General features: G+C 30.4%; 6 protein-coding genes across 7 annotated transcripts; 5 read left to right on the forward strand and 1 right to left on the reverse strand.

Annotated features, from left to right (window-relative positions):
• The first annotated feature begins 2,155 nt into the window (after nt 1-2,155).
• On the forward strand, nt 2,156-5,232 carry LOC112707113 (uncharacterized). The gene is made up of 4 exons (XM_025758696.2): nt 2,156-4,096; nt 4,251-4,511; nt 4,674-4,790; nt 4,887-5,232. The coding sequence occupies exons 1-4, from the start codon at nt 2,984-2,986 to the stop codon at nt 4,965-4,967; spliced, it is 1,572 nt and encodes a 523-aa protein (XP_025614481.1). The 5' UTR covers nt 2,156-2,983; the 3' UTR covers nt 4,968-5,232.
• A 3,149-nt stretch (nt 5,233-8,381) lies between these two features.
• On the forward strand, nt 8,382-10,654 carry LOC112707114 (pentatricopeptide repeat-containing protein At2g20710, mitochondrial). Its single transcript, XM_025758697.3, has 2 exons — nt 8,382-8,752; nt 9,283-10,654. Exons 1-2 carry the CDS (start codon nt 8,489-8,491, stop codon nt 10,507-10,509), a joined length of 1,491 nt encoding a protein of 496 aa, XP_025614482.1. The 5' UTR covers nt 8,382-8,488; the 3' UTR covers nt 10,510-10,654.
• An 11,901-nt stretch (nt 10,655-22,555) lies between these two features.
• LOC112707115 (pentatricopeptide repeat-containing protein At2g20710, mitochondrial) lies at nt 22,556-24,581 on the forward strand. The gene is made up of 2 exons (XM_025758698.3): nt 22,556-22,912; nt 23,429-24,581. The coding sequence occupies exons 1-2, from the start codon at nt 22,649-22,651 to the stop codon at nt 24,395-24,397; spliced, it is 1,233 nt and encodes a 410-aa protein (XP_025614483.1). The 5' UTR covers nt 22,556-22,648; the 3' UTR covers nt 24,398-24,581.
• A 4,145-nt stretch (nt 24,582-28,726) lies between these two features.
• Nucleotides 28,727-31,319, reverse strand: LOC112707116 (E3 ubiquitin-protein ligase RMA1H1). The gene is made up of 2 exons (XM_025758699.2): nt 31,095-31,319; nt 28,727-29,828 (listed from the first exon to the last, which is right to left on the reverse strand). Exon 2 carries the CDS (start codon nt 29,785-29,787, stop codon nt 29,041-29,043), a length of 747 nt encoding a protein of 248 aa, XP_025614484.1. The 5' UTR covers nt 29,788-29,828; nt 31,095-31,319; the 3' UTR covers nt 28,727-29,040.
• A 22,728-nt stretch (nt 31,320-54,047) lies between these two features.
• LOC112707117 (uncharacterized) lies at nt 54,048-57,819 on the forward strand. Of its 2 annotated transcripts, none has more exons than XM_025758700.2 (8): nt 54,048-54,436; nt 54,916-55,056; nt 55,149-55,244; nt 55,328-55,454; nt 55,827-55,936; nt 56,292-56,375; nt 56,958-57,040; nt 57,372-57,819. In XM_025758700.2, exons 1-8 carry the CDS (start codon nt 54,074-54,076, stop codon nt 57,586-57,588), a joined length of 1,221 nt encoding a protein of 406 aa, XP_025614485.1. In that variant the 5' UTR covers nt 54,048-54,073; the 3' UTR covers nt 57,589-57,819. The 2 variants fall into 2 exon arrangements, with proteins under 2 accessions (XP_025614485.1, XP_029144308.1); XM_029288475.2 differs by having other exon boundaries at nt 54,049-54,436; nt 57,311-57,819.
• Nucleotides 57,820-58,363: 544 nt separating this feature from the next.
• LOC112708403 (GPI-anchored protein LLG2-like) lies at nt 58,364-59,858 on the forward strand. Its single transcript, XM_025760565.2, has 3 exons — nt 58,364-58,599; nt 58,690-58,734; nt 59,312-59,858. Exons 1-3 carry the CDS (start codon nt 58,509-58,511, stop codon nt 59,689-59,691), a joined length of 516 nt encoding a protein of 171 aa, XP_025616350.1. The 5' UTR covers nt 58,364-58,508; the 3' UTR covers nt 59,692-59,858.
• The last annotated feature ends 12,231 nt before the right edge of the window (nt 59,859-72,089 follow it).

Genomic DNA, 72,089 nt, shown 5'->3' on the forward strand with positions numbered 1-72,089 from the left:
TGGGGTACTTAATGGATGCGACTTATCCATATAAAATCTCTTCAAGATCTTTTCTGTGTATATTGTTTGATGAATGAAGATCTTATTTTTTGTATGCTCGATCTGCAGATCTAGACAAAATTTAGTCTTTCCAAAATCTTTCATCTCAAACTCTTCTTTTAGAGTTTTTATAATTGTTGGAATCTATTCAGGAGTTTCAATGATATTTAAATCATCAACGTACATAGCAATTACAATGAATATAGATGCAAATTTTTTTATGAAAACACATGGACAGATATCATCATTCTTAAATTCGTTTTTGGCTAGATACTCAATAAGACGATTATACCACATTCGTCCAGATTTCTTTAGACCATATAAAAATCTTTCCAATTTGACTGAGTATAACCCCTGTGAATATTCATTGGATGGTTTAGATATTTTTAGTCCTTCAGGGACGTTCATATAGATATCACGATCTAATGATCTATATAAATAGGCTGTTATCACATCCATTATATGCATATATAGTTTATAGTATGCAGATAAACTGACCAAATAATGTAAAATTATTACATCTACTATAGGAGAATATGTTTCTTTATAATCTATAACGGACCTTTGTGAAAAATTTTGCGCCACAAGTCGAGCTTTGTAGCGTACAACTTCATTTTTCTCATTTCGTTTTCTCATAGATACCCATCTGTATCCAACAGGTTTTACATCTTCTGGTGTACGGACTATAGGTCCAAAGACTTTACGTTTTGCAAGTGAGTCTAACTCAGTTTTCATAACTTTTTCCCATTTTTGTCAACATTCTTTTGTCGACATTTTTCGACTATTCTTGGCTCAAGATCCTTACTTTTATGCATGATGTTTAATGTCACATTATATGCAAATATTTTATTCATAATTATTTTATTTCGATTATATTTTTCTCCTGTAAAGACATAATTTATTGAGGTTTCATTATTTTTACAATTTTTAGATTTCCAGGTACCTGAACGTCTTTTGTCATCAAATCTATATCAGAATTTTGGATGACTGTAGATGTCTTTATTATGTCTTTATTGTTTTCAACAGGAATAGTATTTACCTCCTTTCTTTTTCAAAGATTTTTATCTTTGGAACTGACATATCTACTACGTTTCTAACGTGAATTTGTTTCAGTGGACATTCGGTGACCATTAGAAGAGTGTTTTTTTATTGCTGTGTACATTGCCTCAAATCATGTACCTATTTATATATACATGGAGGACTTATTTTCAACCTTTATTTAATGTGATTTCTCTTAATAATATAAACATTTTATTATTAAAAAATTAAACTGTCCATGGACATCCATATCACAACAAAAATTATATTATGAGTCAAATTTGTGCATTATAATTTATTTTTAAAATTTAAAATGATAAATCTTTTAGTTTCATTTGCATAATTTATAGTCCACACTCTAGTTAAACACATTATTATCTAATATCACTGTAAATATTTGTAAAAAGTAATCATTCAGTTACGATTTTTTAATTTTAGAGTCTTATTTGAACATTGAATAAAATTGAAGAAACTTGCATATCAATTAACCAAAAATATTAAGACGTCTAAAACGCTTGATTCTCATGATCTACGATTCTATGTAAATGCAGATCACAATATTTTTGTGTCACTGTTAATGTTAAGTCATGCCCTTTTGATTGAAATGGAATATTCACTCTTATTATGCGTTCCTTGATATGATTAAGATAGGAAATAGATAAATAAAATATGAGATCCAGATTTATAACAGCTCAATAATGAAGAAAACTATACCATCTAAATATACCTGTTTATGATATATTGTGCTCAATTATTCAACAAACTAAAATAATGTGATAAGTGTATCTTCCATATCCATCTATGATAGAGCATTAGAGCTAAATGCTAATAATAATTAGGTTAGTTTTAGAAATTATGAAATTGTTTGAGACTAGGATAGTGAAAAAATAAATGTCGTAAAGCATCTAAATTCAAAATTCGAATCTGCTTCAACTCCCCGTATTCTGGTAGTCCCTTATCCAAAAAACTTCAACGGCACTCAACCACCGTTAGATCGAAAAGAATCAAACGGCCAGAAACGAATCCGGCACAGATCACCAAACTCCTCACACCCACCGATGCGGGGCACTATTTAATCCACCACGAGAATCGTGCTACTACCATCACATTTTCATAGCCATAAGTCCATAACAAATACTCTTCATTTCTCCAATTGAAATTTCAGTTACGATTAGTTTTCCCTTTTTTATTTTCTCTCTCTCTCGTTTCTTTTTCATTTTCTTGGTTTATTTTCTTTCTTTCCCTCTCAATTTTCCCTCACTTTATCGCGCTTTCTCTCTGTCCAAACACCTTCCCCTTCTCCGTTTCTCTGCGGCAGATGGAGATGCCAATGGAGGATTCGCGCTCCTGTGAAGTTCTCTCACTGCTCCTCGACGCCTTCCTCAGACACGCTCGATCTCCGCAATTACCTAACACTTCTTCTATACGTGCCAGGCAACGAATATCTGGTTTTACGACGCCGTTTTGAAAAGGTTCTTCCTCCTCTTCGATTTAGCTGTTTTACTCTCCTCGCTTTTTCAGTGTTCGTCTTTTGTTCTTCGCTGTTTAGCTCGAAATTCCTGGAATTAGGATAGTTGACTTGCGGCTTCTTGCCATGCGTTTCGAATTCTTGCTGTTAGTGTTGGTCAATGCTTGTGCGGGAGCTGAATTTTAGTCAAATTTCCTATCGATTGAAACTGTTGTCACTATGAAAAATCTTCTGTCTTGCTGTTGTGGAAATTGGAATCCCTAGGATTTGGAGCTGAGCTAGCAAGAGTTTTTGTCGAATCTTGATCTGGAAGAAGCGTTAGAAGCATGTGTTTTTTGTAATTTCGGAGCAATTCTCGTTGTATCTGAGTGTTTGTGGTGGTTCTTGAAGTCTGTGGTGTTGAATCTTTGGTTTAGTTGCTTTTGGAGGAAATTCGAAATGAGAGGGAAGAAAAAAGGGCTTTCGAAGGCTACTGTTGCTGAGCTGAAAGAACAATTGGCAAAGAAAATACTGAGAAATGTTAGAGCCCAAGGGCATCCCTACGTTGAGCTACGTAAGCTTGGAAAGAAGAACAACATTTTTTTCTGCATTCTGTGTCTTAAGACGTGTTTCACTGATGATGTTCTGTATCAACATTTGAGAGGCAATTTGCATACGCTGAGACTGTCTACTGCTAAGATCACTCTTCTGAAACCAAATCCCTGGCCTTTTAATGATGGTCTTGTTTTCTTTCATAATTCAAGTGAAACGGATAAAGACTTGGAAACAACAGATGCTAGTCGGATAAAGCTGTTGAAGCTTACAGACATTGACAGTGACAAGGATCTCTCTCTTGTGAAGATTGATGAACCCATTCAGTCAGATGTTCAACCAAGTTCAGCTGATGATACACTGGATGATGGTCATACTTTGGTGATTCGGAAGTTGCAAATTGGGGACGAAAATGTTGATATAAAGGTCAGGAATATAGGCTGGGGAAAGATTGCTGCCAGGTTCCTTGAGAAGGATCATCGGGTCAGCGGGGTTAGAAGAATATGGTGTGAATGGTTAGGACAAGAGAAGAATGTTGAACAAGATTATGGCAAGGTTACAAAGCATGATTTTGCTCTTGTTATTTTCTCCTATAATGGTGACTTGGGGCGGATTTTTGAAGAAGACAAGTCATCTCTGCCATCTGCTAGTATGTCAGAGTCAGAAAGTGAGAGAGATGGTGGCCGAAAGAGAAAGAAAATATCGTCATCTGCTAGTGTGTCAGACTCAGAAAGTGAGGGAGATGGAGGCCGAAAGAGAAAGAAAAGATCACATGATTCATCTACAGAAACCTCAAAGGATTCCACCACAAGATTGCCTATTGATCAAAATGACAAGCAGCTTCTTGCTCAAATAATTTCGAGCAAGGCTGCAAGAAAAGAATTGAGACGGCGAAAACGGATAGCAGCAGAGAAACTATGTAATGTATGTCATCAAAAAATGTTTCCTGGTAAAGATGTAGCAGCACTTCTGAATTTGGAGACTGGAAAACTAGCATGCAGTACTCGGAATAAGATTGGGGTAAGGACATTTTTTTTTATCTTGAGTCGGTTATTGGTTTTGGGTAATACAACTTGAAAAAGAATCTTGTGATATTGAATTTGAAATTATATTTCAAAACACGTGTTACATTTATCAGATTAAAACAATACTGACACCTGACATTTACTTGCAGTTATTTCATGTGTTTCATGCGTCCTGCATTATACACTGGATACTCATGTGTGAATCTATCATAATAAAAAATCGACTAGTACTTCCAACTAGACGAGTAGCAAAGAAGAAGGCTGTAGTTAGCGATAACCAAACTGTGAAAAGAGATGACCCTGAAAAACGAATTAAATGTGTATTCTGCCCAGAGTGCCAGGGTACTGGTATGGCTACCACTGATGTTGATGAGCATAGCCTTGAGCGTACACCCTTTACATTGGATGAGGTTTGATAATTACTTGGATAATCCTTGCTTTGTCTTTCAACTTTTATTAAACATGCTTTAGCCCAATTTTTTAAGAAAAAGAACAAATAAGTTGTTTCAGTATGAATATTTCCTTTTGTAAATATTTGATGTGTCTCAATAAGATTATTCGGAAATCTTCAGAAATTCAAGTTCCAAATGCTGACAGTTCATGGACGCCTGAATTGGATAAAAAATCCTGAAGTGGTGCAGAATTGCTCAATTGGTCTTGACTTCCCTCCATCGGAGGAGGTATTTCAGGTACCCAAATTTTTTTCATGCATTAGTTTCATATAAATTTGGGCAATGTTTCGTTTTTCATCTTATGGTAATGTATTGCGTTTGCTGTGCTTGTAGGAAAAAGTTGAATCCATAAAATTGCTGCCTTTTTATCGTGCTGATCTTGAGTGCGGTGACGGTGCTCAGAGTGGGGCATAGGATTTTTGCTTTACCCTGGAATTGATTCTCACATAACAATTAGATAATCTTTTTATATATTGCCGTCTGTTAATAATTGTAAGAACTATGAGTAATTGTGTAGCTTTTCAGGTTAAGGTAGGTTTGCCAGATTTGGATATATAAACCTCGTAGATTAAAGACCTGATTGAGCATTGGGATTGTACATTGATGACATACGTTTACAATGTAAGTAGTACATAATTCGAAAAGTAAATCACAGTGAATTCAGTGTTGCTACTCTAAATCAAACATATAATAGCTTAGTTGCGTATGAAATACGAATACTCTTATCGGAGAGTTGAACAAAACATAGGGAGAACGAGGTCTCATGAGTGAGGCAAACGAAAGAAATAGCCACTCAGTTGCAAGTTGCAACTCAACACAAAATAAATCAGCATATTTGCACCAAAGCAAACTAATTTAGAAACTTAAAAGATGGCTCAACCGTCTTAAGTATCTCGGGTAAATTGACTAATTAATTCTCTTATCTATGATTCTACCGTCATTTGTACGTCCAAATACCATCAATTTGCACCTTTGTGTATTGTGGATATACAAGTCAAATTAATAGTTTAATACAAATTTAGTTCAGAAGTGATTTTAGTGTTCTAAAAATACTCGTTAAAAAAGATTTTTTTTTTGTGTATTTAATCCATAAATAGTCTTTTGAATAATTTTTAATCTTTTATAGTTTTTTAATTAATATTTAAATCACTTGTTAAAAAAATCTTAATAAAAATAATTTAGCTGGCATAATTGTATTGACAATATATAGATAATTATAGTAGTATCAGTGTTTAAATTTCTAAAAATAGTTGTCTGATGAAGTCTAATTTTATGTGAATTATTGTATGCATTTTAGGAATTTTATGCAATTTTTCTATACTTTTTATGCTTAAGTGACTAGATTTGTAACTCTTGATTCTAAATGTGATTAGTGATAAATTTGTATGATTTTTTGCCATAAATTAAATAGGTTTAAATATTTAATCATCTATTTGGTATCTTGATATGTTTATTAGTGCTTCAGGTTAATTTAGATTTAAGGGGGAGCAGGATATATGACTAAAAAAGAAAAGAATCACAAAACAAGAAGTTCAGCATTTTTTGTCTCGCCCAAGTAAAAAAGTATCGCCCAAACGAAAAAATTTAGCTTAGGCAAAATTTTTCACTTAAGCGACAGTGCTGTCACATATATGAGTTAATGAACATGTGGACTCGCGATTTGGGCCTCAAAAAGGCCCCAAATATCAGACTTTTGAAGTATTTCAATGAAGAATACAAGGGAGAACACTAAATAGTCTTATGTTTAGTTTTAGGATGTTTTAGTTAAAATTCTAGAAACAGAAGCTCCAACTTCTCTCTAGAATTCTAGGATTTCTAGTTAATTTTCTCAAATTTTAGGTTTTAGTTTTGTTTACTTGTAGTTTTAAACTTATAATTTCTTATTTTGCTACTTTAGTTTCTTAGAGGTTCTTGTTACTTTCTCTATTTTGCTATTTTTAATTTATGAATCATTGTTGAATTCTAATTTTTCATTAATGCAATTTAATGTTTTATGTTTTATTCATACTTAATTGAGTTGTTATTATTGCTTTCTTGCATTAGTTAGTTGTAGTTTTTATTAATTTTAGTAATTTATGATATTTTTTTTATGCACACAAAGTGTTTTCAAAATGTTTAAATTAGTTATAGAGTATATTTTTCATTCTTGACTTGGATTGGGAACTTGCGTGATCTTGAGTTACTAATGTCCAAGTTGATTGATAATTTAAAAATTTTAATTAATCTTGTTTTCATTGACGCTAATCTTTTACACTAATTAAGTTTGCTCTTTGTAATTATCATGTTATGGTTAGTGACAAAGATGGTGATCCTTAACCCTCAACCCTTATCAAGATCTTTTTAGCATTTGAATTTGCTTTCATTTTCTAGTTAATTTTCTTAATTGCTTTTAGTCTAATTTTTCTTACTGTTTAGATATTTCATTGCACTTTAATTTTTTGTTATTTCAATTCTTGTTAATTGTGAACAAATTCTCTTTTTTTTTTCATAAGTAATAATTGAGTACTCTATTGTGATTTTTAGGGAGAATAATCCAAGATTAAACTCCTGGTTATTGATTTAAATTTGTGACATCTTTTACTAAACTTTGAAGAGCGTTGAATTTCAATATAGAGCTACAAGGAATCTTGAACTTTAAACTTGTGAATTTCTAAACCGGTGTTCAGCGCTCGTTCATCGTTATAAGAGTTAATACTCACAATGACCCCTGAATTTTGACCTCCGACTCAATTTAGTCCTTTAATTTCTAATTGACCCAAATTGTACCTTGAAATTTTAAGGCATGACTCAAATTGGCCTTCCGTCCATTTCCATCAGTGGAAAGATGACGTGGCATGATTAAATGACGTCGCGTTGCTGTTCACGCCTAAACGACGTTATTTTAGTTCTTTTGTTACACAAACTTGACCCCTTTCTTCTTCTTCCTAATTCGAACAGTAAACCTCCAACTCTCTCCATTTCATCTCAGTTCACGTTGTCGCGCCTCTCGTCAAATCTACTACATCTTGTGCTCACGAGTCGCGTCTTGCCTTTTTCTTCCATCTTGCCTCCTGCTCACTCTCTTACACAGTCACACACTCACACTCATAAATCTGTTGTTGCCCACCGCACAGTTGCTTCCATGCCACCGTCTTCTCTACATCTTGTCCTGATTCCTGTGCATCTCTGGTACTACATTATCGTCTCCGTCCGTAATTCGCTTTTATTATGTTGTCGTGTCTTTTTGTTTCTCTGTGACTGTGTGTCTCTCATCGTCATCGTCGTGTCCTCATCCGGTGGGACTCGCATTCCCGCTCGTGTTGTTGCTGCCTCCTCCTCACCAATCTTTGCATTACCATGCTTGGTCTCCCTCTTCTTCTTCCACGTTCTGCCTTCACATTAAATAAGTTTTTTAATTTTTTTTAGTTCCAGTTATTAGATTATAATATATTGATTTGTTGCTATTTTTATATGATTATGATGAATTGAGATGTTGCTTTTATATTATTACGGTAAATTGAGCTTAATTCTTTTGTTTGATTTTTTTAATTTTATTGTCAGACAACCAAAAATAATATTAAAGACAAAAAGGAAGAATAGTCAATTGAAGTATTTTTAAATATTAGAGACAAAATTAAATCAAAATAAATGTTAAAAATATTTTTAAAAATAATAAAAATGTTAAAAATAAAAGATATATTTTATCCAAAAATTAAAAATGATATATCTTTAGAATTTAATTTTCACATTTTGTTGATGAAAAGATAATTTAGGATTTTACACGAATATAATTGTACATCAATAAAAATATTTAACTTTTAAATACACTGTTTAAAAACTCATTTAAAAGCACAAATCATCAGTCAGTGTTCGTTGGGCATTCGTATACTCGCCCTACTTGTGACTTGTGAGGAAGGAGAGAAACGCAGAGTTGAGAGTTGAGAGCGAAAGTGACGATGTTGTTTCGATCAAGTTTCAAACTTTTCAATACCTCCCGTGTTTCTGCCTATCAATTATACTCAACAGAAGCACTGCTTTCTTCTTCTTCTTCTTTCTCAGAACTCCATCGTCAAATAATTGGGGATAATGGGGACCCCACAATCCCACTGACTCCCGTTCTCAACCAATGGCTTCAACATGGCGGATCCCTCACTCACAAGCAAATCCAACATCTCATCTCAACCCTCTCTTATTCACGTCGCTACACGCACGCCCTTCAGGTTTTGCACTTCAAGCTCCAACCTTTATTTTTCTTTTAGGATATAGTAAAGCTTATTCAATGGTACTCCTTTAATCTAACACACTGAATGCAGCTGGTTTCTGATTCGGATTCATGTTCGTTTTTGGTGGCTGACAATATAAATTATAGTCGGATCATTGTTTTGTTTCATTTATTTAGGCAAAGTTTGTGCAAGTTGAAAATGGTGTTCTGTTCTATGTTACTTTGATGTTAGTTTGTTTAGTTAGTTTATGTATACGATAAGATACTATGGTGGCGTTTGCTTCATTAATCTTATCACTTCTAAAGGGATAAGGATAAGGATAAGTTTTAGTTATAGTTGTTATTGATATTTTTGTATTGCCTAATCATTGATTGGATTATAATTTCAACCGGGTAAGTCAATTGAATCGTGATAATTGATAGGGAGGTTTACTAGTTGGTTCAATTTTTAAAACGATGTTTATAGTATTGTTGTGCTTGAATTATGGCACCTAATATCGGGAGTTGATGAAACATTGCTTTTGTTAGATATCAGAATGGATGAGTGAGTCAAGTAAATATAACTTGACCCCAGGAGACGTTGCTAAACATCTCAACTTGATATCGAAGGTTCGTGGCCTTGAACAAACCGAGAGCTTCTACAGAGGCATTCCTGATGCCCTAATTGGATTCAAGGTAAATGCTGCCCTCTTGAAATGCTATGCAGAGCATAAATCTTTGGAGAAAGCGGAGGCTATCATGAAGAAAATTAAGAAGGTTTGTCCCGTTAACTCCCCCACGTGTTACAATATGATGTTGAAACTCTATGCGCAGTTAGGAAAATATGACAAATTGGATAGTCTAATGCGAGAAATGATGGAAAAGGACATATGCAACGGTGCTACCTATACTATTCGGTTGAATGCATATGTTGCTGCTGCAGACATAGAAGGGATGGAGAAGTTACTAATGAGGATGGAAGTTGATCCTCTTGCAACTGTTGATTGGTATACTTACACTACTGCAGCAAATGGTTATCTGAAAGGTGGCAATGTCGAGAAGGCCTTGTCAGCACTGAAGAAATCAGAACGGTTAGCTGTAGGCAGGAGCAAGAGGCTTGCCTATGAATGTATTCAAACTATATATGCCACTAGTGGTAATAAGGATGAGGTTTATCGAATTTGGGATAAGTGCAAAGCCTTGAATGGATTTCAGAACAAAGATTACCTCTGTATGTTAAGCTCTTTGGTGAAGCTAGCTGACATTGATGGAGCTGAGAAGATCTTGGAAGAATGGGAATCCAATTACAAAGTTTTCGACACCAGAATTCCACATCTTATGATCCGCGCTTATTGTAACTATGGTATGTTGGATAAGGCTGAGGCTTATATCAAGAGGCTTTTGGATAGTGGCAAGCAATTGCATGCGTCTACATGGGATAATTTGGCAGATCACTATTGCACAGATAATGATATGGAGAAAGCAGTTCAAGCAATGAAGAATGTGCTCTCTGCAAAAAGACCAAGATGGAGGCCTAATCCCTTAGTTTTGGCTGCATCTTTAGAGTACCTGAAGGAAAAAGGAGATTTGGAATCAGTGTTTCAGATTCTCAAGTTTTATACTGAAGGTGGTTATCTCTCTGTTGCAACCTATGATAAACTAGTAAGTTATGTTCGTGGTGAAATCCCTGATGCAAAAGCCATTGATCTGATTAGAGTGGAAAATCGATTAGATGAAGACACTGAACATCTTGATGAGGATACAAATGATGTTTGAAGGTAAAGTTTAGTTAGCAGAACTAAATTACATCTCTCAAAATGTGGCCTAGAAAGAGTAGATTATGTAGTCATAGCTGACGGATTAGTGATTAATTTTTGTCCACCTTTGTTTAATATAATAGAGATTGAAGTTGAAGCTTTCATCATGATTTGCCATTAAATCAGCGATCTATTTTTTTCACTTCAACTTTTAAACAATGTTTAGGAAACGCATTGTTTTATTTCACACTCCATGATTTTAAGCGTCTATAGATATTTTTATAATTATTATTTGTTTTTATCGTAGATTATTTGAAGTATAAAAAGTAAGTTAATTTAAATGTACTACAACTAATTAACTGGATTACTATATCACTCTTCAATTGTGCAATTAAGAAATTCTTTCTATTGCTGGTTTTGGACAGCATCCCATGGGTGGTTTGATGCATTACAGTTGCTACCACCAGGGTTTTCAGGTAATGGAGTGTCTCTCAAGTTACAAAACCATAGATATATAGAAACTTGTTTCGTTATGAAGAAAAAATAGGGACAGTTTTTCTGTTAAAAAAAAAGAAAATATGTTTGTCTCTGTCTCTATCTCTTGTCTCTGTTAAATACAAAATTCAAACGTAATCTTGGTCGATTCTTAACTCATCATCATCACTACATCAAACCAAAGCATTCAACTCGTAAGAAGCTACTGCAAATATTTCCGGTAAATCCTCTTATCCAAGGTACTGCCGTCAATTGCAAGTCCAAATACCCCAATTGACACGTGTTGATATACAACTCAAATTAATAGTTTAGTAAAAATTTAGGTAAGTGTTTTTAGTGTTCTAAAGATCTACTCGTTAAGAAGATAATGAAATTTTTTCTTATAATTTTTCTTTTATAATATTTTTAATTAATATTTAAATGACTTTTTAGCAAAAATCTTAATAAAAAACATTTAGCTAGCATAATGTATTGACAAAATGTAGATAGTTATAGTAGTATGACTGTACTACAAACTAACAGTAGTCGTCATACTCTCACTATACTGCAGTAATTAACAATAATGTTACATATTTAAATTTTTTTTGCCAACTAAGACTAATTAAATTAATCTAAACTTAATAAATACCATTTTTATTATATGCAGCTTATGATACATAGATACTGACACGGACACGGGACACGATACGACACAGGACACATTAACACGCGAATTTTAAAATTTTACATGACACGGAGACACGCATACATAGAAAATATAAAGTATTTTTTAGATAAACTGTAATAATATTTTAATATTTTATTGATATTAAAATATAAATTAATTTTTTAAATTATTTTTAATATTTTCTTTTAATTATATCAAGTATTTAAAATATTTTTGTTTTAATAAATAATAATATATACTATATCTAATTTTATTTTAAAAATATATATTAAGAATAAGACCAGACACGCTGAAACGTGATGGTATTTAGGTGTGTCCAAATGTGTCTGGAGAAGAAATTTTTTTTTTTAGACATGGTTTGGACACGCGTGTCGGACGAGTGTCGGTGAGTGTCGTGTCCGAAATGTGTCCGACACGCAGACACGGCAACTCAGCAAAGTGTCCGTGCTTCATAGATGCAGCGTGTACATGTGTGCTTCACTAATGTAAAATATTTTTCTTTGTTTTTGCGTTCTTTTTTTTGCGCATTTCTCCTTCTTTTTCGTTGCGCTCTTTTTTTTCTTCGTGTATTTTCTCTCCATCATCATTCTTGTATTGTTGTTGTTGCTGCATTTTTTTCCCTCATTTTCTTCCTATGAATTTTACGGCATTGATTTTTCTTTTTATTTTATTTTATTCTTTTTAAAAGAGTGAAACAAAAAGAATTATGAGAAAATGAAATAAGAAGAAGATAAAAAAGAAGCAATAGAATATGAAGAGGAGAAAAAGAAAGAGTTTTGAATTATGCATAACTTATCAGAATAAAAATACACCAAAATTTCTTAACAAATATATATAAATTCTTAGTTTTTTTTTTACTAAAACTTTACTACAAAAGAACAAAAATATCTTCTTTAATGCTGTATTTTTTTCTTCTTCTTCTTTTTTCCTTATTTCTTTCTTTCTTTTAGTTGAATGAATGTAGGTTCATCATCTTCCTAATAATTTTGCAGCATTATGTATTTCTTCTTTGTTTGATTTTTTTTCATTTTTATTCTTGTTAATAGAGTAAAACAAGAAGAAATTTGAGAAGGTAAAATAAAAAGAAAAAGATGAACAAGAAGAAAAAGAAGATAATGATGAAAAAGAAGAAAAAGAAGAAGCAGCACAAGAAGAGGAAGAAGAGGAAGAAGAGGAAAAGTTTTGAATTATGCCTAACTTATAAGAATAAAAATACACCAAAATTTATTAACAAATACACATAAATCTTTTAGTTTTTGCACCGAAACTTTGCTATATAAGCACAAAAATGTGTTCTTTAATACTGTATTTTTTTATTTCTTTCTTTCTTTTAGTTGAATGAATGTAGGTTTATTGTTTTTATTCTTGTTAAAAGTGTAAAACAAGAAGAAACTTGAGAAGGTAAAACAAAAAGAAAAAGAAGGTGATGATGAAAAAGAAGAAGAAGAAGAAGCAGTTGCAAGACTTAGAGTAATTTATCATAGCCTAACGCAAGTAGTTATGGAATGATTAACACTTTAATACTGTGACATTTCATTAGCAAGTTAATGTGTGAGAATAATTGGATCAATTGTGTGCTTTTTGGTCGGGTTGTAGATAATACTCTCCCTTACCTTGAAGAATGAAGGGTTGGACCCCTCATCATTGTGCTGAGTTTTGAATTATGATGAACTTATTAGAATAAAAATAGATCGAAATTTCTTAACAAATACACAAAAATTTTTTAGTTTTTACACTGAAATTATTTAATGATTGCGACACGCAAACTAAGTTCGAAAACAAGCACACAAACAAGAATACATCTAAATTAATTTTAGATCAGCCAACATCGTTAATATGATAAAAATTCAACGATAACGATAATAATAATGACGATAATGATAAAAAAGATAACGATAACGATATAATGATAACGATGATGATGATGATGGAGAAGTAAGAAGAGAAAAACGAATAAAAAGAAGAAATCAAATGAAAAAAATGGAAGAAGAGGAAAAGGTAGTGATGGTGGTGATAATGACAATAACAAAAAAAAAAAGAAAAAACGAAGAAAAAGAAAAAATAGCAACTGAGATGTTAGTAACAAGAAAAAAAAGAGAAAGAGGTGGAGCAGAAGGAGAAAAAGAAGGAAAAAGAAAAGGAAACAGAAAAGGAGAGGACGCGTGATTTAAAAACTGGTTATAACAACTTGAATAAATTTGATTAAATATTTTTCTTGGAGATAAAACTCTATTCTTATATTATTGCGCACTTATACTTATCAAAACCTAATTAAATACCTAATCAATCCTAGATAATAAAAAAGTCATCTTCGAATCTGACTATTTGTTCAAAAGATAAAATGACTGATACAATTCAAAAATTTCTATGGGAAAATTATTGTAAAGGACCGTTAGGAAGATTTAATTATTAAAAAGGACCTTTGATATTAAAATTATTAAGAAGGACCAAATTTTTTTATAATATTTAAGAAGAAGAACCAAATTTTTCTATAAAGAGACAAATAGATCTTTAATTATTTTTATTTATTTTTTATAATTTTTATATTAACAATTTTTTTTCTAAAATTTTAGTAATTTTTATTATTTATTTATGTAATTTTTTACTTTTCTGATTTTTTAGCTTTATTTTTCTTGTTGGGTAAGATCACAAAATTAAAAAAATAAATAAAAATTATTAAAATTTTAAGAAAAATAAAATTTATCAACATAATTTTTAGAGACCCTGCATTTTATATTTTCTTTGGGGTATAGCATTCATGTTAATTTTTTTAAGAGGTCTCCCCATATTCAATTAAGAGGTCGCGGATTCCAGTCTTCTATCTTTGGAAAAAAAAAGCATTCATGTTAATTTAGCCATTGAATTATAATAATAAAACATGATATAAATTCAAAGGTAATTTACGTTAATAAATAGAGATTAAAGTTATACAGATGTCCTACATAAAATTATTTGATTACACATCTGTTTTAAATATATCTATATAAATTAAATTAGATAAATTTAATTATTAATAAGATAAAATATCTAAATATATCGAATTAGGCTATTTCAATTTATTAAAACAAGTGAAAAATTATATCTGCACTAAATTCTTTAATAAATCTAATCAATCCAATTTAATTTATTATTATAGAAAATACATGATAAATTGAATCAGTTCATAAACTCAATTTACTATAATACATAACACGAAATAAGTATTATTGTGTAAGTATCTGAAGAATAATTATTAATTTAAAATTTTAGATGACCAATTTTAGAAAATAATATTTAGTAAAATTGTTATTAAAATTTTATTTTTTATTATTATTTTAGTAATTTTTATTATTTAAGGGAAAATTATAAAAAATAAATAAAAAATAATTAAAGATCTATTTGTCTCTTTATAGAAAGATTTGGTTCTTCTTCTTAGATATTATAAAAAAATTTGGTTCTTTTTAATAATTTTAATATTAAAGGTCTTTTTTAATAATTAAATCTTTCTAGCAGTCCTTTACAATAATTTTCCCAATTTCTATTTGATTTTCAACCGTAGTTGGTCTAAATAGCTTTTGACACATCACTAATTATCATTTGCAGAAGCTACTTATACTAATTATTTAGTGTCTATTTGAATTACAGTTTGTAAATGGGAGTTTGTATAAAATTAATTTTGCAAACTTGATTTTGATAAAAAGTAAGTTTATGTTAAAGTGATTTATGTTTGGTAATTTTTGTATCAAAATGGATTATAGTAAAATAAATATTGTTTGGCTTATACCATTCAAAATTATTGTTAGATAAAAAATTACTAAAATGGACATCAACTTAAATAATTTTTTATATTATCCTATCATTTTAATTTAGATATTTAAATAGATCTTATTAGTTAATTTTATAATAAAATTAATATTTACATATTAAAATAAAAATAACATATAAAAATAGACAAAATATATTTTTAAATGAAAATAAAAAATATAAATTTTAGATATATATATTTATATATGTAAAAGAATATTTAATAAAATATGTTACATTTTTTAAATATTAACGTAAAAATATTACTTTAGTATTTTTTTACATCGTACTTTTATTCTAGTACTTTCAATAATCTTATTCTTAATATTAATTTAGAATCCAACGTTTATGATTTTATTATTATCTATGATTAATTTTTTATTTAATTTATCTTTTTTTAATGGAATCATAATTTATATTACAAAAAATTACACTAAAACATAGTATACGAGAATTACAATTATAAAAGAAAGTACTAAAAATAATAAAAATTAAATATTTACTCTACAGTGATTGAAACAGATCTAAAATTTTTTGATGATCTTTTTATATAGTATATTTTTAGTATTTTTAGTATTCTTTTTTTAGTATGCTATAATTTTTTACTATTATTATTATTTACAGTTAATTTTTTGTTTAATTTACTTTACCTAATAGAATCAATAAATCATATTATAAAAAGATAATAACAAACATAATACACAAAAATCACAATTATAAAAGTGTGTAATGTCAAATAAACAGTTGAAAAAAATAAAAATAATAAATAATAGAAAAATACAGCTCATATAAATAGAAATAACAAGAATTATATAAATAATACAATAACATACATAAAGGATAAAGTTGGTAAAAGATAAATAAATGGTTAGTATCCAGGGCTAAAAGCCCGTTAAGAAAACGTAGAAACTACAAATAGTTGCTTCTTGTAAACGTGGTTTTGGTAGCAAAAATCACTTCTGCGATCATGAGAAAAAAAATGTGCCAAACCAAAAGTTGAAGCTTTCAAGAAGTTTAAACGTGCTTCTTCCCTTCCAACGGATTTTCCAAACACACCCTCAATAGTTAAGGACTATTGACTTAAGAAACTAACTAATATAATTAATGATGACAAACATTATTTTATTGGGTAAAATAAATAATTAGTGTTGATTGTTTTATGATTATATGTGGCTAATTATTTATTGATGCAGGCCAAAATCAATACACCAAGACAGCCCAAACTGAAAGAAATCAAAGACAAGGCTGAAGGGCTACAAAGAAAATAAAAGCCCAAAGAAAAACAAAGCAAGGGATCAGACGGGCCAAGCAAATCAAATCCGATCCAAACCCGTTAGCAACAAATCCCTCCAATTTGATCTCACATCACAAGCAACGTTCACTTTTGTGTGTTGGTCAAAAAATTAGGGGAGAGAGAGAGCTTCCTCCCTAAGTTAATCACCAAAGAAGCAAGAATGAAAAAGATTAAGCAAGAAAGGGTGAAGTCTAATCACCTACATCAATCTGGGTCAAGAAAATGTCAGAAGCTAAAGGTGATTTTATTTCCTTCTACATGCATCTCATTTTATTATCATCTTCCCAACTCTCTGCTAGTCCAAAAATGGTATTCATGAAAAAGTTTATTTCTGTTCAACTATATTGTGTATCTACAGTTGAAAATAAATCTTGGGGACCAAGTAGCTTTTCTATGGCCAAGATCTGGTTTACCATTGAAAATGGTTGTTTCTACTGCTCTGTGGCTTTCGGTCAATATGAGATGGTTAGAACCAAAATTTCTATTTTGAGGATTAATGGGAAAAGTGAGACAGTGGGTTGGAGAAGCACAAAGCTCAAGAAGTTGACCTAGGAAGAAGAACCCAGCAACATGCAAGGAGATAAAAGAAGATTTCTGTTCATTCAGAAGCCAAGGAGAGAAAACCAGAGTTTGATGAGTTGTGTTCTGTGAAGAGTTTCCTGAAGAAGTTTCTCTAGTTGGATAATGTTTTCTTTCAAAGAAACATTATGCCAATATTGAAGAACCAAATCTGAGGCTTGCAAATCTGGTTTATCACATAGCAAAGAGGCTGTTGATGAAGTCAATCTCCTTCATGTTTTACAGATTGTAATGTACTTTTCTATATTTATCTTTCTGTAATTTCTTGAGTAAAAAGGTATAATGAGAGAGCTCAAGTAAAAGCCAAGAGTGGAAAGAGATTGAGTGATACACTTGAGAGAAAAGCCTAGAGTTATTTTCTGATTTCTTTAGGTATGTCTGTGTCTTGTATCTTGTACCTGTAAGGTATCCCTTTCTTAGTTGGGTTAGCACTAAGAGTGAAGAGTTAGGTATTAGTATAGTCAACGTCAAGTTAGGTTAGAACTTGAGTGTGAAAGGATTGTGTCAATCCTGTGGAATTGGTGTATGTAATACTTTTAACTATAGTGGAAATTCCTCCATTGTTGTGGAGGAGACTGGACGTAGGTTGCATAGCACAAGGCAACCGAACCAGGATACATGCTGATGTTAGCTTTTCTCTTCTCTGCTGTGTTCTGTTTTCTGATATTCATGAGATAAAAATAAATTGTCTCATAAATTTTTCGCTGCTGATCAGAATTGAAAGTTTATTTTAAAGGGTCTTTTCAGTAACTTAAAAAAAGGTATAAATTCAACCCCCCATTCTCTAAACCTACCACAACCTTCAAAGACCATTTAGAATAATAACTTGAATGTTTGAGAATCGATTAAAAATTTTCGAACAATAAACAGTTGCTTTGTTCTTTAGACAAATAATAAAAAACCCAAAAAAAATATTTTTTCATAAGAAAATGACATATTTTTAGAATTTAATTTTCATATAGTATTGATATTAAAGAGTTTAGGTTTTACACAAATATAATTGTCACATAAACAAAAATAATTTATTTTTAGAAACACAATTTAAAAGCCAATTTAAACAGATGAATAATTGCTTAATGTATATCCATTATGTATTAAGATTTTGTTAACTTGTGTCCTAAAGATATAAGTTAAGCATACCATAAAAAGAAATATTTTATAACAGTTATTATAAAAAATATTTTTTAAAATTTTTAATACATTAAATACATCAAAAAATATTAAAAAATTTTTATTATTATATTTTAAAAGTGTATATTAGTTAAATTTTATATCCATTATATTATTAATTTTACAATCAAAATTTATTACATGACAATATGATACTCTTTCATTATGATTGAATTGAAGACTTCTCCTCCAAAATTAAAGAAGTCTCTTATTTTTCCTTTTTTTTATGTCTCTTCTTTTTTTACATACTTTATTTTTCTTATATATTATTACTAACTACTAATTTAACAATTGAGATGTATTATATAATATTTTTTCATCATAACTAAAATTAAAATATATTAATTTGACAATAAAAATATATCACATTACACTGTATCTCACTATAATTAATTAAAATGATGGATAATTCTATAACAAAGAAGTTTTTGTGTAAAGAGAATGAAAAGGAGTATATGATTTAATTTAAAAAGAGTAAACTATCATTTTTACCCACAAAAGTTGAAAATGCTGACATATCTACCCATAAAAAAGGAAATTATCATTTGTACCATGAAATATGGGTTCCGCACAACAAAATTATCCAAACACTAAAAAATTACCTAAAACCCCTAAATTACCATTATCTTCACCATCACTTTTCTAATTTCTAATCCCACCACCACCCTCCTTCACCTAGCCACCTTTCTAACCCTAACCCTCTTCACCCAGCCACAATCTCCTTTTCCTTTCTAATCTCAAATTCCACCACCACCCCCTTCACCTGACCACCTTTCTAACCCTAACCCTCTTCACCCAGCCACCACCCCCTTTCCCTTTCGAATCTCAAATTCCACCACCACCCCTTTCATCCAGCCACTTTTCTAACCCTAACCTTCTTCACCCAGCCACCATCCCTTTTTCCTCCAAAACTCACACACGGAGACATTACACACACCCCCACCCGAGGAAGAAGAAGAGAAGAGGAGGGAGAGGGAGACCGCACTAGCAATGTGGGGACTCGCCGCCGCTATCGCATCATCGTCGCCGTTGTTGAGGGAGCCCGAAGAGGAAGAAGAACACTTCGTCTTCTCTTTCTCTTGGCATCACTCCTCTCTTCTCCTCCTAGCGATGCGTCTTCATCATCTCCTTCCAATGTCGCCAAAATCAAATTTGTGTTATGTGTTATTTGCAACGAAAATGGTGATCTGAAATATGAGAAATTGTCAATTTTTTGGGAAGGTTCTAAGAAATTAGGGTTTTATTTTGAATCTGTGTATGTTATATTCTTCAATTTGATTTGAGTTTGTTATTTTTTGTGATTTTGAAGAGGACAGTGGTTAGGTTATGTTGATGTTCAAGAGGTGAGAGAGGAAAAGTGAGTAAATGAGTGATAGAGAAAGAGAGAGAGAGAGAGAGAGAGAGAGAGAGAGAGAGAGAGAGAGAGAGAGAGAGAGTAGGAAGGAAGATGATGCTACAGTAATAGTGGTTTAGGTGCTGCAGGTAGTGAGTGAGGGTGGGTGCCTGAGAGAAAAGAAGGGGGTAATTTGGGGATTTTACGTAATTATTTAGGATTTGGATAATTTTGCTTGCGAAAATCTTTATGGGTACAAATGGTTATTTTTATCTTTTATAGATAAATATGTCAGCGTTTTCAACTTTTATGGATAGAAATGGTAATTTACTCATTTAAAATAAATGAAAAAATAATATCACACATTTTTTTAGATAGATATATAAATCATCTATCCAAAAAAATTATCTCTTTACCATAGCATGCACCTTAAAATTATATATTTTCCTCTAAAACTAAGAAATTTTCTCTTCCTCATTTATTCACTTTATCTCTTTTAACTTTTTAAATTATATATTTTAATATAGAGCAATTAAATAAATTTTTTTTTCTAAACTTAAGAGTGTGATTTATATTTTCATTTTCTATTTTTATTTTCAGTATTTTTTATTTTTAAAATTTTGTAAAAAAAAGAAAAAATAAAAGATAAAAAAAGAATTTTATTGTCTTCATTATGTTTTTTTATAAAATCTAAAAAATAAAAAATACTTAAAATAAAAATAAAAATAAAAAATAAAAATGCAATTCAAATGCACTTTAAGGAGCGCTCTCTATTTGCGTTTTTCTATTTTTCTCTTTTATCCGTTATATCTCTCTTTTATATTATTACTAATCCATTATATCTATTATATATTATTAATTTATTACTAATCCATGATACTCTCAAAATTATAATTGAATTAAATCTTTTTTTTTAAATAAAAGAGGTTTTTCTTTTTTTTATGTTTTATCTTCACTTATTTTATCTCTCTTATATTATTATTAATTGCTAATTTAACCATTAAAATATATTACTTGATATTTTTTTATTGTAATTAAAATTAAAATCTATTAATATTATCAAATTGATAATAAAAACATGTCACATAATACTATTTTAGTCTTTCTCATTACATTAAAATAATTTTTTTTAAATTAAAGAATTTTCTCTTTTTTCTCCACTCACTTTATTTCTCTTATTTTTTTTACTTAGAATACCGTAATTTCAAAAATTTATTACCAAAATATCACTTTTTTAAATTATTTATTCTAATCTCACTGTAGTACATATTTTTTTCAAAAGCGTTTATCAAAGAAGTGTTATTAACAAGGAAAATGCTAATCTATATACAAAGAAAAACAACCATTTGTACCCATGAATTTGACGAACACTAACAAAAGTACCCATTCAAGAAGGAAACTAACGTTGTATCCATCAAAGATGGGTTCCGTACGATAAAAATACCAAAATCCTAAATTTATGTTGATTTTTTAATAAAATTTCAGAATTACCCCCCACTATTATCTTCAACCCCTCATCTCTTCTTTCCCAAATCTCAAACATCTCCATTGCCTAAAAACCCTAATCTCAATACCTAAAACCCCCCAAATTACCATTTTTCTAATCCTAATCTCAATACCCCTTTCAGCAAATTTCAACCTTCTCTTTATTCTTTTCATCAATTTTACCATCTCCTTCACCAACACTATCATCACCACCACCGTCACCAACCGTCAGCCTCATCTTCCTCCTTCTCCACTGTCACTGTCACAGCCATAAACAACAACAACTTTACTCTAACTTTTAATTTTACTTCTCATCATCACTTCTCCAATCTCAAATCCTATCAACACTCTATTACCGCCATTACCATCACCACCCTTCCTCCATCACTTTCAATACAATGTCAAAAGGAGAAGCACCTTTGGATGCTAAAAATTAAAATTTTGGCAAGATCGTTTTGGTGGGGTCGCATGTGAGTAACACAGGAATCTTGCCCATGATGGTGGTGATTTGGGAGAGTGAGAAAGTTCAACTTCGTTAATTATATAATAAATTTTGTAATTTGTACTGTTGGTAAATATAGGACCTTTTTTCATGGAGTCTATGAGCTTGAAGTGGACCTAGGAGGAGTTGAATCGCACCACAGGACCTTGCGCGCTGGATCTAGTTCAGTCTCACTTAGGGAGCTTCTCCATCTAGCGTTGCGTGGGAACGGATGGATTGCCTGGTTGCCTTGTTGTCGTCTTTGTCATCGTCAGCGTGGAAAGATGGCGGTAGTGGTGATTAGTAGAGTAGTAGAGAATAGAAGGTGGTTAAGGTTTAGGTAATGGAGGTGTTTGAGATTTGGGAAAGAAGAGAGGAGAGATTGAAGATAATGATGGGATAATTCTAAAATTTTATTAAAAAGTCAACATAAATTTAGGATTTGGATATTTTTGTCATACAGAATCAATCTTTGATAGATACAACGTTAGTTTTCTTCTTTAATAAGTACTTTTGTCAGCGTTGATCAAATTCATGGATACAAATAGTTGTTTTTCCTATTCTTTCTTATATAGGAGGTGTCGAAGCAGAATACGAATATTATGTATTTATATTCTTTTCTTTCTCTTATTTTATAAAATCTTTTATATTTGTTATTATTAATTTTTAAAGTTATGAAAAGGATAAATATTGAGATCTAATTTATTTTAAAAAACTTATAATTTCATAATATTATTTTTTAATTATTTTTTTAATATAATTTTTTATGTTTTTGGGCCTGTTCACGTTTCTCTCGTTCGTAATCGTATATTCGCCCTTCTTCTGAGGAAGGGGAGAAACGCAGAGTCGAGAGTTGAGAGTGGAAGTGACAATGTTGTTTCGATCAATTTGCAAACTTTTCAATATCTCCCGTGTTTCTTCCTATCAATTATACTCAACAAAATCACTGATTTCTTCTTTTCATTCTTTCGATGAACTCGAAGCTAAAATAGTCCAGGATAATCGGGACCCCACAACCCCGGCGACCCCCATTCTCAACCAAAGGGTTCAAGATGGCGGATCCATCACTCACGAAAAAATCCGATATCTCATCGCATGCCTCTGTCAGAGACGTTGCTATACGCACGCCCTTGAGGTTTTACACTTCAAGTTCCAACCTTTACTTTTCTTTTACGATATAGTTAAGCTTATTCAATGGTACCCTTTCATCTAAAACACTGAATGCAGCTGGTTTCTGATCGGGATTCATGTTCGTGTTTTAGTGACTGACAATATAAGTTATAATCGGATCATTGTTTTGTTTCATTTATTTAGGGAAAGTTTGTGCAATGTTCTGTTCTATGTTACTTTGATGCTAGTTTGTTTAGTTAGTTTATGGTATACGACAAGATATTATGGTGGTGTTTGTTTTATTAATCTATTCACATCTAACGGGATAAGGATAAGGTTTACTTATAGTTGTGTTTTGATATTTTTATATTGGCTAATCATTGATTCGATTATAATTTCAACCGTGTAAGTCAATTGGATCATGATACTTGATAGCAAGGTTTCACTAGTTAGTTCAATTTTTTAAACGATGCTTATAGTATTGTTGTGCTTCACTAATGACTCCTAATATGGAGAATTTATGGAACATTGCTTTTGTTAGTTATCAGAATGGATGCGTGAGTCAGAAAAATATGACTTGACCACAGGAGACATTGCTGAACATCTCAAATTGCTATCGAAAGTTCGTGGCCTTGAACAAACTGAGAACTTCTACGGAGACATTCCTAATTCCCGAATGAAATTCAAGATAAATGTTGCGCTGGCAGAATGCTATGCAGAGCATAAATCTTTGGAGAAAGCGGAGGCTCTGATGAAGAAGATCAGGGAGATTTATCCGATGACCTCCCCCATGCGTTACAATAAGATGTTGAAACTGTATGCAGAGTTAGGCAAATATGACAAATTGGATAGCCTAATGCAAGAAATGATGGAGAAGGACATACGCGACCCTGGTACATATACTATTCTCTTGAATGCATATGTTGTTGCTGCAGACATACAAGGTATAGACAAGTTACTAATCAGGATGGAAGCTGATCCTCTGGTACCTGTTCGTTGGCGTACCTACGCTATCGCAGCAAACGGTTATCTGAAAGGTGGCAATGTCGAGAAGGCCTTGTCAGCACTGAAGAAATCAGAGCAGCTAGCTATAGGCAACCCTGTTGCCTGTTTATCTATTCTAACTATATATGCTGGTATTGGTAATAAGGCTAAGGTTTATGGAATTTGGGGGAAGTGCAAACTCAAGAAGCGATTTTACAACCAAGGTCACTTCTTAATGTTAAGCTCTTTGGTGAAGTTAGGTGACATTTTTGGAGCTGAGAAGATCATGGAAGAATGGGAGTCCAATTACAAAGATTTCGATGCCAGAATTCCACATCTTATGATCCATACTTATTGTAAATTGGGTATGTTGGATAAGGCTGAGGCTTGTATCAAGAGGCATTTGGATAGCGGCAAGCAATTGCATGCGTCTATATGGGAAAGTTTGGCAGAACACTACTGCGCGGATAATAATATGGAGAAAGCAGTTCAAGCAATGAAGACTATTTTTGATGTGTTAATTTGATTATTAAAAATTTATTAATATATTTTGAAATATAGATATTAATTTTTTTATCTTTTTCTTGTACTATTTTTGTTTCCAGTTTCCACTACAAAATTTTTTTGAATCCGTCAGTGAATACCACCAAGATTTTCAGGTAAATCTGTTTTGTTATGAAATAACAGAAAATATGTCTCTGTCTCTATCTCTTCATTTGTGTGTTAAATACAAATTTCAAACATAATCTTAGTCGAGTTTTAACTCATCATCATGACTACATCAACCATTTTCTCTCAAACCATTAGATTCAGCTCAGAAAAAGCTAGGGCTGTTAAAATAAATGAAGCTCTGGAACCCGTTTAACCACTTTTAAAAGTATAAATGAGTAATTTTGTCTAAGAAAGAGATCCGTAAAATAAGACATTTAACAAATTCACTCTAATCCATGAATTAAACGGACTTGCTGTGTGAAATAAACGGGAAATTTTTGTTTAGTCCGTTTAATTTTTTTTCTCATTTTTTTTATATTTTTGTAACAATCCAACACAAATACCTCATGATTTGATCAAAACATCTCAAATTTTAAGTCAATAACTTATTAAAAAGGTAAAAAAAATCGACAAAAAATTTTTAACCTAAAAATAGATTTTTTTTTGTTAAAAGTTATTCCAGACAAAAAAAAAACGGATTAATTCATTTAGTTCAACGAATTTCCTTTAAATGGGGAACTTTTATTTTGGATATTTATATACGGTGAAAATTCAGGTACAGTCGACTTCACGTGAAGTTGATAGTTAAGAGCTGTTAGATGAAAATTTAGTCAAATCAGTCAAACCATCTAATGACTCTCAATTATCAACTTCACGTGAAATTGACTGCACCTGAGTTTCCACCTTCATGTATACTTCATTTGATATATAGCAGGGGTGGCAATGGGTGAGGGTGGATCCTCTCCAGTGAAGAAAAAACTGGATGGTGTCAATTGTAATTTCTCACTCTTCATTACTTTCTCTCTCATATTTAATTTTAGTTCCACTTATAAAGTTAATGGTAAGAGATCACACTTCATTTCCTCAAGTGTTAAAAAAACTGGAGATCTCAATCCTAACCCTATTCGCTCTTAACCCACGGGTACCCGATCCTACCCGCGGGTTACAAAAAAAGATGCAATATTACTAGATAACTTGATGATAATTTAAAATAGAACTGACTTTTATGTAAAAAAAGTTTATTAAATTATCAATTAATGATCTTCATTTAATAACTAAGGATCTTTTGCATTTAGTAAGAGGTCTTTGGTTCAACATCCACTTAGAATATATTTTTATATAAGTATATAATATATACATATATAGGGTGCGGGTTGGTCGGGTCGAGTTGAGACTCAACCCGCATCCTACCTGACCCGCACGAAAACCCTATCTGTACCTTACCCGCTGCGGATCGGGTTGACAACTCTACTCGACCGGTGGGATCGGGTTGGATATCCGCGAGTAGGGTACATATTGCCACCCCTAAACGGACGTGGTCGAACAAATTGAACCAATCCGCTTGACTTCTAGAAGACTCATCCAGATGGGTGAACCAGATTTTTATATGTGCCTAACTCATGATAATAAAAGTTTGTTTGTATAAGGACATAAAAATTGCAAAGACATGACTAACAATAAACATAACAAAACACGGTAAATGTGGCTAGTCACATGGAAAATGGCTCATAGCAATCTCTCACTAATATAAGTTTATGCATCATCGTTGATCCATAAAGTATCATGTAGCGTAATACTGACTCAATAAATAGAACTTTAGTTTATATTTTAATTGTTTTTCAATAAAGTAAAAAAAATAAAGCATCAGCAAGCTGTTGCATTTCAGAATCTAGCAAATGAAGACAAAAATCATGTCCAAGTTGCTTCTTTCAAGGCAGTCCCACTAATCTTATCCTTTATCTCATCTATAAATTCTAAGAGTAAAGCAACGCATCCAAATTTTTTTTATGAAAAATCGAATCAATTTAAATAATAAAATTTAAAATAATATTAATCATGATTAATTTTTGTTATATTAAATTAATTTAATTAGATTTGATTAAAAAAATTTTAAATGTATAATATTATTCAAATCGTGATACACAGCTTATAAGCAAAAGTTTGAAAAAAATGACGCATTTCCCACCTAAATTATGTAACTTTCTAGAATATAGTTTAAGGTTAAAATCTCTCTCGGTGCAATGCTTTCTCCAATTTAGGCAATGAAATTGATAGAGGAGCAGAATTGGTCTTTTTGTGAAATATATCATATATAGCAGTTATTATGCTTCAACCAACTCACAATAATTTGGCTGAGGAATCACTTTCATGTAATAAAAAGAAAACCAGCGTTATATAATTATAAGTCTTGTCCTCACTCATCATACATAAACTTGTAATTCATATGCAATGCGTGAGAATAAAGTTAGCTGTGGCATTACCTCTACAAAAGATATTGCTTCAATGATATGGCAATTAATTTCCTTTTAGTCTTTTCATACTAAATAGTTTATTGAAAATGATAGCCAATGTTATGGTTGAAACTAGACTATGTTGGGTCTTTTATTTATTTTTTTTATATGGTTTGTGGATATTATTAATAATATAAAAGTAGGTTTAAGGAGTGGTTAAACTAAGCCTAATAAAATTGTTAAATTGAAACTTTATTTTTAAAATAAGGGTTGTTATACATTTAAGTATTTTTTTATCTAACTTTATTTAAGTAGGTTTAATACCAACAAAAACTATTATTATTAAAAGAGCGTGATTACACGCACTGCTGTTTCTTCTTCTCCTCATTCTTCTTACGCTTGTTTCTTATTTTTCTTCTTTTTCTCACGCTCGTTTATGCGACTTCTTCTTCTTCGTCTTCTTCTTCGTCTTCTTCTTCGCGTTCCTCCTTCTCTTTCGCGTCCTTTTTCTTCATGTGTTTACTCTTTATCGTTATTTTTTTATTGTTGTTGTTGCTGCTGTATTTTTTTTCTTTTCTTTCTTCTCTTCCTGGTGAAGAAGCAGTAGAAGGTGAGGAGAAAGAGTTTTGAATTGTGCAGAACAAAAATGAACCGAAATTATATTCAGAAATAAACTGAAATTATATTTAGAATGAACAGAAAATTAAATTCAAAATGTAAACTCATTTCAAAACAAGCACAGATTAAATGCACCTTCTTTAAATCTAGAATAAAATTGAATCATAAACAAAAACACATTCAAATCTATCAAGTGATTTTGCAGCATTATATGTTTCTTCTTCTTTATTTGATTAGATGAGTAAGACAAGAAAAGAAGAACATGATAAGAAGTTTTGAAGAATTTTTTTTTGTTTGATTTTTCTTCTTTTTTTTTTGTTATATTCCTCTCAATGTAGTGAAACAAAAGAATCAGAACAAATTAATTCACTCAAAAATGAATCAAAATTATATTTAGAAATGAACCGAAATTATATTCAGACATTCTAAATATAATTGCAGTTCATTTCTAAATATAATTTCGGTTTATTTCTATTCCACACAATTCAAATATCTACCTCCTCTTCTTTTACTGCTTCTCCATCAGGAAAAGAATAAGGAAAAGAAAAAAAGATATAACAGTAACAACAACAAAAAAATGACAATAAAAAAAAACACGTGAAAAAAGAACGCGAAAAAGAGAGGAGATTAAGAAAGAGGAGGAACACAAAAAAGAAAAAGCAGCTCCACGCGTACGTGAATTTGGAACAAGAAGAAGAAGGAGAAGAAAAAGAAAAAGCACGAAAAAGAAGATTGGATAAACTTGGATACTAAAATTACTTAAATATATAAAATAATTCTTCTAAAATATATTATAAAAAAATTAATTTTGATTCACTAATGGCATAAATCATTTTACTCAATCATTTAATTTTATTTAATTTTTAAAATAATTATTTACACCGTTTAAAGTATTAAAAAACCTCGTGAAGATGGATTTCTTTTAGTTCAAAGATTATTCTCAATTTCATTCTCTTGACAAGCATTCAAATCTTAACGGGGGAAAAGTGAAAAACACGTTTGGCTTGCAAATTATTTGCGTTTGGAGAAAATCTTACTCCTCAGATCGTTATAGCTTTAGTTGCTGATCGAACTCTTCCTTTGCTTCTTATGTGTCTTACAGTTATTATCATCACAAAAGAGGACCACTACCAGAACCAAGAAAAAGAAACGCAACCCAAACAAGTTTCTATGTCGTTATCAACACTTATGCTGTAGGCAACTTGTTATTTTTAATTTAACTAGTAAAAGAACACAACTATTTAATCATTAATTAAGATATCTTGTGCCTAACCTTAACCATAAGCAAAGCCATCTTATCTTGAATCAGTGAATTACAAGTAAAATATGCAAACCACATACATTACTTTCCTATATCATTTATAATAAATTCTTAACTATATGACATAGTTCAGTATACAACAAGCTGAGAACCAAAATTGAATGCAACAGCAAATTTATGCAGACTTCTATTTCATATATATCTGGGAGATCGGTAACATACTAATTACACATATCTCATAGCTGAATATGCAACTTCTCTAACCTATGATACATATGGCAGGACCCTCACAAGGCTTGTAATCTATACAGGAATGTATTGGATAAAAAAAAAAGAATGCAATAGTGATCAGAATAAGAGAAGACACAAAACCGTGCAACAAAAGAGGAAGAAACATATTCTGCTCAGTGATCTATCAGCTTCCATTAGATACCTTCTGATCCTTGGATTATTGTTCCCAGCAAGATGGTATGAATTGGGGTATGTGTATATGTTGGTCACCTGGTTTCCAAATACCCTTGCATATATTGTTTCGCCAATGATTCCATATGTGGTGTTAAAGGAGTTCGTTAGCGGCGAAGAGTAACTACCTGGAATGGAGTTGAATTGTTGAGAAGGATCAGGATAATGGGAATGATAAACTCGAGATGTAGGTTGAGAAACGTTTGCAGTACTTGATGATCCTGGACCAAGGGGTCGCCGCGGTATGACAACTCCGGCTTGGTGAGCTTTGTCTTCTGAGGCTGAGCTAGCCTGGCCACGGCCGTATAGGGGAACAAGGGAGGATTGAGAAATTTCTGACTTGCATACTGGACATTGTGGCTTCCTCTTCTCTCCGATTTCGGAAGAGATGTTTCGGAAATTAAGCCACTTGTAAATGCAGGGCCAGCAGTAGAGATGACCACAAAGAGTGACTACCGGATCTTGCACGCATTCGAGGCAGATGTTGCATTCAAAGCCACCACCAGAGGCATTTCCATCTGAATCTGCAATGGCATCACTATCACTAGCACATTTCCACATTTCCAGAGATGAATTATCTTCAAAGTAATCCATTTGGGGCATACCCCCTTCAAAATACTGATGTAAATCCATTCTTTTTGCTTTTCTACAATGTATTATAGCAGTGCCTGAATCTGAAAAGGGAATGCAAATATATAAAAATTAATAAGATCAAACAGATTGACCCAAAAAAGAAAAAAGAGGGGACATAATATTGCACTCAAATCAACAAATTTATATAGAATTCATACTATGCCACTAAATAATCAGTATGAAATCTGATTTAACAGATCCATCTGTTAACTCCACTTGTATTTATGATGCAAACTGTAACCTCTCCGCTAGTTTTCTAATGGATAAAGTGACAGAGGGCGAAAGCAGTTTAGGTAGGTGCAGTGAAGGAAAACATGACCTTACCTAACCAATTTTGTTAACTTTTAATAGTTAATACAAAGATTATGTTAAAACTTATTTCAGCACGCAATAAGACGGTAACAACCAAATGGTTAATTTTCTAATTTTCTTGAAAAAGGGATAGAGATTACAGATAACCTAACAGATTAAATCTCTTACATTAAGAGAGATAAAGGATAAGAAAAAAATAAAATAGAACCTTCCGAGCAAATACTAAGAGGTTGGTTAGCTAGACATAATTTTCATAATTTGAGTGTCAGAAATCATTGCTCACCTAACCACCTAACTAAAATAATAAAATCAAATATCTAGGAAGAAACTAATAAGAGAAACTCTAACCACTAAATTTTTCTTAGGGAAGCACTAAAGAATTAAATTACTATGTACTATATGGCAGAAAATTCAGGAGTTAAAGTCAAATTCTTGCCAACCTAGAAAAAAAAAAGGGAAATATTTTGGCAAATGCCAAATAAACTGATCTGAAGCTCAACCAATAATAATTATATATATAAAGAAAAGAGGGTCCGAAATTCCACGAGTTTGAACAAGAACGGGTCAGAAAATTAATTAAAAATAATAGAAAATGCGGATCAACAAACAAACGGGGAAGGAAAGAAAAGAAGAAAAGGTATAAACAATTTGTTTGTAGCTTTGAACGCAAATCTCTGCAAACTTTAACCAATAGAGAAGATGATTGAACATATATCAGGAAAAGACGCAAAGTATCACAATCTATTGCAAAATTGTTCCAAAATCCGCAATCCGCAAAGCAAATGATCAATTCAGTAGCATTAGACAAAAAAAAGAGGCCTTTTTCTTTGGAAATATAAACAGCAGCTGAACTCAACAACAACCTAAGCAAACAAATCAAGCAGAAATCACAAAGAAACTTTGAATTGCATGCTGCTAACGCGAGAGAGCGATAGAGAAGAAGAGGAAGAAGAAGAAGAAGAAGAATTAAAAGAGAAGGGTATTTGAGAACTTACAGCGATAAGATAAGGAGCGAAGTGAAGAAGAAGAAGTAGTGGTTGAAGGAGGAGAGAAAAAGGTTGGGTTTTGGATTTGGAATTGGGAATTTGGAAGGTAAAGAATGAGAGAGAGAAACAAAGAGGGTATGAGAAAGCCTTTGATTTTGATTTTATAGGAGAGAGAGAGAGAGTGTGTGTAAAGTAGTAACAAAATCTTAAAGAAGCTTCAAATGTGGCTTCCTTATTTGACTCTTTGAGAGGCCACCAAATATGAATATCAGAGAAATAAATTAACTCCAAATATAATTTAAAATTTTTATTGTTATGCTAATTTTTATAGTTTTATTATTTTTTTACTTAAATTTTATACTTAATTTGTAATTAAAAATTTTTATTAATTTTTACTTAAAAAAAACAATCAGCCTAGAATATTTTTATCTGATATAAAAATTTAATTATAAATTTTTACATTATAAGGATTTGAAAAAAAATGTAAAACTATAAAGATAAATATAATAATTAAATCTAATTTATTGTAAAATTATTTCATTTAGTGAAATTTTAGATTAAAATTTTAAAAATTAAAATAAAAAAATTTATTTGCTTTATACCCACATACAAAGTATTCGTGAATTTACATAAAATAATCATTAAAATTTTAAATATTAAAATAACGCGAAAAAAAACTTGAATGTTCGAGATTTAAAATGAAGATGGAAGATAATTGTTTAAGAAAATCATTTTAGAATTAAACCGACCTTTTCACAGCTAAGCAACTTTCGTTTTGATGATTTAGTAATTTCTTTATTGGATTAAATTGGATTTGACTCCTTCTAACTCATAATTCTTGAAAACATTTAACACAGCATTAAAATAGAAAATAATAATAATAAAAAATATTCGCAGCACTGAAGGGAGTCATACCATACTCAATAGTCAATATGCCGCCAATTACAGCAACTTGCGCGCCACCTTTGTAATTAGTGAATTTTTTTAAATCTAACTATTATTTTAAGAAATTAAAAAGTGAAAATTTAGAAAACATTAAATTTTAATATATTCATATAGAAATAAGGATCGATTTCATATTTGAATTTTTTTTTTCTCTCTAATTAATTTAATGAATAAAAGCTCAAAAGGCAAATTAGTTGTTATGTGATGTCTATTAACGTAAATTGATTGAGTGTCTGAGGCACAGGATGATCTTTTGCCAAGTGCACCACAACTATAGCTAATAATAGCTAATATCTCAATTTTATAAGTAGTGTTATGCATTTTATTGAGCTAATATCTCAATTTTATAAGTAGTGTTATGCATTTTATTGAAAATTTTGAGAATTGATTAGAAATAATTGAAAATATTATCTAAATTCTATACTTATAAATATATAATTCAAGTATTCAACTTGCGCTAAAGCTATATAAATTATATTATCAACCAAAGCCGACATGCGATATTAATAAAATGAGTCATTATTGTTTGTTTCTAATTGTTATTATCACAAAGCCAATGAATCTGATTTCAACTTTAAAGGCACCTGAAGATACTAAGATAGAGAGGGGAGTGAGAAGAACTTGATTAATTTCTCTATTATTTTGTCTGGATATATTTTAGTAATAGAATAGAAGGAGATAATATTGTAATTTATTTGGTGGTTAAAATGCATTCCAATTAAATGAAATGATGATGATTTTTCTATAATATCTTCGTATCAGTAGACATATAAAATAATTGATCAAATATTTTAGAATGTTTTGTAAATAACTAATTATTTTTAGGATTTAGTTACTATGTATTTTTAGGACACCTAATAAAATTATTATTAGTAAAAGTTTGAGTTAGTTAAACCCTTATTTTTATTAATATATGAATTTCCATTCCCATTGATTCCTTGATTGAAAGGGAACCGAAAGTAAAAGGAGTTTTAATAAAATATTAAATTATATACTAGCTATTTCAATACTAATCCCAAACAACAGAAAAATCATATTACATTTTATTATATTTCATTACTCAACCACTTATTACCATTAACCCACTTATTTCCAATGATGCAATGATAATTTATTTATCTATTTGTTTTAATTTCATCGTCATCAAGTCGTCATCATTATCATCATCATCTTTTTCATCTATTATCTACTGTTATATATAATGGAATTTAGAAAATTTTGGTGTATATATATTAAATTGCCTTTCTATGTGGTATTTATTAAAATATTTTTATTATTTCTAATACTTAATTTAAACTAATTTAATTAAATATAAGATATTTATCATTTTAGTTAATACTGTACTGATTATTAGTTTATATATAAGTAAAAAAAAGTAGATTAATAGATATATTTTGTGTCTAATAATACACGTACACATATATATAGATTAGTTTTTAGCTGCGTTTGGTTTTGAGTAAAAATACAAAAGATAATATTTTTGTATTTTATTTGAAAATAAAAAAATAAATTATAAAAATTTAATTTAATTTATTTTTATTTAAAAGATTTGAAACGAATAATATAATAATAAAAAATTAATAAAAATAATAAAAGATAAATTATAAAAATTATTAATTTTTTGTATTTTTTATTAAAATAAATATAAAATATACTAATTTAATATCTTTAGATATAATATTTTTATTTATATTTTATTTATTAAATATAATTTTATATTTTTATATTTTTATTTCAATATCTCATGTCTAAATAAATGCAGTCTTACATAGTTACATATTTACTGACCCCAGATTAAACCTTTTAAACAGTTGGCTATGCAACGGATACTTTGATAGATGGAAGTTTCGTGGTTCCATGCCTACCCACTGTTTTCATTAATTTTCTAGGGGATGATATTCTGGGTGCGCTTATTTTTTAGAATAATATAAGATAAGAGATTAAAAACAAGACGTAAAAAATAAATATACAAAATTTTTTATATTTTTATATTTTATTTAATAATAAATTAAAATAAAATATAAAAATTTAATTTTTTTATTTTTTATTAAAAATACAAAATATAATAATAAAATATATAATTATAAAAAATTAATAAAAATAATACAAAAAATAAAAAATAAAAATATATTTTTTATTAATATTTTTATATTTTTTATTAAAATAAATATAAAATATATTAATTTAATATTTTTAAATATAATATTTTTATTCATATTTTGTTTATTAAATATAATTTTATATCTCAACATTTCTATTTAAGTAGTATCCTATCAGAATAAACAAACGCAACCTTCTTCCACCACGGCACCACCCATAGTTTACTATAGAGTATAGAAGGTTAATTAATTTTTCCATGCATAAAGAAATTTCAATACAATGGGCCAAATGGTAATAAATGCTGATAATGATTAATGAATGTGTGATGCAACATGTGTTCAGTGTTCTTAGTTATTAATAAAAATTTTAATTTTTTAATAAAATAAAAATATTAAAAATTTAAATATTTAATTTTTTTATAAAAATATTTAATTAATAAATTTAATATATATTTTTAAGATATATATTAAAATTTAATTTTAATACATTAATAATATAAAAAATTTTATACAATTATATAATTATATTTATTTTTTAAATGATTATTTACGTAATTAATATAAAAAATAATTTTTTATTAGTATAATATTATATAATTAAATATCTATATAAAATTATTTTATATTGAATATTAAAATTAAATTTTATACATTAACTAAACTAATAGGATGATTAATCTAGAGTACGTATGTCATTCTAAATACTTGAGATTCTAACTGTAAGGTATCGTTGGTAAATTTTAGTTTATATTCTCAAAATTTTAGTATTTCGGTACTTTAAAAAAGTAGGAACACAAGACACTGAAATTTTTAGAAATGAGAACTGAAATTTTAATAACATTTTATACTTAAAAAATTCTCATTTCAATTAATTAATTTCAATTTTATTATTTATACAAATTAAATTAAAACTTTATTTTTATTTCAGTATCTATCATCCACTTTATATTAAATATAATACTAAAATTTATTTCAATCTGTGGCTCTCAATTTTTTTTTTAAATACTACCTAATAAACAGTGCTGTGTATAGTAATTCTATTTTCGTCTCTATAACTTAATTAAGGTAAGATTTTTTTGTATTTAATAACAATCTTATGCAATAATTAAATTATTATTGCCCATCAAATTTAGAAAGTGAAGTGATTACTAAGTACCAACTTTGTTGCTTCTTGCTCCTTTTTTTTTTCCTCATTTATTAAGAGTGGCAACATATATTCTGTCTATGAGTATTCAATTTGACCTCATCTAATGAGATAGGTTATCAACTCAATTCGCAATGGGTAGAATTTTCGTGCGAATTGGATAAGGTGCGGATTAACATTTATATAAAAATATATTTTAAGTAGACGTTGAACCAAAAATTTTTCACTAAATATAAAAGATCCTTAGTCACTAAAAGAAGATTATTAATGAATAATTTAATATTTTTTTTACATAAATGCCAATTCAATTTTAAATTATCATCAAGTTAAATAATAATATTGCATCTTTTTTGTAACCCACAGATAGGGTCGGATACCCGTAAGTAAGGTCAGGTACCCACGGATTAAGAACGGGTAGAGTTAGAATTGCGATATTCTCAACTCGCGAGTAGAATAGAGTTAAGTTTATGTAAAAATCTCACGAATAGAGTTAGAGTTGACTTCAAATCTTATCTTACCCTACCCATTACCACTCCTTACTCTCACTCCTTTTGGTGTATTGAGTGTTGGCACTTGAACCTTTGTTTTTAGGTTTAGCTAACATGTGTATTCAGTGATAAATCTAAAAAATTTTAATAATAAAAATTATATATATAATATAATAATAATTTTTATAATAAAAATATTACGTATATATAAAAATTAGTTATTAAATATTATATATTTATATATAAATATATATGATGTTTAATTTATTTTTAATATATATTTTATATTTTAATATATATTTTATATAGATGATTATTTTTTATCTACATATAGCATGATTATTATTATAATTATATTTTATTATTATAAAATATGTTTAGTCTTTAAAATATTTAATTTTTAAATTAAAATACTAAAATAATAATTTAAATAATAACATATAATATAGAATTCTATTTTTTAGGTTTTATATTTTAAAAAAATTAGAATAATTTTTTTAATAATACAATTAAAATATCCCTCTTTTTATATATATCAATAATAATTATTTAAAAATTTATTTTTTATACAATTAGAAACAAATTTTAATTGATATTTATAAGTAAACAAGTTCTTTCAATTAATACAGTTATTACCAAAAAATTAAAGTTAATTTTAAAAATAAATAAATAATACTCTTTTAAATTTTATTTAAATTAAAAATTAATTATTTTAATAAATATCTAATATAAAATTTTTAAATTAACTATTAAATACTAAAAATTAAATAAAAAATTATTATAAAATTAAATTTAATAATTTAATAAAAATAAATAAATATTATTATCATACACTCAAAAAAAATTTACATTAGAATGTGGGCACTTGCCCCACAACATAGTATTTTTATTGGTAGCTTAATTAATTACTTTAGCGAAAATTGAGTTTCTTGCAGCTCTGCTATATAAGCAGAACACCTAACATACATTGAGTGAGGTTTATCATTCTCACTTCTTGATTGTAACCAAGCCCTCCCTCATTTTCTCATTAATCTCGATCTCTCTTTTCCTCTCTCATCTCTTTGATCTTGATCACAATTTTTTTGGAATTTAACAATAGATCTATTTCTTGTGTGTACTTAAAATATATAATAAATTTATTATTAATAAATTTTTTAAATATTTTTATTTAATAAATATAAAATAAATATATTAAAATTAAAATTTTTTATTTTTAATAAAAACTTTTTAATTTTATAATTGTAATATATGTTTTGAAAATAGATAAAAAAAAATTTCTATAACACTTGAGAGATTATAAATATACACAATAAAAATCAAATAAAAAAATTCGTCTTTTTCCTTAAATTTTGTCCCTTCTTTTTCCCAAAAAAAAGCTCAAAATAGGGATAAGTAAAACACAATAAAAAAAGAAAAAACTGTACCATTGTTATATAACTTCTGATTTCTGAATAAAGAATGATTATGTAAGGACAATATTTGGTGAAGGTGGTAGACATAAGTATTAATGCATGATCATTTAAACTTTTCTATAAGACTAATGATGGATGAGAATAAAAAAAAAAAAAAAAAAAGAAAAAAAGGCAATAAACATTCCAGAATGGTAGCAGATATAATACGCATATAAATTTTAATTAAGTTTAATTATTTTATTAATTTTTATAGTTTAATTAAATTTGTAAATAAATTTTTTATTTTTTATTTTTTAATAGTATTTTTATATTATTTTTAATTTTATAATTAAATTATTTTTGTGTCAAAAATATTAAAATTAAAAATTATAATTTTTAAATTATCAAAGATCTAATTAAATTTTTAATCGTAAATACTTTTAATTTACGTAAAAATATTTTATCAATTTTAATATTAAAAGGTATCAAATCTTAACAGAGAGAAAGAGAGAAAGAGATGAAGAGAATGTTTTTGATATTAGAGTATATAATTATATTGATTAACTAATTACAATTATATACTTAATATATTTATATACACACTTTACTAATTATGACTGATTATTGGCTATACAAGTTATTAATAGCTAATTACAAGTTATCTATATTTTACTTCTTTCATCTCTTTTCAAATCTAGGGTGTTGAAATTCTGCAACCTAAGTTTGTTATGAAACTCCAAAAATTTAGTGGAGGAGACAGCTTTGGTCATAATGTCTGCCACCTGAGCATTACCAGGAATATGAGTTACTTACAATCTTTCTTTTGCAATATGGCCTCTGAGAAAATGAAAATTAAGTTCAAAGTGTTTAAACCGTGATTAGCTGCCATGAGCACTGCTCCTTGATTATCACAGTATATCATAGGAACAGACAGTGTAATATGAATTTCAAACAAAAGCTTCTTGATAACAAGTAGTTCAGTGGCTAAGTTGCACACTCCTCTGTACTCAGCATCTGTGTTGCTGCGAGAGACTGAGGCTTGCTTTCGAGAGGACCAAGAAATTAGGTTCAATCTAAAATAGACACAAAAACTAGAGGTGGACTTTCAATCTTTAATGTTCGAGGCCCAATCCGAATCAGTGTAGCCGGTAAACTTGAAAGAAGGTGATGATTGAAGATGCAAGCCCAAAGTAACTGGCCTTTGAATGTACCGAAGAATACACTTTATGGCTTTCCAATGTGGTTCTCGAGGCTGCTGCATGAACTGATAGACTTTATTAACTTGATAAGCTAATTCAGGTCTGGTCACAGTAAGATACTGGAGGCTACCCACAATAAAACGGTAAAGACTTGGGTTCTCAAATAGTTCACTGATGCACGAGCATCTTTTTTATTTTTTCTTAGTGAATTTGCATGTGAAATTATTGAATTAAATCAAGATTTAGGTGTTTTAAGCCACCATGAATGCTATTTTGAGTTGTTTTGCAATTTGATTTATTATAGGTGGCATTCAGGTGAGTTTAATAGAGTTTGTGTAGAAGAAAAGGAAGAAAGTGGATGATGTTGTCAACCCTGACCTCCTCGCAATCCAACGAGCATAATTTGAGCTACAGAGGTCTAATTGACGCGGTTTTAGCGGCATTGAAAAGCCAAGAGATTTCCAACGATATATAATAGTCTATTCTTTTCTTTTGGAATCATGGCACCAAATGCCACAAGGTGTTGCCAAACTTCATCCAACCCAAATTTGGCGCTAGGATTTATAATATGCCACATTTGATGCGGCCTTGGTGGCACCAAACTTGATTCAGCTCAAGTTTGGTGCGAGAAACTCATAAATCTCTTATTGGATGCACTCATAGTGGCACAAAAATTTGGAATTCTCAAATTTGGCGCCAGACTCCTAAGCAACTAAATCTCCTCTGTTAAGGTCAGGAGCTCTGTTTACTCTATGGATTAATACTATTGTCATTCTACTTTTAATTAATGCACTAATTTAGTTTCAAGAATTACTTTCATTCTTCGTCCTAGGAATTAGAGTATATTAGAAAATAACTTTTTTCTACTTGAATTCTTGTTGAATCTTGGAAAATTTAACTCAATTGAATAAAAGCTTGAAAGTAATTTCTCATAATTCTCTGGTTATCTGGACTTAACGTGATATGTGACATATAATCACCTTATCTTTAGATAATTAGGATTTGTGTGGCTAATAAACTATAATTAGACTTAAATATTTAATCTAAATTAAGTGACCAAGGAATTGGTGGTTGATTAGGTTAAAGGAGATTAAATCACTAAGGAATTAGGGTTTAATTAACCACAGTTTTCCATGAATTGAATCTTGCTTGATTAAAGTAGTTGGTAAGAATTGTTAATCCAGAAAAATAAATATCTCCAAAACCTTAACTGTTTCTCATATATTTTTCACACCCAAGTTATTATTTGTTTTCTTAATTCATGAATTACTGTTTAATGCTAATTGAACTCAAAACACCTCTTTTTGCTTGTCTGACTAAGTGAATCACTCAATTATTATTGCTTGGTCCATCAATCCTCATGGGATCGATCCTCACTCACCTGAGGTATTACTTGATATGACCTAGTGCACTTGCCGGTTCAGTTGTGATTTTCGAAATTCCGCACCATTCACCATCAGTGGATGTTAACTTCAAATTAGACGTCATATGTGTGGGAAGTGGCTTGCAATTTTCTAAACCAGCTTTATTTAAAACATCCAACATATATTTGGATTGGGTAAGTAAAAGGCCATTGTTAACCGGTCTAATTTCAACCCCTAGAAAGAAATGCAAATCACCCATGTCTTTAAGAGAAAACCTAGCATTAAGCTACTGAATAAGAGTAGAAATAGCAGTGGCTAATGTTCTTGTAACAATAATATCATCCACATAGAATAGAATGAAGATGGTGCCTGAAGATGTATCCATGTAAAGAAGAAAGACATCAGATTTTATTGCTGTAAAACTAAGCTTTTGTAATGCACCTATCAACTTTTCAAACCAAACCTGCAATGCTTGTTTTAAACCGTAGAGAGAGCGGGTCATCTTGCACACTAGTTTTGAATCACCAACTTTATAACCATAGGATTCTTGTATATAAACTTCTTCACATAGCTTTCCATTAAGAAAAGCATTATTAACATCTAACTGTTTGATAGGCCAGCCATGAGTAAGTGCAATAGTGAGCAGAATTATTATAGTGATAGGGCGAATAACCGGGTTAAAGGTCTTTTTAAAATCAATTCCTAGTCTTTGATGAACACCTTGAGCTACGAATCGTGCCTTCTATTTGTTTATAGAGCCATCTGGGTGATATTTTACACGAAACACCCACTTATTACCAATGAATTTTCAGTTTATAGGCAACTCAACAACATCTCAAGTATGATTTCTTATTAACATAGCATATTCTTAATCTATGGCTTGCTTCCAATGAGGTATGGAAAGGGCTTCTTTTGCTATTTTTAGTGCAAGCTGCTTGAGTTCAACTGAAAATAATATGGGCCTGACTTTACCACTTATAGCTCTCGTGACCATAGGATGAATGTTTAAGGTAGGACAAGGTCGGGGCAGAGAAGAGGAAGGGTTGGGTTGAGTTAAATGTGGTTCAAGTTGAGGGGGTAATAGAGGTGGAGACTGTGGAGTGATATTTGTGGGAATTGGTGTTGGGATAATTGGAATTGCTGGTACAGGTTGAGGTATGGGGACAGGATCGGTGGTGGTGGTAAAGAAACCATAACCGGGATCTTTGAATGGGAACACTTTCTCTTCAAATATCACATTCCAGGTCATAAGTATTTTGCCAGATTTTGTGAGGCACTTGAACCCTTTGTATTGTGGTGCCAAACCTAAATAAACACAGGCCTCTGACCGAAACTGTAGCTTAGTTTTGTTATAGGGCCAAGGGTTGGAAAAACACAAGCACCCGAAGACTTTAAGTATGTCCAGGGACTGAGTTTTGCCAAAAAAAAAATTTGTTTGGGGAGCTAAAATTTAGAACAGCAGTGGACAATAAATTGATGAGGTAGGTCGCAGTAACAAATATTTTTCTCCAGAATTTCATTGGCAAGCCAACTTCAGCAAGAAGAGTGAGTCCCATTGTAGTAATGTGCCGATATTTTTGCTCTGCACTACCATTCTGTTGGTGGACATAAGGACAAGAGAACCTGTGTTGTATACCTTCATAATTAAGAAATTTCGTTAGAGCAACAAATTTTTCAGCATTATCAAATTGAAAAAATTTGTTTAATCTTCAAACCTAGTTGAAGCTCTACCATTTTCTTATACTACTGCATAAAGACATCATGTACTTGAGATTTATAATGCAACAAATATATCCAAGTGAATTTAGAATAAGCATCAAGAAAGTATATGTAATATCGAAAACCATTTATTGAAGGAATGGGAGAAGGTCCCTAAATATCAGTGTAAACAATCTCTAATGGACTAGTAAATTTTGTACTTGAAATATTGAAAGGAAGCTGCTAGGACTTTCCAAGACTGTAAGAACTACAAATCAAATCAGGGACTTTGAAGAGAATATTGCACGACTTCAAGACTCTTACTAAAACATTAGTGGAAAGGTGACCTAATCTCAAGTGCTAAAGACGAAAATTTATATTTTTTTAACAGTGGTGACATTTGTAGCTAGTGAAATAAAGGTTTTATTCTCCGGTCCAAAGGAATAAAGGCCATGATCAACTGTTCCTCGGAGAAGCGTCTCCTTGAAATCCTGACATTTCATGTAACAAGTATCAGCATGAAATTCAATCCAAACATTATTATCACAAATAAATTTGTGGACATTGAGAAGATTCTTTGTTAAATTAGGTACATGCATTAAATCAGGTACATGCATCAATCTTTGCAATTTAAAAGTTCTTGAAGCTGAAAATGGTCTAAGTAAAGGGCTACCATTATTAGAGATGTGTAAAGAGTTACTATTCCCCACTTACACTTGCTCATTGCCTTTATATGGATAATATTCTGTTAATTGCGAAGCATCTAGTGTCATATGATGAGTCGCTCCTGAGTTCGAGTACCAATTCGGATCAAAGATAGTGGATGATAAAGCTTGTGTGTTCGTGGTAGTGAGATTGGCTTGTGCTTTAAACTCTCCACCAGAAAATTTTTATTGAACGTGTGCCAGCAATCTGATGAGTCCATATTTGAGGGTAAATTTTGTCTTAAATTGGATATATTTCATCATATAAACTCATACTTAATCACCAAAATAGCATACTTTTGTGTTTTATCCCTAAATTAGACTTAAATATGAAAACATGAGTTTTGTGCTTAAATTGAGCAATTTAATCCCACTTTCATGCCATTTGATGCGTTGATATTTTTGATGAGTGATTTCAAGTGTAATGGGTAGGAATGGTTTGATAAAAGTGGAAGAAAAGCATGCAATTGGAAGAAAACATGAAAAAAACAAAAGAGAAAAGCATTTCAGAGTGTGCCTATGCACAACTTCTGTGCGTATGCACACATCTGTGCGTAAGCACAGGTACCAGCGCGTGACTTCATTAATGAAGCACATGGCTTGCGATTTTGGGGGGCTTTTGGCCCATTTTTGAGTGTGCTGAAGCTAAATTCCAAGGCTATATGAAGGGGACAACACCACATATCAAGGCATTAGGTTTTATTAGATTTTCATTAGGTTAGATTAGGTAGAAAATGCATTAGGAGTAGGAGTAGTGTAGATAGAAAATTCTCTCTTAGGGTTTACTTCAATTTCATGGTAGCATTTTATAGTTTCAAGTTTTCATCTTGGATTTTGCTCATCTTTATTGTAAGTACTTTTTAATTTCCTCTTTAATTTCACTACTTTTGCTTTATTTTCTTATGATTCAAGTTACTTTGTTAATATTTGCAATTTTGGTTTCTTAAAGTTTTGATTGATGCATTTAATGTTTCATGCTTTATATTTGCTTAATTGAGTTTCTATTGTTAATTTTGTGAATAGTTGATTATAGTTTCCTATTTTCCTTTACAATTTTTCATGTTTTACTTTTATGCCCACCAAGTGTTTGTGAAAATGCCACTTGGTAATTTTGAGTAGATTTTCACACTTTGCCTTGGGATTTGAGTTCCTAGGATACTAGAGTTATAATGTTTGATATTTAGTGGTAATTCTTGCGTAGTTAGTTGACTCTTATTTTTATTGATGCTAGTTTTTTACCAATTAATTTGGTAAGTTAGCTAGGACTTATGGATTAAGGTCAATAATGCTTGTTTGACTTACTCCTCGATGTTAGGGGTAGACGAAGTGAGATTGACTCATCATAATTATTATAGTTGTGGTTATGGCGATGATAGGATTCCTTGGATCCTCATTCCCAAGTCAAGGCTCTTTATTGCATTTCTAGCATTTTCACTAAGTTTTGATCTAGCTTCCTTTTTACTTGCATTAATTTCAATTTTGATAATTTCTTAGTTCTTTTATTTCTTAATTCCTTTAATCTTTCATTCTTTGATTTCAAAAATCCCTTTTCCTCACAACCAAGAGTGTGACACCTTAATTGTATTCCTATGGAGAACGACTCGAGGTTGAATTACTCTCATTTTAAGTGAAAAAATCCAAATTGGCACAAATTCTCAAATCATCAAGTTTTTTGCGCTGTTGCCGGGGATGCAATGGGTGTTATATTTTTTGTTGTTGTGAATATGTCCATAGTGTAAATAGTTTATTTTTTTGTTATTTGGTTATTTTTGTTAATATTTAGGTTCTTGTTTTTCTTGTTTATTGATGTCTTTTGTTTTTATTTTCTATTTTCTTTATGAGTTATCACCCTTGTTGCTTGGAGCTTGGTTGTGATTGGATTGTAGGGTATAATGAATTCAAATTGAGATTGCATCATGGAGTGGGAGAATCAATTGAGGGAGGAGCAATCTTTCCCATACTACAACAAGTCAAACCTCCCCCAATGTACATACCAAACCAAAAGATATGAAAGATAGCCCATACACAACCCTCAACCACCAAACCTTCAAGCACCACACCCTCCACCCCCATGGAATTCTAATGTTTATACACCTTACCACCAACCATGTGAACCACCACATCCTTATACACCACCTCAATACACTCACCCACATAACGCATTTCCTAAATATACAACCTTTCTCCCAACCATTGAACTTTTTTTTCACTAAAATATGAAGTTCTCCAACCCTTGTCCCAAGAACAACAAGACCTTCAAGCATTCTTCCAAAAGCAAGAAGGATTCCGAAAGAAGCAAGGAGAGTTCATGGCAACTATAGCCAAAGCGGTGAACCGCTTAGCCCTACTACGCTCAAGCAATCAAGACATTTCTCTTGAGAAATGTAGAGGATCAACTCAAGAGCGTAGTGAAGAGGAAAACATGGAGTCTCAAGTGGAAAAAGAGGAGTCAAGGTTTGAGTCACAAAAGGAGGAAGATAAAACAATTGAACCACAAGAGGTAAATGAAGAATTGAAGGAGTTTGATCAAGAAGTGGATTCTATCATCAATGATTTTTTGTCCACCTTGGTCAATCCCCTTAATGATCTTGACAAACCTTCCCTTCTTGAGTTTGAGAGACATAGGGAAGAGCTTGAAAAGGGTGGTGACAAAGATGTGGTCACCCAAGAAGTGGAGGCATTCATGCAAGATTCCAATAGGGTGATTTCAGTACAAGGGCAATTTGAGTGGGTAACAATTTTCTCCATGAGCTTCATAGGCCCATACCAATATGCTCTCTTGGAAACAGATCACCAACTTAAGGTGCTTCTTGGAGTGTTAAATGGTGAAGGATTAGATGTTGGTTACCAAAAGAATTCAAAGCATAAGTGGTGCAAGGCTCAATTAGGAGGATTTCAAGTTTATTTGGGTGCTTCAAGAAAAATTTGGGAGGTTGTTCATCCAAATGCAAGAGAAAGAATCAACAAAAGGATGATAGAGAAACCAAAGTATGGGATCCGGACATAAATTTCTACAACCATCAATCTTGGATCCCAATTGCTTGCTTGAGGTTACTTGAGAGCTTAATATACTTCGTATGGGATCCTGGAGGAACTTTGAAGAGCAAACATGGGTGACGAGTCAAGGATGAGTGGAAGCATAAGCCATCATGACACAAGCTTCACTCAAAACTGTTTTAATAGAAAAATATGTTTTTGGGATTTTAATATGTTTTGGGGCTTGAAAAAACTATTTTAAAAGTCATGTCGGTGCCTTAGAGGCATTAAAAATTTTGCAGAAACAGGGTAGTGTGCGAATGTGCCCACGCACACTTTTCCCAGATTTTGACTTCTGTGCGTACGCACACTTATCAGCACCCCTTCTTTTGGGAGCATTCGCACACCTTGTGCGCGCGCGGATCCCAAATTTTTGCCTTTGTGTGTACGCACAGAACTTGTGCGTACGCACACATGAACCTTTTGCCCTGTTAAAAAAAGTCTTTTGTGCGTACGCACACCTGTGCGTTCGCATCCCCTTTGTTTTTCCCTTTTTGTACATGCGCACACTTGCTTGTGCGTACGTACAGGTCGCGTTTTGGACGTTAATCACGAAGGATACCCTGGTGCACTATCCAACCCAACAGCCCAGACCCACCCCTCCCATCCTTTCGGCGACCCCCGTCGCCGCCAGAGTCACTACCAACGCCACCCCTCGTTCCTTCAACTTTCCCTCTTCTTTCTTCTTCTTTCTTCCTCTTCTACTCTCTTTACTCTTTTTTGTTTTGTTTACTTGATTACTTAATTTTTATTTTCTTTATTTAACTTTGGTAATCTAGCTTATCTTTTGCTTAATTACCGGTTGATGATTACAAGTGTTCAATTTTTTATTTATGGGTTGTTGATGCTTAAATTTTTGCTTGAATTTGATGAATATATGCACTGCATACCATGTGTTTGATATAATTTCTGAATGAATTCTTTGTTTAATGCATATGTTGTAGCTACCATATGTCTTAGAGTATATCCTTGTTTGGCATTCTAATAAAGAATTGTGCACTTTTGAATGATTATGATGTTATTTTGGATTGGAATTTCAATAATGTACTTGTTTATTGCTTTGAATTGCTAGCACCAAAATGACATGAAAATTGACATTTAATTTCTTGTTTGGTGAAATTTGGAACAAGTGCATATTGAATTTAGTGAATTGAATTGAATTGCTTGTTCATCATGGTTTTTAAATCAAAATAATCATATCACAAGGTCCTTGTTTCTTGTTAATGCTTTGCATTTGTTTGAGTTGACTTGACTTGATTCTTATCAAGACTTGTTACTTTTTGTAACAAGCACCTTGTCTATGTGATTATTTCATTATTCCTAAGGATGAGTAAGTAGATTTCTTTTCATAATTGAATTGGTTATTGTGTGTTGTGCTATTTTACATTAATTCGTGCTTTCACTTGCACAATTCCAATATCCAATATCTCTTAAATTCAATTCACTCTTCTTGCAACTGCCTAAGCTTGCTTGTCTTTAATTGATGCTCATCTATTGCTTGCATCTTAGGCCATTTAATTGAGGAACTCATGCTTAATTTTTAATTGTGTGGATGCCATTTTCACCGGCCGTTGTGTGTGTTCTAACCGCACGCATAATTGAAATATACGCATGGCTCATTTTCATCATGCCATACCACTATATAAACTTCCTCAATTAGATGCTTATTTACTTACTCCTTTTTCTTTTTGTGCCACTTGCCCTATGCTTCTTAATTATACTCTATTCATTCTTTTCGAAGATGACTGTGAAGGCAAGGAGCTAGTAGAGGAGAAGAACATCGAGGATGGAGATGCCGAGAAGGCATTGGACTTGGCAATTTCCATGCAATCTAAGCCCCTGCATCCGCCAGCTAAAGATGGGGTGCTTTAGAGCCATTCTCCCCGAATTGTGTTCATGCACGGAGGACCGGGCAAATCTTAAGTGTGGGGGAAGATTTTCCATTTTTGGGATGTAAATTCTCTTTTTTGAACACTTTGCATGTTATTTTTGTTTTCTTTTACTTATGTTTCTTGTAGATATTTGTTGGTATTTTTTTTTTACTATTGCATCTTTACTTTAGTTAATATATATATTGCATTTGATTTTTGCATGGTATATATAGCTTATAGATAGAAGTTGTGATTGGATAATGTGAATAGCATAGTGCCTAGTTCAACTTTGTCCTAATTGTTCATATTGGTATTTGGTCGTTGAAAATTAGGAATAGAATTAGGAAATTTTTTTGAAAATTTCATCCATCACAACATACATACATACATATAGAAAATAATTTTGGTGAAAAATAACAAAGACTTCCAAGAATTTTGTTTTTAGGGTATTCTATTGAATTGATTTGGAAAATCCTTTCAAACTTGGTTGAATGAATTTTTGTGGAACATAGAAGAGAGATAGAACAAACAACCTTGTGAGTTATTGAGCCATATTGTGTGGTTGCATATTTTAACCACTATTTTTGTTCCTTGTGTGATATGCTCCTTCTATGATTGTGATCTTAGATTTGCTTAATTCTTTATTTTCGATGTTTGATGTCTTGAATGTATTTAGCATGATTGAGACCATTTTTGAAGCTAAGCTTACTCAACCATATAGCCTAACCCTTATATCTACTATTGTGAGCCCCTTTTGAGCTTTTTAATCCCCTTTGTTTTATTTGTAATCACATCAAAACTGCAAGCGTAAAACCATGGAATAACCTTGAATTGTATCTTTGATTAGCTTAGGTTGAGGTATGTGTGTCATTTAAGTATGGAAGAATTTTTGGGAAACATTAGTAGAGACATAAAAGCGTTGTGGATATTCATTGAAAATTTTGGAAGATGGGAGCACATTCATGTGTCGATTTGCTTTAACCATATGCATCTGTCATAGAAAAAGAAAAAAAAATGAAATGAATGAAATGAAGAAAATAATAATAATAATAATAATAATAAGTGGGACAGAAGTTATCCCAAAGAAAAAGGAAAAAAAAGAATAAGAAATGCATATGTGGATTTGGATGAAAAAGATGCATGAATGTATGTAAAAAGAGAGGAATGGAAAGTTAGGTTGCATGTTTGTGATTTGGTTAATATAGGTTGAGTGAGGCACTTGAGCTAATTAAAGATTCAATTCCTTAGTCCACTTAGCCATATTTATCCTACCTAAATCCTAACCCCATTACAACTCTCTAAAGACCTCATGATGTTTGCACTCATGCATCATATGTTTGTTGATTGTTAGATGAAAAGCAAATCTTTGAAAGAATGATTAGAGGAGACTTGAGTGATTAAACCCTAAACACCGAGCATTGAGAGTGTATACATACCTAGTGAGGGTTCGATCACTCAATTCTATGTTTCCACGCCTCTTATCATGTATTCTTGCAAGTTGCTTCATTTTGAAACTTGAATCAATTCTTTAGATTTTCATTGCATTGAGCTACTTCTTTGCTTAGCCCTATATGTTCATATACTTGCTTGCGAATTTGATTGTTTATTTTCACCAATTTTATAGGATACTATAGTATAGATAGATATGTTATATACATACTTGCATGCATCTAGATAGTTGCATTCAATAAGTTGTTACCTTTTGATAAGTCTTCTTGTTTGTGTTTAGCATGAGGACATGCAATTGTTTAAGTGTGGGAGAATTGATGAGTCCATATTTGACGGTAAATTTTGGCTTAAATTGGATAGATTTCATCATATAAACTCACACTTAATCACCAAAATAGCATACTTTTGTGTTTTATCCCTAAATTGGACTTAAATGTGAAAACATGCGTTTTGTGCTTAAATTGAGCAATTTAATCCTATTTTCATACCATTCGATACCTTGATGTTTTTGATGAGTGATGTCAAGTGTAATGGGAAGGAATGGTTTGATAAAAGTGGAAGAAAAGCATGCAACTGGGAGAAAACATGAAGAAAACAAAGGAGAAAAGCATTTCAGAGTGTGCCCACGCACACTTTCTGTGCGTACACACAGGATAAAAATCAACAAGTGTGCGTACGAGTGCATACATGTACCAGCGCGTGACTTCATTAATGAAGCACGTGGCTCGCGATTTTGGGGGGGCTTTTGGCATAGTTTTGAGTGTGTTGAAGCTGAATTCCAAAGATATATGAAGGGGACAACATCACATATCAAGGCATTAGGTTTTTTTAGGTTTTCGTTAGGTTAGATTAGGTAGAAAATGCATTAGGAGTAGGAGTAGTGTAGATAGAAAATTCTCTCTTAGGGTTTATTTCAATTTCATTTTAGCATTTTATAGTTTCAAGTTTTCATCTTAGATTTTGCTCATCTTTATTGTAAATGCTCTTTAATTTTCTCTTTAATTTCACTACTTTTGCTTTTATTTTCTTATGGTTCAAGTTACTTTGTTAATATTTGCAATTTTGCTTTCTTGAAGTTTTGATTGATGCATTTCATGTTTCATGCTTTATATTTGCTTAATTGAGTTTCTATTGTTGATTTTGTGAATAGTTAGTTATAGTTTCCTATTTTTCTTTATAATTTCTCATGTTTTGCTTTTATGCCCACCAAGTATTTGTGAAAATGTCACTTGGTAATTTTGAGTAGATTTTCACACCTTGGCTTGGGATTTGAGTTCCTAGGATACTAGAGACATAATGTCCGACATTTAGTAGTAATTCTTGGGTAGTTAGTTGACTCTTATTTCCATTGACGCTAGTTTTTTACCAATTAATTTGGTAAGTTAGCTAGAACTTATGGATTAAGGTCAATTATGCTTGCTTGACTTACTCCTCGATGTTAGGGGTAGACGAAGTGAGATTGACTCATCATAATTATCATAGTTATGATTATGGCGATGATATGATTCTTTGGATCCTCATTCCCAAGTCAATGCTCTTTATTACATTTCTAGCATTTTTACTAAGTTTTGATCTAGCTTTCTTTTTACTTGCATTAATTTCAATTTTGATCATTTCTTAGTTCCTTTAATCTTTCATTCTTTGATTTTAAAAATCTCTTTTCCTCATAACCAAGAGTGTGACACCTTAATTGCATTCTTAGGGAGAACGACCCAAGGTTGAATTACTCTCGGTTATATATTTGTATTTGAGAATTAAACTTTGATGGTAGGAATTGGTTGCCAGTTTGGTCTATACTTGCAACGGAAGTCATTTTAAGTGGAAAAATCCAAATTGGCACAAATTCTCAAATAATCACAGTCCATAGTTGAATGACCATATTTCTGGCATAGTTGGCATGTAGGCCTCTTTTGAAGGAATCTATCTCTGTCTCTTGTCGCTCCTCTGCCTCTTCCTCTAAAATTGTAGTTGCTGCCACCTCCATAGTTGTTATTCGTATAATTTCTTCAAGCTCCTTTGTTATAGCCTCCAATAAAGTGCTTATTTCCACCATTTTCTCTACCGTATCCTTCATTGTTGAATTTTCTTTGTGCTACATTTATTTGAATCACAACCTTAGAATTTCAAAATTTTTCAACCCACTCCTCTTGTGCTAACAACATCGATTCAAGAACATCAATATTTACTGGAGTATTTTCTAGTATTAATCGCTGCTATGAATGGATTGTATTCTTTCGATAAACCTCTCAAGATCACATTTACACATTCAGTTTCACTCATCTGAATCCCTATGGAGGTTAGAGAGTCCACAGTTTTCTTTATTTCTAATAAGTACTCAGACATTGCACCTTCTTTCTTCACATTGCTTAGTTTATTTCTCGATTGATTCTCTTTTGCCCTACTTTGTGAGGCAAAGAATGTCTCTAACCTTTTCCAAACCTGGTACGAAAACGTGCACCCAACCATTCTTGCAGTGAGCGACGACGTGATCGATGCGAGGAGCCAGGTCTTCAAGAGTGCGTCTTGTCTCTTCCACAGCTTGTAATCAGGTAAGATTGTTCCATTTCTTCGATCTTCCTTTGTTCTGAACATTTCTGAAATTCTTTCTCCAAAAACATGATCGGTAAGTTCATATCTTTCGATGTTTGATTCAACTTGGTCCTTCTATGGCAGGAAGTTATCTCCATCAAGCTTAATTCCGATCGGGTTGTTGAAGGCTTAAATTTCGCTGTTACTTGAGTCGGCTATTGTTGAGGATCTGACTTTGATATCATGAAAGGTAAGAGAGAGAGAGAGAGAGAGAGAGAGAGAGAGAGAGAGAGAGAGAGAGAGAGAGAGAGAGAGAGAGAGGGGTTATGGATATAAGAGTGTATATATCATGTTGATTAACTAATTAGAGAGAGAGAGAGAGAGCGGGGTTCTGGATATAAGAGTGTGTGTATCATGTTGATTAACTAATTAAAGTTATAGACTTAATGTATTTATATACACACTTTACTATGATTGACACACTTTACTATAATTGACTTCTGGCTATACAGGTTATTAATAACTAATTATAAGCTATCTATACTTTATTTCTTTCAAATATTTTTTAGATTAATAAAAAATTAATTATAAAATTAAAAATAGTATAACAATTTAATTAAAAAATATAAAAATTTAATTATAAATTTGATAAAATTACAAGACTAATAGAATATTTTAATTATTATTTACAACAAGAACATTACTAATAATAATAGCATATTAGTTTTGCTAGGTAGACAATGACTTTTATAAATAATGTGAACAATTAGTTCTAGAATTGATCTAATAAAGTAAAAAAATACTTCACCTCCTAAATTACCTCTTAAACTTTAACATTAAGATAATTATATGCACATCTAGTAAATTAAACATCCAGTCATTATTAATTGTGTATGAATAAATCGAATAAAAAAATAATCATCTAATTAAAAATAATAAATATAATTATCTATATATTTATTAAATTAAATATCTAATATATTTATTATTTATATTATTTAATATTTATATCGTCTACCTGTACTTTTTCGTAGGCTATCCATGCTGGCCTTGATTACTATTACCACATACATAAATGTCAACCTATCTAATATTATTAAGCCTACCACAAGAGAAGTCAATATAGATTCGTTCTTATTAATTTGCTTGTTAGCTTAACTTTGTAATATAATATAATGGGAAGTAACCGGTTCCCTTGACTTATAGACTGGTCTTGTTTTAATTATATAAGACTTTATGAGAGGAAAAAAGATACTGAATAGAAAAATGGATGTCAGTGTTCGAAAAGGATCTCGTGTTTTGCATGGAGAGAACATATCATATTATAAATAAGAGAGGTAATTTTTATATTCAATGAAACAGAGAACAAACAGATGCTAATGTTTTAAAACTATTAAATAATTATTATTTTTTAATTTACATTAATTACTTATTCTTCTTAAAATAAGTTTTTTTCTTTAATTTTACCTTTTTTGAAGCGTGTAAACTATTTTTTATAAAAAAAAAACAAGAATATTATATGTTCACGAACTAAATTGATTTATTGGTAATTTGGATAAGTTGGCTAGTTGTAATATTTGACTTAGTTATAATGTTTGACTTAGTCAAAATTATTAAGTATATATAGAACTCGATAAACTTGCACAAAATGATAAAATTAATATTAACAGTCGTTTTAATAAATATACATACTTAAAAAGAAATAGTTAATTTGAGAAGAAAAAAAGTATATCGAAGGATGTTAATGTTTCTTCTTTTTGTTTACAAGAAAACGCGTTTAGTTGGCAGTATAATTTAAATAGTTTAGCTAAAAATTAAAATATACTTTTAAGGAACGTGTTAAAATTATTAGTTAATTTGTTTTATAAAAAAAGATATAAATTTTAAATTTGTAATATATTTATTAAAAAAATTTAGAAACTTATACTATCAGCATATATCTCAAGAATACATTTTAGCTAAATCTTAATTTAAATCTCTTCAAATTAAAGTTGCTGTTTATTGTTTAATTACTATGGAAATTTGATTTGGCTACTCAAAATATTTATTCTTTTTTATCCTGTCTATATATCTTGATTTTCTTTTGCATTCAGCGTCTACCATGAATATGATTGGACGTTGAATTATTATCCAGACTTTGGAAAAGTTCCTTATTTATGTCCCCACCAAAAGAAGGCCCCAAATAAAAACTCTTGTTTATATTATGTTGATTGTTGGTTTCCTTCTAATTTGGATAACAGGGGAAATCACCATTATATTATTTATTAATGATTTTGAAAAGAAAAGAAAAAAACACAAGAATTTTGCGACGAAGAATTTTAATTTTTACCATAAATTTATAAGTCTTAAAGAAAAAATATTACAAAGTTTAAAAAAATTGCGATGAATTTATAGATTTTCAAGAATAATATATATATATATATATATACACTAAATGGCTGAAATAATTATACGTTACTAAATAATATGCGTTAGCCTCCTCCTGCTGCTGCTAATAATAATAATAATAATAATAATAATAATAATAATAATAATAATAATAATAATAATATTATTATTATTATTATTATGTAGTCGCCAAAAAAAAATTATGTGCCGCCGAAATTAGTTGGTGGCTATACACCTATACCTAATGCAATGATCCATTCTTTTACATTTGGTTGACCACGAAGGAAGAATAAATTCCTCTCCCAAATATAAGATTAATTAATTTTTCTTTTTTGTTTACTGTATCTTAACTCGACAAGTCAATAAATTATTATATGTATAAAACAGAAATTAAATTCTCAATATTTTTATTTAAGTAGATGGGTGAATTGATCACGCTACTAATTCAAATTGGTTTAATTAATATTTTTTAATCACATGTTTAGCAGATTTTCATGTTTTTTTTCCAGGGCCTATTATTTTTGGATCCTTTGGTGGTGACGATATCTGAATTGGGCCATTGTGGAGAGTAATGGGCCATTTCAGAATCAACAATAACTTATTGTGGGGACAAAAAAAATCAAATAGTAAATTAGTAATTCTAAGAAATAACAATCCGATCCAACAGAGAAGAGAGTAAAAAAATGTTGCTGATGCCATTATCATCGTCTTCATCATCATTGGTTACTACTACTAGGGCCTTTCTATGCAAATGTCCTCATTCGAAGCCGAAGTTTCAATCTTGGAACCGAACCCACGCTAACGGAGCATCAACACGCCATTTCCATTGCTTTTACCAGCTACAGTTCTCTCACATGAGGGAAGCTGTTAAAGAAGAAGAAGAAGAAGAAGAAGAAGGTGCTGCTATCTCCTTGGAGGAGTGGCGGGCCTGGGGCACAACCTCCCCCGTTCCATCCATGGTTTCTCAAATTGTTAATGATTTGAAGCTTTTGGAGAAACACGTCGATGCTCGCATGAGCTTTGGTGGCAATGGTGGAAAGTTGCAGGTTTTTTTTTATTATTTTATTTGAATCTCTTTGGATTTTTCTTATCTTAAGCTGTGCCTTCTTTATGTTATTACTAGAAAGAATGTCTCAGTTATATTCTACGGCTAATGATTTAATCATATGAATACCTGTAAGTAGTGTGTAGAAAATACTATACCATTACCACAAGATGCCCGAGTTCAATTCCCAATTTTTTTAAAAAAGGGATCTTTCTCATAACGAGGATCAGCTACATGAATCTAGGATTCAGACTATGCCATGGAGTCCTTCCTGAAATTTTCAATTTAGAGTAATTAAGATGTAGGACTTTTAGTTATAAATCCGCCTATAGTCTTACTAGTTACAAAATTTTCATAAACTTGTTTACAGCAGTTACCAAATACTGCTTAGCAATAATAACTTGCACCTCCATTTGTCACATGATACATTATGATTACAATCTGATCACTGGAGATTTTGGATGCTATGTGATGATTCAGGGGGATTTTAGGGTACAAGAAGATAAGAAACATCGAGCGACCTATCAGGCATTAGGTGATTCTGAAAAGAAGCTCCAGTTTTATTCAGCCAGACAAATAGCCTGTCGCGTGCTTGGAAGCAGGGGTTACCTCTGTCAGAAGGTTTAATTTGAAGTGGTTTGAGCAAGGTATTGCCGAATAATGGTGATATGCCTTGGGCATCTGCTCTTACGGATTATTGTTTAATTTTGTAGTGCTGGCTTCCTGTGGAGGAGGATTGTATGTGTTCAAGAATCAATTCCTGCTCCCTCTGGCCGGGAATAAAATTTTGGTTGTATATGCATCCCAAGGTTTAGATATTACTCGTTGTTTCTGTCATGGTTCTCTGTTGTGTTATCTGCATTTCTCTTGAATCAGTTACTTGTACATGCAGGATTTCTTACGACAGAACAACACTGGTAAGCTGTTGTGGCAAGTGTTTGGTGTTGATGCTGCAAACTTGTGCCTTTTTGGCATTCCTGAACATGAAGAAATCATGTGGAATGCATTTAAACTGACAGGTATATCAATTTCTGTAACTTGGCAGTACCTATGAAGAAATCATCAGAATACATATCGTTGCATTTATTATTTCTACATTTTCTTTCATCAAATGTTTCTTTGAATGCTTAAATATATATACATAAAGGAACACAATATTCTTTATCAAATATGGAGAGGGTAAATGGTTATGTTCCTAGTTTCATTTCAAATGAATCCTTATTGTGGTAGTATGTTTAAGCTGGATTCCTATCATCAATTAAGATATTAGTGCGTGATTTAATTTAGTTATTCTTCCTTGATATTTTGGATCTACATGCTCTTGGGCTCATTATATATAATTCTGAAGATTAGTGTTCAGTCTGTTTGGATTTGGGTTTACCTTAATTCAGGAAAAAGTAAGGTATGGTGCCTTTATCCCAACAAGAGCTCAGTTTTAAAATCAGTTCAACATGCGTTTGGTGAGGAGATGGTCACAAACTATGAAGTCACAGCAGCAAAGGTTTTACTCTTCTAACATTATGATGATAATTGTATTTTTCTCTGTTGGCTTACAAATATACGAATAGTACTAGCAATTGTACTTGTGAGGAGAATGCTGTGTAATTAATGAAACATGAAGCAATACTTAGTTTGGTTAATTTCTTTTATGATATTTTATATTCATTAGTTACGATTGATACCTAAGCAATGACAACAACAAATGGACTCTAAATTTGATGAGAATATTGATGCTATTTAGGTCAATGACCTTTGTAAACTAAATATCATTTGTTCATGTTGCCTCAAGATTTCGATATAGAGTTCCTTGTTTTCATGTTGTGCAACAAGGTAACAGTCTTCTTTTGATTGTGAAGGATTCAGAAGTAGACACAACACTGCATTTTATTTTGATTGATGGGACATGGAGCAACTCTGCAGCTATGTTTAGGCGTCTTCAGGTAATAACTGGAGGGTTTCGTTTTCTTTTTCTTCTGTTTATACGTTATAGTTGCAACTTTTCACATGAGTCTGCTTAGGCAGGACAAAGTTTTCCCAGTAGTATTGCTGGTTTTGGATGAACGACAAATACGATCGCAGCTAGCTTTGGAAAAATGAAAAATAACAAAAATAAAAAAATATAACATGTCAGGTATTAGATTATAAAACAGCTTGAGTTTTCAGAACTGTGCCTCCCTCGATGACCAACGATTGTTAGAAACCAAGGGATCGTAAAATGTTATTCTATTGTATGTTCGGATGTTCTAGTTCTCTTAGACATGCCAACAGGATACCAGATGCAAGTTAGAGGGGCCTACTTTAACAATTTACGAGTATAAGATAATATCGTCTTATTTCGCTAGTTCTGCACAAACTGCTTTCAATGATTTTATTTAGGGTCAGTTAAGGTAGGTTTGGAAGCTATCATTGGGGCACAAAGATAGAGATAGTGAGACAATGGAGATAGAAGCTATGCTTGGAATGAGTTAACTGTTTTCAATCATGTTTGCGTCTCACTGATGTGAAGTTTTTAATTTCAACAGGATCAAGCAAAATCAGTTTGGGGAGATGAGGACCTTGCTTGTATATCCTTAAATCCTGGTGCATCTGCCATGCATAAACTTAGGTAATGAAACTTCAAATTAGCGAAACCTGTGCTGTGGCTACCTCTTTTTTTATTTCCGCCTAAACTTCATTCTTTCCTATGGATTTCGCCATACCCCCTTTTTTTCCTTGCGATTAGAATCGCATTAAGATGTTTTTTTTTATAATTATGTCGGAACTGTAGAATTTATTAGAAATATATTCCGATGCATCCGCTATAGTTATTTCGTATCCCCCCTTTTCTTTTCGTATGATTTTTTTTACTATCCCCGACACCACGATTTTGAATCAGAAGAGAGATCTCAAGAAATGGCAGATCTATTCACTCTATCAATAACCGCTATCTATGGCAGGCCCCAACCATCTTGGGATCGGACTTGTACGGCTGCAGCAGCTGTCGGCCTGCTCTTAGAGCTCCAACTTCTTCCCCAGTTTAGCTCCATTGGGTTGGATACACAGGCAGAAGCAGTGGAACATGCTTTAACCGTACTGTTAGAAGCCCTCACAACTCGACGTGTTCGCATGGGGAGGTCCATAACGCGGAAAGTGAGGCAAACCAACATCCGTTAGAGAATATAACCAAGTTTGTTTCTGACAACTTATACAGCAAATCTATGCAGTTTTTGCCATGAGAGAGTTCGTTAACGATGTACATATTGGCTGAATGAGATGACTTCACGAACGTTTGATACAATTTTTGTTTGAAGTTTTAAATTTCAGTTCAAAATATGAACTGTAATTGTTTATTGTAGTCCATGGAATGTATCATTTTTGGGAAAATTTGATTTGAGGACTTTTCTATTTTGTTTCCCATGGTATCCCCAATTTGGCAGGCCATAGGCCAAGGATTAACCCGTTACAGATCGGAGCACCATTAGGTTTGTTGTTGGCCAATGAGTTGTTTCATGGGCAACGCGAAATTCGAACTCGCGCTGGTTGCTTAAGCGGACTTATTATATATGTCTCGTCACCTTTATTTTTTAGTTTTTGTCATCATAATTTCGATTTTAAAATACCTTAATGTGCACTCTGTGTGGAGTTCTAATTCAGATTGGTAATAGATTTCCATATATGAGTTCCTAGAAATGCATTATAATAATCTAAACATTAAAAAAGAAAGAAAAAAAAGTAAAACAAAAAAACTGCATAGATAAAGTTAGTTTTATGTAAATTTTGTTTTGTTTAAATTCAGGTAATTAGTAAATAATAAAATATAAATAGTTAGTTTTATTGTCATTGGTTATTTATCTATTTATAGATAAATAATTATTATAATTATACAAATGAGTATCTCCAATAAATGTGTATCAATCAAAGTTGGTTTGAAACAGATGACTCCAACAAATTGCACAAAATAACTAATTTTGATTTGTCTTCAAACTGAAATAACTGCCATTGCCACCTAACTCCACAACAGGCTTTTTGCAAATTTAAATTATGTATCCTTCTTCCTCTTCACAACACACAATACAAAGAATCAGATATAGAAAATGGCTTCATCAAATGCCTTATTCTCTTGCATTCTCTGCTTCTTCATTCTCATTGTCACATTGGCCTCGGCTTCTTCCGCTTCCAATCCTGGTAAGTTCTTTTCTTTCCCTCCAAACACCGCCATTGTTGCATGCATGCCACATTTTTTTGTTGTTGTGACATTCATTTGTTTGATTTCAGGGGTATCAACTACAACTGTCCGTTCCCTCCTTCAGGCCAAGACAGGTAACATTTCTTTACTGTTGTTTAATCTGTGGACATAAAGCGACTGATTTTTTGAAATTATGAATTCCATTCTAAGCTTATTATCTTACAAAATCAAACAATAAATGCATGTCACGCTCCTCTCTTTTTTGCATGAGACACGAAAATTTAATTTTGATGCACTACCTAACGTGTAAAAAACTCATATTTTAGATGATTTTAAAATAGTGAATTTAAAAATTAATTACTTAAGTTATTTGTGTAAAACTCCTTTGCATTGAATGTTACATAAAAATTAAATTCACGAAACATAATGTGTGAATAATAGAGGCAAATGTAAAAGTGTTGTCACTGTGAAATCTATACATTTTTTCGTAAATTAATGAAAAATGTATTTTTTTTCCGCTTAGACTCCCAAAAATGTTCTACCTTATGTCCTGCTCTCGAATTTTGGTATCGTTCTCACTCTAATAATCAAAATTTGAAGATTTATTGCCGAGAAGACAAAATACATTAAAAATAAAAATAAAAGATATTAAATCTTATTAGATAATTAAAACTACCATTGATTTTACTATCCGAAACATATATAATGCAGCTTGCAAAGTTGACATGGAGAAGCTGAACTACACAATAATCACAAGCCAGTGCAAGGGGCCACATTATCCACCAAAGATTTGTTGCAATGCTCTAAAGCAATTGGCATGCCCAATCTCAAAGGAGATCAATGATGAGGGAAGTGATTGTGCTCAAGTCATGTTTAGCTACATTAACATTCATGGAAAATACCCTCCTGGCCTCTTTGCTAATCAATGCAAAGAAGAATCTGAAGGTCTTAACTGTGAAAATGTAGTATATCCTCCTTCTCCTTCTACATCTTTTAGCTCTCCCAAACTTTCTCATCGTGCTTCTCACCCTATCATCTTGCTCTTCTCTGTTGCTGCTTTCCTAGGAGGCTTCTTGTTCCATTGGTTCTAAACATGTATGTATATATCATTAATTTGAAATCAAAGTCTGTTGTACCATATTAGAGAGCATGTTTGAGTGAAGAATAATAAGGTTCCATCTCTCATATTTAATGCTGTTGAATTGGATAGTTTGCAACCAAAATTTCATTGAAAGTGAAAATTATATTTTTCAGTTAACATCAACTAATTTTTTTTTTTTTAAATTAATTTGTTTATCTTAAATTCTAAATTTTAAATTCTAAATCATATACTTTGAATCTTAAATTCTAAATTATAAACCTAAATACTAAAGTTGACTAATGTTAGCTATTAAAAATTACACTTTACCTAAAGACCAGTAATCGTAATCAAATGAATTTTACAAAGACAAAATAAAAAACACACACTAAAAGTTTCTGTATGTTATTGAAATATGCCTGGACTTTATTTATTTATAATTTTTAATTGAAGTTTATATACTTTTGCAATGGCAAGTATATCCAATTGGATCATGCCCTTTTTTAATTAAGCGATGATGATGTAGAGTGTGGGGTTTAGACTTGACATACATGACTCCAATATAATGCAAATTGAAGAAGTAGTGGGGTTAATTAGAATAAGCACTTATCCGAATTTCTCTATTGATCTCGCTCTCATGTTTATCCTCTTCGATTTTGACCAAAGCACAATATTAAATTTCCTCCTGTATGGTACTAGATATGGACGAAGAAAGTTATTAGTACAAATAATACAATGATTGACTAAAAATCAGAAAACAAATAAATGAACGATTCGCCAAATAAAATAAAATAACGAAGAATCCAATTGTGGTCTGTGGAGAGGTATGTATATATGGTCAAAACTCAAATGAAACCCAAGCCCTGATTAGTCAATTGGCTAACCAACTTGCAATTGGTCCTTACAATTGAATAATTGACTGCCACCATTCCAGTAACAAATTATTGAACCACCGTACCCATGATTTCTTCGTAAATTTTAAACAAAATTGTCTTTATATATATATATATATTAGTAAGGCAATTATTATGATATTCTTAAAAAATTAGCCAGGGGGTAAATGTTTTCTTATATATTATTGTATAATAAATGTAATTGTAAATATATTTAATATATGAAATAATTTTATAAATATTTTATTTGAATATAAATAATCATGTTTGAATTAAACTTAATTAACTTATCATATTATTTCTATTCTCATATTATAAAACATGAGAAATATTTGTGTAATTCTAGATTTATATTTAATGTGCATTCTAAAAACTGATTTTTATTTAAATATATTAAAAATGTGTAAAACATATTTATTATATACAATCATATATAGTCTTTAATTTTCATTCAATCACGGTGTTACACAGTTGTACAATTACAACTGTTTTCTTGAATGATTATTCACGTGGTTAATATAAAATATAATTATTTTTACTAATGTAACGTTACAGAATTGAATGTACGTATAAAAAAATTTATATTGACAGTACATCAAAATTAAATTTTAACATATAATAGGAAATAATTTACTCTCTGGTTTTAAATGAGTACCAACAATTGGCTTGTACTAATTATTTTATGCTATATTGCTATTATACTTTAAGTTTCTAATTGTAACAGTAGAAGTATTACTAAAAAGTGAGCAAAAATGAAATGACAATAATTCTTTAGATTTTCATTCTGGAAGAGTCATCCATTGCCCGTTGATGAGTGACGTCAGTAATTTGTCCACTAACTACTATTACTTTATCCAAAGCCTCTAACCACATATCATGTTGCATTCTATAAGGAAGCTTCACATTTCATGTCTAATACGTGCATGATATCGACCCATCATGAAGCACACCAATTTGATGCATTGTATGCTTGTGTAATGTAATCAACTAATCATGCAATTATTGATTAGACAGAACAACAATAATGTAACTGAAATTTTTTTTATAAAGTTATAAATAGTGATCGAAAATTACATGGAAGAGAATCCGCCGAAAGGAAATGAAAGAAAAGTATATATATATATATATACCCCGACATAAAAAATCGGCTTGAAAAGTTGAAGGCATGCAAGATTTTTCAAAAGTTCAACAAAATAATTTTCGGTACCTTCACGCAACATTATGTGTGCATTTTTGTCCATAGACTATGGTGCTGAATGCTGTATATATGCACCTATGCTTGTTCTGTATTTCAACTATGCTATCCTTTTTTTGGGTCCACTTAACTAGTGGAGAATTCGTCCTAAGTCCCTTGACCATAGAAACAATCAAATTAAATATATAACTAATGTATATTACATTTATTCACTTATATAAAATGTTGTGTTAATGGTAAATGGGATATGAGTTATTATTGTGTTTTAATCCACATAAAGTAAGCATCAAAGACTTTTTTTTTTTTTTCCTAAATGGAATTAGTTTTGAGGAATAAGCAAAGATGTCTCATAGTTGAGTGATAAATCCTGAAATTTCAAAAGAAAAAGAAAGAGAAATAAAAACTAAAAAGTACTTAAGGATAGCAAAAATCTCCATCAAAATAACAAAAATATATGTAAAATAATAAAAATCAATCTGAATTAATTTAAAGTTATTTTATTTTATATTTATTAATTATTCTTAAAATAAATATATAATATTAAATGTAATAAATATATAATTTTAAATATTATATATATAAAATTATAAATATTAAATGAAATTAAATAACATTAAATTATCTTCTCTCTGCCGTTAATACTTACGGTGATTACCCGCTATAAAGAATTTGACCAACCTCATGGGGATCTTTACCGTGAATAAATGGGAATGTAAGAGAGAGGAGAAAATACCTACTCTATGACAACCCACTAAATCTCCATGACATATAAAATGATCAAATATCAATTAATTGCTATATACATATAAATCTAAGAACAAAATTAAAAACTTTAATTATTCTCTCGTTTCTTATAATTTTATTGAATTTTTAATTAAATTTTTATATATTTTTTTTAATTAAGTCTCTATCAAATTTTGAAAATAAGTGCTTATCGTGATAAAAATATTAGAAAATTAATAGAATGTTTCATAAAACAAAACGAATATATTTAACACTTAACTGAATATTCTGTATAGTTTAATAGAATATTTTTCAGGACTTAATTACAAAATCTGAATCGTATACAGACCTAATTGAAAAAAAAAAGTATAGGAACCTAATTAAAAATTTAGTGAAATTATAGGAACTGCCGGAATAATTAAACCAATTAAAAATCATACTCTAATTGGAATGGCATGCCGTGAATAGAGATGAATTTTTATATGCTTTTGTTAAATACTATTGTTCTCTTAATAAATAGATTTTGAATTTTTAGTTTGTAAGGTAAATTATATTAGATTAATGGGTAAAGTACTAAATTGGTCTCTAGGTTTTGGGATAATTCTGTTTTGTTTCTTAAGGTTTAAAGTGTTCTATTTGAATTCAAAAAAGTTTTATTTAGCATCAATTTAGTCCCACAGTGAGATCGTACAAGCTCTAGAGGCACAAAATCAACCATTGATGCATCAATACATTTATTTATCATTTTTTTAGTTTTATAGAAAATATTTTATTTATATTATAAAAATAATAATAAATAAATGTATTGATGCATCAATGGTTGATTTTATGCCTCTTGAGCTACAGAATTACGCCCAAACCTAGGAGACCAATTTAGTGTTATTTTCTTTTTTTTTTAGTTGATATTCATGAATACCTACGTATATCTTTGATTTTTACATAAATAAATAAATGAAAACTCTTAAGAAAAATGAAGAAACAATGAAGACGTTTTCCTTAATTGGAAATTTGGAATAGGAGGAGGGGAAAAAAGTACTTGCCCTAATAAAACCCCATTGCCATTCATGTAGCATCCTTCATCTTTCCTTCTCTACCAAATAAGTAACAACAATGAAAGTGAGTCAACAAGGCACTTCCTCCTTACTTTAGACCTTCTTTATTTTTCTTTTTCTTTTTCTTTTCCCTCTTTAATTTAAACTTGTCAAGCCACCATGATCCGAAATATCAAAAGCTCCAATAAGAATTTTCTTGTCTTCCAAGAAAACATTATGCCATAATCAAATATCCTTTAGATGAAAGGAACCAATATCAAAGAGAAATTGCAAGGCTAGTAAGCCACTTTTCTAACAAGATTTTCAAATCATAGCAATGATCATAAGTTCAAAAATTCCATAACTATAATCTCCAATCACCTTCAACCATAACAATCATTCACTCTCTTAGGCCCTACATCAACATACACGTGGTCACCACATTAAATGACCAAGTAGTTGTTACAACAATCTACCTCTCCAACTTGTCCCCAATGACAATGCTCTTAGGATTTGACTTCTTTGATGTGCACAAATTAGTAAAGTACAACCATAAAAGGTTTTGTATCCCATAAAAAAAAATTTGGGTACTAGAACTTTTTATGTTGAATGTTACCATCTTCTGTATTTAAAAAAAAAAAAAACCCACCAAATTTCTTCAATTTATGGTATGTTTTCAACATAGACATAATTCAAAAAGGACTCCAGTCACTCCACAAATATAAGGTCAGAATTAGCACCACGAGAGCATAATCATCATATCATATAATAGTCCCGTGACATTAAAAATTTAAATTACACAATTTTTTTTCCTTTTTAACCAAACCTTCTCTAAAGACTCCTAATAAAAATAAACTCCTACGGGAAATAAAACAGTAAAAAGGTTGAAATATTTTCCCACAGATGAATCATTAATCATTAATACTTGTCTAAATAACAAACACAAGAAAAAAAAAACAGAGGAGGAACAAGCTCCAAAAGAAGGAAGAGAGAATTTAATTGTGAAGCACACTTTTTTTCCCTTCATCTGTGAGCAGTTACGAGAGTTTCAATGAAGCGCAACCCGTCGAATCTCGGCGCGAATTTCTCCGACGAAGACGAATTTGCCTTCGTGGAAGAAGAAGGCTGGCGACCTCTCTCAGCCATACCGTCCTGCAAAACCCAAGAAAAATATTAAAACTTTTCGAAAAATCCCAGATCCCCATGATTTTCGGTAACGGAATATTCAGCGAAATTGCCGAAAGAGTCAACATTTTGGAGGGAACAGTTTTGGGTTACCTGGTGGTGGTTGGAAGAGGAGACGGCGGCAGAAGCAGCAGCGGCGACGGAGGCAGCGAAGAGGCCGGACTTCTTCATCTTGGGTTTGATGGGGGTATAGAGAAGATGAAGAAGTAGGTTGAGATTCGAGATTCGAAGAGTGTTGGTTGAGTTTTTAAGGATTGCAGATCCCGCAAAGTTGTTCTTAAATTGTGGGGTGAGAATGGAGAGAGAGAGAAAGTGGGAACACGTAAGAGCGTTGTGTTGCGGAACGTGAGTGCCTTTGACGGCATATATATAGGTGCTACCATGTGTCACATTAACTTCTGTGTGCTAATTCGAATTTTCTAATATTTTTTTTACATTTAATTTGTAATATATATTTAATTTTTTTAATATTCTCCTATTGTAAATAACTAAATAAGAACACTCGGGTCAATAATATTATAAAATATAAATTAAATATATTTTTAGAACTTAATTTTGATTATATAAAAAAATTTTACATATGTATTTAATAATTTTTTATGATGTCCTTATGTTAATTTTCAAGTTAATTTATCATCATAAATTTATTAAAAATATATATAATAAAAAATAAATAAGTAAGAGTGATATCCTCTTAATACTTAAATAATTATAAATTTAAAATATATATGTTAATTTTTTAAAATATAAAAAATTAAAAAATTAAAACTTTTTTATTTAAAAATTATTAAAAAATGAATTAAGACTCCTAATTATTTTTCAATGAATAATTAAAAATTTTGTGTACTTTACTCCACAAACTTTAGAGGAGTATGCAAATTTGTTGTCTACACTTTTTTAATTTTTTTTAATATTCTCCAAAACAAAATGCTTTACACCTCTTAAATTTTGAGGAAATTAAAATTTTTTAATTTTTTTATTCAAATAAATAAAGTGTTATTTTTTGTCATATATTTTATAAATAAGACTAAAAAAATTTAAAAATTAAATATCATATTTTACACCTTTAATTTAAAAAAAATATTTTTAATTTTGAGCTACATATAGACCTTCCTAATTTTAAAACTTTAATACATTAAACTCGGTGAACCATTGATAAAATTACTAACATTATTAATGGATTTTTTTAAATAATAAATAAAATAAATATTTTACTTATCAAAATATATATTTTATAGCATTTTTATCCAAATGTATCGTATGACTTATCTCGTTTACACTGTAAAAGAGATAAGACTAAACACGCGACCTATATATACAATTCATTTACAATGCTCTGCGGAGTTGTTTTCACCTATTTTTTCAATTCTTTTTAGTTTCTACCATCTTCTAACCATATTATCGACTTACTAGGTGAGTATGGCACACATAGATGCACATGATTTAGCCATCAACTGTTTGAACGCGACATGGCGCATCGCGGGATAGCCGACTTCTAGACTAAAGTTGTTGTCTTTGTATTTATGTTAAAACATGTACTTGAAGTTATAATTAGGGTTCTTTTATAGAACTAGTGTACATCATAAATTAATTGGATGAATCATGAATATATTATTAGAAAAGGTTGATAGTTAGAGTTTGTCTTTTAAGTGTTAAGTTAAATTAAGTTTTTAAGTAGATGTTATTCATTTTATTTTTTTATTAAAAGTAATTTATTAGGTAAATGTTGAATGATTAAATTATTACTTATTTAAGTTAATTTATTAAATATATATTTATTAATGTAGTTACTAATTAACTAGATATTTATTAATTTAGTACTTATTAATTATTTAAGTTAATATATTTAATCAAATTATTTGTTAACTACATGTTTAATAATGTAGTTATTAATTAATTAAGTAAATATTTTTATTTAAGTTAATTTATTAAGTAAATACTTTTACTCATTTGTTAAATTTATTTCTATTTATTTATTAATTTAGTTATTAATTAACTAGATATTTATTAATTTAGTAATTAATTATTTACTACAATTTTTATTACTTAAATTAAGTTATTTGTTAACTACATGTTTATTAATAAAGCTATTAATTAATTACGTAAATATTTTTATTTAAGTTAATTTATTAAATAAGTGTTTTCACTTATTTGTTAAGTTTGTTTCTAGTTAACAGTTAAATTAATTCCTTATATAAATGTTTATTAGGAGTTTTTTTTTAGCTAATTTTGATAGCTAATTATAATTTTATAGATTTTTTATTTAGCTTTTTTTTATTAGAGGTCTCACCTGCTTTTCTTTAGACAAGTGAGTTACACACTTATTCCAATGAACGCTATTATCCTCTACTTGAAGAAGGTTGGCTTCAGTGATATAGTACTTCTCAGAGATTTCGTATTTGACAACTTCATAATCACGGTATTCGTGGAGCGCTGGCGTCCTAACAAGCACATTTTTCATCGAGTAAGTGCACCATCACCCTGCAGGATGTTGAGTGTCACCTCGGATTACGCGCGCATGGAGAGTTAGTAGGTGAGCACTTATGTGATTTCCACATATGGTACGGGACCGAGACCTGGAAGTTGGTAGAGCGGCTACTTGGTGCTAGGTCTCCTATAGTTTAGCAACAAGGTGCACAGAGAAATGAGTCTTTCTCCCTTAAGCTAACATGGCTTCGGGAGCGACTCCAGCAGATGTCTGTTTTCGATGATAAATGAGAATATAGAACACAGTTAAACTTGAACTTACCAATATCCGAGATTCTGTCGGAGAGTAACACAGAGACTTTAAGGGCGGCAATCTGCTTCATATTGTCGGCAATGCACGTGATAATTTAATCGGTCCGACTCTACGACTCGGTACTCAACACTTCTGCGAATGCTGTAATTCTTTACACCATGCATTACTGCATCTCTGCTTTTGAATCGATGGCCAACCCGAAATTCCATGTCATCGTCTAAGTTGTAATCGTCTTCACCCGTGTTAAAAAATAGATTTTTCTCTTGCATCGCGTCCAAATCTAATGTATGATAGTGACTGGGTACAGATGACAAAGTCGACATTGAGTACGGGACAGACAGAAGATACCAACGTGATGGCTCGACCGAAGTCTCTAGTACAAACTCCTCATTCTCATCATCTTCAGAATCGCTATCGTTGCTATCCACAACATACTCCTAGTCAAAGTCCTCACTGTCAACGTCCATGTCTTCCACTGGACTAATAACGTGTAGCGGTGGTGGTGCGAGAGGTAGATCATCCTACGTAAAGTCCAACTTGCCAGATCTACTGTCACTGACATCACCAACCTTTGCAGAAAGTTCCATCACTTGTTCCGCCACGATTCTCCCATGGATAGATGTCAAACATTAGGCGCACATGCTCATTGCCAAAACAGACGAAACCAAAAATTTTCATTTTCCACCGGTGCTATCAATCTATACTCCACCATTTCAATCTCTTTTCTCTTGCTACCATTGACGCTACTCAATATCAAAATCTTTAGCTCCGACAAAGAACTTACTCATCGGGTACATAACAAAATAGGATTCTCACACTAAAATATCACTCCAGTATCACTATTTCTCATATGACAATTGGGATACACATTTACAACTAAATATTCACTACCACTAGACATTTTGGCTTACTTTTTGGAAAAAAAGGGTAGAGAAGAAAAAGTAAAATGTTTGTGAAGAATACAAAGGGTTGCATATCCATTTATAGCTGCTAAAAATTTGTCGTCGCGTATCTCGTTTACAGTGTAAACGAATTAAGATTGCATGTATCTTATTTACACTATAAACGAAATATACACGTCTCATATTTCGTGTCTTATCTCGTTTACAGTGTAAATAAAATATGTACAATTTTAATTGGTTTACACGATAAACGAAATAAGCTATACGACGCATTTTGATAAAAAAATGCTACAAAATGTATATTTTTGTAAATAGAATATTTATTTGATTTATTTAAAAAATCATATTATTAATATTAGTAATATTCATTTTTAAAAAATAAATAATAATTTAATTTGTGTAATTTTAAAATTTAAGAACAAAAGTGCACACACATAATATTAAATAAAAAAAGATTTTTAACTTATCTTTCTAATTATTATTCTATTCCTAAATAATTTTTTATAAAGTTTTTACCTTTCTGATATTTTTAAAAACAATACATATATTTAAATTTTATCTATTTAAATATTAAAAATTAAATTGAACTCTTGATAATTACTCTATTAAGCATAACTGAGTTAAACAAAATAAAAAAACTATTTGTAGACTAAATTATTAAAATTAATTATTAATATATTTACGTATAAATATATGTATTATTTAATTTATTTTTAAAATATATTTATATTTTATTATATATTTTATATTAGTAACGGACTAAAATATACACTTAGTATAATTAAAAAAAGATTAATCATTATTTTAGATTAAATTTGATTACTAAAGCATTAAAAGTTGTTTCCACCGCCCTTCAATTATACACTATCTTATACATATGTGCGTGTTTGTGTGCTATTATTTTGATAAAAAAAGATATTTTTTAATAAAAAATTTTTTTTAACGTGTTTGATAAATTTTTAGTAATAAAAATAAAAAATATCCTTTTTGAAAAGTTATAATTTATATCTTTTTTTAAAAGATCTTTTTTTTAAAAAAAAATATTTTTCATGTAATAAATAAACAAAAAGTACTTTTATATTGTTATATCCAAACATAATTGATAAATAAAAAGATCTTTTTACATGAGATACCTAAATATAAAATTACTTTTACTTTTTCATAAAAATTTTTAAAAAAAGATAACTCAAAAAAAGATTTTTTTTTTAGAAACTCACTCAAGCTAATAATTACATTTTCACCTTATAATGTCAAAATTAAAAAAAAGGACTAAAACATAGGTTATTTTAATAATTAAATTCAATTAATTTTTTATATTCTTTTATTATCAATCTTTTAACTATTAAAGATTGAATTTGATTATCAAAATATTCAATTAAATAACCGCACGGCCGAAATTTCCAACTTCAAAAAGACTGAAATCTTGATGTTCTAGAAGCATGGTGCTTGCACGAGGAGGGGGTAATTTAGTAATCAAACGTATAAAATTTATTTAAAGGTTTATCGCGGCTGATCGACGTTGATTCATTAACCTTTGTTCAGAAATCAGAAGAGCTTAAATTGAAAGTAGGTGTCGTTATTGGTTACATTGATATTTTTAAGGATCCACCAATGAGGAGCGAACAAGTGGGTGGCAACGATGAAAGCAACGAGGCATCACCACTCTCACAAGTTCATTTCCACAGTTGTAATCTTCAATCCTTATTTCACTTCCAACTTGCATGCCACGTGGCCCACTATTTAGTGTTACATAGATTAGGACAGCGGGGAGAACCTTATCTCAGATTTTGATTTCTCCTCCATTTTTGTTTTCAGGGAATTAATCTGGCATATGGTTGCGTTAAAATGTGTAATCAGCTTTTTTTTTATATATATCCTCACAGGATTTTTCAGTTTTTTATAATATTTTTTAATTTAATAGACTAAAGATTGTACTAATTTATTATTGATCAAAATTTTATTTAAGATTTTATTATTAATTAATAAATTATTGTATTTATAAAATAAAAATTTTTAAACTTTTAATACTTATTTAAATAAATTAATAAATTAATTGTTAGATCAATTCAACCTGATTATGTATAGTCAGCTTATAATTTAGTAGGAAACTCTTCAATTTCACATATGGTTATGTAATTTTGTTAAAATTCAAAATAGAATTTGAGTCCTTTCATAATTTAATTCTAATAATATATTCATATACCAAATACTTCTAACACTAATAAAAAATATAATTTTTTATTAATTAATTGTATATTTAATTATTTTTAATTAACAAAATAGAAAAAGACAACTACTAGTTGTTAAAAAAATATTATATTAAAATAGTGTCCACTATAAACATAGCTGAATTGACTTTAAATTTTATCAATTTCAAGCCAAATTATGCCAAAGATATGTGTGGTTTTCTATTAAAAGATGCCATGCAATTATTGTTTATTACAATTGATCGGATTTTTTTTTTCATTATAAAATAAAAAAACTTTATTTTTCCAAAAAATTATCCTCTATAAATACCTAAAAAAAAAGCAAAAAATACATAGAAAATACACAAAGAAAATTTGACTTGAAGCTCGCTGTGAAATAAGACAAACTTCTTATAAATAATAAAGTTCACTAGATATAATGAATTACTTTTTTTTTCTTTTCTTTTTTCTAATTTTATTGATTAATCATATCAGTATATGGAAATTAATCTTTACTTTTTATATTATTGTGTACATTAAGAAAAATCTAACTTTAATTGTTTATATTTTAGAATTTTAGGAAAGCATTTTTTAAAATTGCAGTATTGCTCTTTTCAACCCATTTTGAAAACTATATAACATTCTATGAAGCACGGATTTTCTCATGGTGCCGGCGTATCCGTGTCGGACACGAATCCGACGCCGACACGCGGTGGATACTTCAAACGAGCGTATCGACGGCGTGTCTTCTTGCAGTGCAGAATTTTGGTGGAGCGATCACGAATCCGAACGAGTCCGACCCGATTCAGATGTTCATGAGACGGATTTTTTTGTTGGACTGTAAATCTTCAATTGATTTTGTGATTTTATTGCCCAATTAACCAATTTTTTCTTTCTAATTTTAAAATATTTTAAAATTAAAACAAATCAAAATTTAAATTTAAAAATAAAATAATTAATAAATCAAAACCTAATTCTATTTACTGTTTGTCTTTGGTAGCTTACTTACTCACTAGCTTAACTGTTCTTGGTTCTCTGCGTTATATTGAAAAAGAAGAAGAATAGAAGATACAGAGGTTGAAGACGAACTGAAGAACTACATTGTGTGGTGCGTGGTGTTTGCAGATGATGGAAGTTGTGGTGTTTGCAGATGATGGACTTGCAAGAGAAGAAATTGATACATTTTCTGTTAGCGAGATGGCAAGAGAATATTAAAATTTTTTATTTTTTTTTAATAATTGCATAATTTTAAGCCTTTTTTATGCAATTATATTTACTCTTATATTTACAATATGATATTTTATTAATTTAATATATTATTTAAATTTTAATTCACAACATATCCTAAACGTGTCGTATCCAATTTTTTATAAAAAAAATGTGTCGACGTATCCATGTCGTGTCGTGTCCGTATCCCGTGTCGTACAGTGCTTCCTAGATGACATTTAGAAATTAGAATAGAGGAAAATAGTAAGCAAATTCTTTTTTTAACTTTTATAATAAATTACTTATAAAAACAGATGAATTAGTTCTAGGGTAAAATTCCAATTATTGAA

The sequence above is a fragment of the Arachis hypogaea genome, chromosome 8, assembly GCF_003086295.3.
Source record: "Arachis hypogaea cultivar Tifrunner chromosome 8, arahy.Tifrunner.gnm2.J5K5, whole genome shotgun sequence".
Classification (NCBI taxonomy): Eukaryota; Viridiplantae; Streptophyta; class Magnoliopsida; order Fabales; family Fabaceae; genus Arachis; species Arachis hypogaea.

What these genes read in the sequence shown, in the direction of transcription:
- LOC112707113 (XM_025758696.2), top strand. Translation starts at nt 2,984, where the DNA reads ATGAGAGGGAAGAAAAAAGGGCTTTCGAAGGCTACTGTTGCTGAGCTG. An exon ending in GTACTCGGAATAAGATTGGG is followed by an intron (nt 4,097 to 4,250) that starts GTAAGGACATTT and finishes ATTTACTTGCAG; the next exon opens with TTATTTCATGTGTTTCATGC. An exon ending in CACCCTTTACATTGGATGAG is followed by an intron (nt 4,512 to 4,673) that starts GTTTGATAATTA and finishes GGAAATCTTCAG; the next exon opens with AAATTCAAGTTCCAAATGCT.
- LOC112707114 (XM_025758697.3), top strand. Translation starts at nt 8,489, where the DNA reads ATGTTGTTTCGATCAAGTTTCAAACTTTTCAATACCTCCCGTGTTTCT. An exon ending in GCTACACGCACGCCCTTCAG is followed by an intron (nt 8,753 to 9,282) that starts GTTTTGCACTTC and finishes TGCTTTTGTTAG; the next exon opens with ATATCAGAATGGATGAGTGA.
- LOC112707115 (XM_025758698.3), top strand. Translation starts at nt 22,649, where the DNA reads ATGTTGTTTCGATCAATTTGCAAACTTTTCAATATCTCCCGTGTTTCT. An exon ending in GCTATACGCACGCCCTTGAG is followed by an intron (nt 22,913 to 23,428) that starts GTTTTACACTTC and finishes TGCTTTTGTTAG; the next exon opens with TTATCAGAATGGATGCGTGA.
- LOC112707116 (XM_025758699.2), bottom strand. Translation starts at nt 29,787, where the DNA reads ATGGATTTACATCAGTATTTTGAAGGGGGTATGCCCCAAATGGATTAC.
- LOC112707117 (XM_025758700.2), top strand. Translation starts at nt 54,074, where the DNA reads ATGTTGCTGATGCCATTATCATCGTCTTCATCATCATTGGTTACTACT. An exon ending in ATGAAGTCACAGCAGCAAAG is followed by an intron (nt 55,937 to 56,291) that starts GTTTTACTCTTC and finishes TTGATTGTGAAG; the next exon opens with GATTCAGAAGTAGACACAAC. An exon ending in CTATGTTTAGGCGTCTTCAG is followed by an intron (nt 56,376 to 56,957) that starts GTAATAACTGGA and finishes TAATTTCAACAG; the next exon opens with GATCAAGCAAAATCAGTTTG.
- LOC112708403 (XM_025760565.2), top strand. Translation starts at nt 58,509, where the DNA reads ATGGCTTCATCAAATGCCTTATTCTCTTGCATTCTCTGCTTCTTCATT. An exon ending in TTCTTCCGCTTCCAATCCTG is followed by an intron (nt 58,600 to 58,689) that starts GTAAGTTCTTTT and finishes GTTTGATTTCAG; the next exon opens with GGGTATCAACTACAACTGTC. An exon ending in CCTCCTTCAGGCCAAGACAG is followed by an intron (nt 58,735 to 59,311) that starts GTAACATTTCTT and finishes TATATAATGCAG; the next exon opens with CTTGCAAAGTTGACATGGAG.